Source organism: Sorex araneus, chromosome 4, assembly GCF_027595985.1.
Source record: "Sorex araneus isolate mSorAra2 chromosome 4, mSorAra2.pri, whole genome shotgun sequence".
Classification (NCBI taxonomy): Eukaryota; Metazoa; Chordata; class Mammalia; order Eulipotyphla; family Soricidae; genus Sorex; species Sorex araneus.
In genome coordinates this window covers 208,941,196-209,013,284 of record NC_073305.1, presented here as the reverse complement: position 1 = coordinate 209,013,284, position 72,089 = coordinate 208,941,196, and the positions used below count along the sequence as shown (strand labels likewise).

General features: G+C 42.4%; 1 protein-coding gene across 1 annotated transcript; it reads left to right on the top strand.

Annotated features, from left to right (window-relative positions):
- The first annotated feature begins 18,747 nt into the window (after positions 1-18,747).
- Positions 18,748-71,162, top strand: ACSM1 (acyl-CoA synthetase medium chain family member 1). Its single transcript, XM_004604099.2, has 14 exons — positions 18,748-18,846; positions 27,152-27,386; positions 34,921-35,131; positions 39,317-39,524; positions 42,213-42,353; positions 45,025-45,184; positions 50,432-50,511; positions 53,822-53,945; positions 55,697-55,777; positions 56,488-56,589; positions 65,314-65,441; positions 67,015-67,114; positions 68,385-68,504; positions 70,910-71,162. Exons 2-14 carry the CDS (start codon positions 27,195-27,197, stop codon positions 70,994-70,996), a joined length of 1,734 nt encoding a protein of 577 aa, XP_004604156.2. The 5' UTR covers positions 18,748-18,846; positions 27,152-27,194; the 3' UTR covers positions 70,997-71,162.
- The last annotated feature ends 927 nt before the right edge of the window (positions 71,163-72,089 follow it).

The following is a 72,089-nucleotide window of genomic DNA, read 5'->3' as shown; positions in this document are numbered from 1 at the left end:
ATGTTAATAAACCTTGTAAGTATAGTTTTAATCAGAAACTTGCAGGTATTTTGGTGCTTAACGGCATTTACACTTTATTCAGCAATGTATATGTGTGTCCCGTGGGAAAACAAATATACACATGTTGGTTCTTTTCATGGTTTTAGAATTTTATTGGTGACTAACAAGTAACCCCTGGTGTCTAGTAAGACTCTTCCATATTAGAATTGCATTTCATTGTATTGCTATTTTTACTGTTTTATCACGAAATATAGTTTTCAGTAATATGCAATGACTTTCAATTTAATTTTGTTTCTTCCTATTGTAGGGAAATCTACAAGATTATGATGGTAGGTAAGATTAAGTTACCCTTGTGATATCTTTTTTAATTTTATTTTTTATTGAATCACTGTGAGATACAGTTACAAAGTTTTCATATTTGATCCACCACCAAAAACCCCCGCATACCCCCTCCCACTCCCCCTCTGCCTGTGTGGCAGACGATTTCCACTTTACTCTTTCCTTACTTTGATTACATTCAGTTTTCAACAGGAATCTCACTATCATTATTTGGAGGTTTTCCTCCAACAGTCAGACATGTTGGATGGCATCATTAGATTGTATGTTTTCATTTTTCAGGAAAGGTCGAGTGACCACATAAGCGGCTGCACAGTTTGGAGATGTCCCAGTCCCGCATCCCGGAGCCATGTTAGTAGAAGCTCAGTGTCGCTAGGGCTCCATCTGGAGAAGACGTGCTGGCTGTACCTCCTCCGTCTGGTTCCCCGGTGTTGTTGGCCTGGTCTGGGGTCCGGAGCAATCTCCAGCTTACGGTGCTTACCGGAACACCCGGATTCTTCCCCCTTGTGATGTTTTTTTATTGCCGATTGTGATGTAGGTTTTAATTCATCTGAATAAATATTATCACTTCTGAACTCATGAAAGTACTTGTCATTTGACTTGCATTATAAATTACTCAAATGTAAAGGGGCTTGCCTCTAGATAAGAGATCAGGATGAAGAACGAGGCATACAGACAGATCAGGAAAGTACGGGGAATAAAATAAGTTTGATTTTGCATAGGAAGTGCCTGAATTGCATTTAGTGCAGGAAGTGAGTTTAGGAAGTTCATGAAGATATGAGTATGAGGTTGAAGTGAGTAAATTGACACAACTGACTCTTAGTGAAAGGTAAAAATAAGGGCATTGTTAAATGCTCAGTAACCTTAAAGCCTAGAGAATAACCTGGATATTGTCAGGCAGTGTATCTGCTAAAAATAAAAATTAAACCATCGACTGTGTTTGAAAACTAAATCGAGGGAACCCTTCTTGCCAATGGAGAATGAATGAAAATGAAGAGGATACCAAAAAGGAGAATATATTCTATCTGGGGTTCATAGGTTCATACCACCATTGAGTGGTGATGGCTGTGGACACCGAGAAGCTATCTGGCAGACAGAGAGCCCTTAAATGCTGGCATTTATCATATGACTTCAGCGGTGGTGGTGGGAGGAAAAGTGGACTAAGGGTTCCAGAGCCTTCCTGGTGAACAAAGTGATATTAATCTGCAATTCTGGTTGGTATGAGGATTGCATACCTGTCAAATGAACCTGGAACTGTGAGATGTGCTCTAGAACCTCTAGAACCTTGATCTTCCCATTAATTTTCATATATGTTGTCTCTGATTACAGTGGATGATAACCTCTGTATCTAGGGCTGGGAATATTGTCACCAGAACTATGAATAACCAATTCCTCTAGTGACCGGTGGCAAAGCACATTGTACCCAGTGTGTCTTCTTGATTCCAAACACCTTGTCCCCCTGCTCATGACCAGGATCTAGGGAAAACCACCCTCCTCATCCTCCTCAGCAGACTCTGGAGGCCTTTTAGAGTCCAGTTAATGGACAATTTTAACTTTCTTCCAAGGAATTAGAACTAGAAGTTGGTACTGGGGCAACCTGAATCACAAAAGATTTTTATTTGATTTGTCTTTGCAAGAATTTTTTTTTTGTATCTTATTATGTAGAGGACATCAATGTAAATGAGGAGGAATTTTCAGGGGTTTCATTGTTGACGCTATTTGTTTTTGGGGTCACACCCGGTAGTGATCAGTGTTTATTTCCAGTTCTGCTCTCAGGGGCCACTCTTGGTGGGACCAGATGGGTGCTGGTGATTGAACCCTATTTGACCCTGGGCAAGGCAAATAATACCTTCCCTGCAATATCTCTCCAGTCCCTGAATTTTCAGTCTCACCTCTAGTGATAACACACATCTCCAAAGGGACTAACTTTTCTGAGAATGTATTTACAAGTGAGAGAAAAGTTAAGCGGAGTCATTGTTGTGTTTTCTTATCTTTAAAATAATTTCAATAGGGACTCTGGGCCAGGCTGTTTTCACTTGAGGCTGCCCCCAAGGGACCCAGCCCCAGCTGCCAACCTCCACAACCCAACCGCTGCCATGCTCCAGGCCACTCCCTGCAGGCTCAGGCTGAGCCTCAAGCAGGAGAGAAGTCCCACAAAACCCAGTTAATGCGGAACTTTGTGACCTTGGACTCTGGGCTCAACGGAACCCAGGAATAGAGATCCTCTGCCCGCTTTCCCCAATGTCCAGCAACTAAAGAGTCATTCCCATAAGCCACTTCCTGCTGGCACCAGATAATCTCATCATTGGCCTCCCTTCAGATCACATGGCTGCTTCTCCCGGAAGGGAGCATCATATGGGTCCCCATAGCCATGCCACTGGACTCCTCGCCAGGCTTGGGATAAGAGCCCTCCTCACCCCAAGGGACCCAGCCCTGGCAGCTGAGCTCCGCAACCCAATTTTTCATATTGGGCCACTTTTCATATGCTCGGGCCGAGCCTCATGCATGAGTGAACATACCCCTGGACTTCACGGCCACTTTTGTGGCTGTGCAACACATCATAAGACACTCCCTGCCATTCTCCATAGTTACCACACCATATTTGATGGGGCTTAGACAGTGAACAACAAATCATAGAGAGAAATATATATATGCATATATATGCATATATAGTAACAATGACAGTTCTTATTCCCCTGATTCTGAAAGAGTCCCCAGTATCATCGGACTACACTACCATGCAACAGGGATGAATGGAGACATTATTGGCGCCTGCTCGAGCAAATCGATGAACAATGAGATGACAGTGATACAGTGATACAATGATGCATATACATATTTTCAGACATATATACCAAAGCTCACATCACCCAAACTTTAATAACATGTTAGTCATATCCTATAGAATGTCTTAATGGCTCTTGCCAAAATAGAACAACCTTCACACTCTCCTATATGAGCACTTTTTTGTAAGAATGTTCAGCAGTTATTCATAACAGACAATACAAAATATATCCTTTGAGTTGTGTTTTGGGACAGGGATTGGGGCTTGGAAACATCCCAAATTTGGTGGTGGGAAGGTATAATGATGGTGGAATTGGTGTTTGAATATTAAATGTAATCAAATATTATGAACTAACTTATAAAATAAAAAAAATAAAATATATTTAAAAATAAATGAATAAATAAATAGTTTCAATCAGGAGTCTCACTTAGAGCTGTGTGCTTGGGACCATAAGATAATACAGTGATTAGGGCACATGCCTAATATACAGCTGACCAGGGACAGAGTCCTGACACCACATGGTCCCCTGAGCATTGCCAGGTACATCACACTGAGAAATATTTGGTGTGGCTCTGAATGTTTCTAGCATCATCAGAGTGACCCTGGTATCCCAGGCACCACAGATCAAGAAGGATTTTATCCATGTTTCTGTTGATTGAACCACTGGCTCAGTTGGCCAAGAATTGCTGGTTGGGCCAGCCAGCCTCCTGAGCACTGCTTGAGAGATCTTCAATAATGATATCTTCGATATAAAATGCCAGTAGATTAAAAAAATAGCAAAGCTAAAATGTTAATTCTATTCTTAGAAGTCAGATCATATAACCGTGTGTCTGATACATTGGAAAAATTATTTTTGTTCACTTTTCCCAGTCATCTCTGATGAACCTTTATTTCCTTATAGTTTGTTTACAGGAATTATCTGAAAAGATCAATAATGTTATGAAATGAAAATCAGACAACTCAGAAAAAATAACCACTTGAAAGCACCAGGTAATATTGCTCTTTCAATTCTCTTTCATGATTTCCCTTCGTTGACTTCCACTTATGTTTGTGCAGTTACTTTTATAACTCTTCCTTTATAACTCTACTATGCTCTTGCATAAGTCTATAAACAACAAAATGCAAAGCGAGTTTCATAAATAAAATTATATCTTATTAGTAATTTGTATCTAAGTCTCATTCCCCTGACCCTGAAAGAGCCTCCAATGTGGCATCATTGGGAAGGACGAGTAAAGAGAGGCTTCTAAAATCTCAAGGCTAGGATGAATGGAGACGTTACCGAGACCGCTTGAGAAATTCGAGAATCAATGGGATAATGATGATGATGATAATGATGAATAATTTGTATAAAGAGACTTACTGAAGAAAGAATTATATAATACCATGACATGCAAAACACTTTCATTCCTTACATGTTTGTATAGCTTAATGAATCTCAAGAAAATATTTTTTAATTTAATTTTATTATATTGAATCACCATGAAAAAAATACAAAGCTTTCAGGTTTAAGCCTCAGTCATAATGATTGAATCCCCATCCCTTCACCAGTGCACATGATCCACCACCAAGAACCCCAAAATACCCCCCTCCCACCCAGCCCCCACCTAAGTAGCTAATGATCTTCATTTTATTCTCTCTATACTTTGAATACATTCAATATTTCAATAGATAACTCACTATTATTGTTTGCAATTTCCCCCCAACAATTAAGCCTGCTGAAAAGGCATCATTTAATAATTTCTTTTCATTGCTGAGAATGAAGATTCTATGAGCTCCTGCGGCCGCAATAGCATTTTGGATTTCTGATATTTCAGTTCAGTTCACAGTCTAGATGCATTTCTGTAAGAAGCTGCTCTGGGTGCCAAAATGGGTTAGAAGACCTCTCGGATAATAGTCTTTAGGAGCAGAGGGTCTGTTTCGCTACAGCAGCTTCAGATCTTAGCTGGGTGGAGGGCTTGCCGGTAACGCCCCCTTCCCATGATCGCCTATGAGCCACAATATTGCAAAATTCATACCTCTAGGTGGAAATCTTAGGGGGTGGCTCTTGCCACATGGATGATGCTGCCGCCGCCATTTTCTGCGCAGAAAAACAGGGTGGAGAGAGAAAATCTCTCCCCAGTCGGCACATAGCCGTAGTACAGCTCACAGTTTAGATGCATTTCTGTAAGAAGCCGCTCTGGGTGCCAAAATGGGTTAGAAGACTTCTTGGATCATAGTCTTTAGGAGCAGAGGGTCTGTTTCATGAGCAGCAGCTCCGGATCTTATTTGGGCCATCAAGAAAATATTTTAAAAACATTTGAAGACATTGAAATATTGTTTCAAGAGGAGCAAAAAATAAAGGTAAACCTCCATTCTCTCTCTGGTTTATGTGCTAAAAATAGACATAAAACTGCATAATTATGACTTATTTGATATGTTTTGTTGAGGATACCATTGCCACTGTATTATATAAGGAAAACAGTCATTTCTGGTATCACTGTCACTATCACCCCATTGCTCATCGATTTGCTCGAACAGGCACCAGTAACATCTCCGTTGTGAGACTTGTTACTGTTTTTGGCATACTGAATATACCACAGTAGCTTGCCAGGCTCTGCCCTGTGGGCTAGATACACTCGGTAGCTTGCCGGGCTATCCAAGAGGGGCAGAGGAATCAAACCCGGGTTGGCCGCGTGCAAGGCAAACGCCCTACCTTCTGTGCTATCACTTCAGCTGTCAATTGTGATGGTATTAATGAGATTATATAGATTATATATTTGTTAAAGCCTGTAGAACTGAACAACAAGATACATGAAAAAAAATGCTCCACACCACTAATCATGAGGGAGATGCAAATAAAAACAACAATGAGATATCATCTCACACCACAGAGAATGGCACACATCAAAAAGAACAAGAGCATGGCTGGAGTGACAGCACAGCAGGTAGGGCATTTGCCTTGCATGCAGCCAACCCAGGTTCAATTCCCAGCATCCTATATGGTCCCCCAAGTACCTCCAGGAGTAATACCTGAGTGCATGAGCCTTGAGTAACCCCTGTGTATCACTAGGTGTGATTTCCGGAATACCAGAGATAACTTACAAACAAAAAGTGACAAGAATAAGAACATAGTAAGAGTTTGACTGCTAAGCTTTGCCATCATATGGCTTTGAGTTTTTTGATAATTGGTAATTGGTGACTTGACGTTGCCACTTCCTCATGCTGGTCACCACAAATAGAGTGTGGTTTTATAAAATATGCACCAAGTATTTTTTTTCCTTTTTGTGTCACACTCGGCAATGCATAGGGGTTACTCCTGTCTCTGCATTCAGGAACTACTCCTGGCGGTGCTCAGGGGACCATATGGGATTCTGGGAATTGAACCCAAGTTGACCTCGTGAAAGGCAAATGCCCTACCTGCTGTGCTATTGCTCCAGCCCCTGCACCAACTTTTGATACTGGTCTGATATTTCTGCAGTTAATACCGTGATAATTTTTTTACTTAAAACAGAAAGCTTATCTCAGAATGATTCAATTTTTTTAAAAAAGGAAAATAAAAAGCAGAAAGCATATTTAACTTTTACAATAGGTGTTATTTTTGACCATTCGAAGTTTTCTTACAAAATAAATAGGATAACCCAGTGAATATATGTGAAATAAAGGCATCAAACCTAGCTTAAGAGTCCCTGCCCCGAACAATGCTGAAAAGAGGAGGATTTGCCTTTGAATTCAGCGAAGGTATCGATATAAGAGCCATTGTATTGTATAAAGGTCATTAAAGGAGCCATCTGGTTGAGCAATTTTCCAACACATTTCCTTTTGTCTTAACATCTGGCCAATCTGTGGGTCCACATAATATTTATAGCTTAGAATTTTCCCCTACAATTAGTTTTGTTCTATGTTACATTTTTTCTGAGCTAAATCTGGAACAGTAACTTTCACATGAAGCATTGGTGGTGAATATTTGTTGGATGCTGCATCTTTTCTCATTCTTATCTCACCGACATGTCAAAAGGAAGTTGAAAATTCAGAACTGATAAAAATTAGAGGTCATAACCGTCACATAGAAGGTAGGTTGGCTGTTGGGAGGACATGAAATATTCAGATAGGAAATAAGTTAGAATTAGAACAGGAAATGTATTTCTTCTTTCAGGGTTTCTGCTCTTCTCTTCTACCCAAACCAATGAATAGAGACAGCAAAAATAATTCTTCCTTTTCAGCAACAATAAGGACATTGGAAGATAGTTGTAATAGACTGATATTGCTCAACAAGCCTAAAAAAGAGAAACTCAATCAAAACAACAATATGAACACAGTGACCAACTTTAATTATCAAGAGGGAATCGTGAAGATCAATGAGTATGATGTTCTTATGTGAATTCTTTTTTTTTTTTTTTTTTGCTTTTTGGATCACACCAGGCAATGCACAGGGGTCACTCCTGGCTCTGCACTCAGGAATTTCCCCTGGCGGTGCTTGGGAGACCATATGGGATGCTGGGAATCAAACCCGGGCTGGCCGCATGCAAGGCAAACATACCCTCTGTGCTATCGCTCCAGCCCCTTATGTGAATACTTACTAATACTGTTGAATGAATGTATCACCAGTGACAAAACTGTAATTATCCTTTCTTATGTTACCAGATTTTTCAGTACAAGAGGCATCTGACCTATCTGCCTTGATTACTAAAATCTGAATTTTTCTTTCTGCCCTAGCTGATGACAAGCATTCTTAGTATCACACTGGAGCAGTGAGAGTGGTATAGGGATTAATCCCCTCATATGATTCTCTCTGGATTCATTTTATTGTTCTTTAAGTTTCAATCTGACCACGTTGCCCTGTTAAACTTGCATTAAAGGTTTTTTTAATTTCATGCTAGGAATTGAATGGTCAAAAATATTTTGAAAAATGTTGATTTATATTGCCAGGAGTTTATTTCTGGCAGATGGTCAGAGGTGCTAGCATGACTGATCCCTTTAAATGAGTATACAGTTGACATAATGGACTTCTGTGCCTCTTTCCCATGATAGAAAAGAAAAGCAACAAGAAAGAAGCTTACTGGAGGAACAACTATCTAAAGCAGAAGAAACATTGGAATTAGCTACATATATACAGGACTTGTTTAATTGAGTTCAAATCCTAACCAGAAAAGGCTTAGGGGTCCCCTTTGATTCTTGCTTTTTAATATGTACACAAGATTTATATTCAGGTAACATATTAATAGAAGTAAGTGTTCAGAAGACATACATAAAGAGAAGTGACACAAGAACCAAAAACAAACCCCAAAAATGTTACTTCTGGTGTCTTCTGATTCACAATGCTATCTAGACTATGTGGAAACTTAGTTTTTGCAAACATTTTTGGGAGCATATGTAATGTCCTAGTCTTTAAGAAATGATGTTATGTACATCTGCACATGTATGTTCATCGCAGCACTGTTTACAATAGCCAGAATCTGGAAAAAACCCGAATGCCCCAAAACGGACGACTGGTTGAGGAAACTTTGGTACATCTATACAATGGAATACTATGCAGCTGTTAGAAAAAAGGAAGTCAAGAATTTTGTAGTTAAGTGGATGGGCATGAAAAGTTTCATGCTGAGTGAAATGAGTCAGAAAGAGAGAGACAGACATAGAAAGATTGCACTCATCTATGGTATATAGAATATCAGAGTGGGAGACTAATACCCAAGAACTGTAGAAATAAGTACCAGGAGGTTGACCCCATGGCTTCGAGGCTGGCCTCACATTCCGGGGAAAGGGCAACTCAGAGAAGTGATCACCAACTACATTGTAGTCGAAGGCCATGTGGGGGAAGGGAGTTGCGGGCTGAATGAGGGCTAGAGACTGAGCACAGCGGCCACTCAACACCTTTATTGCAAACCACAACAGCTAATTAGAGAGAGAGAACAGAAGGGAATGCCCTGCCACAGTGGCAGGGTGGGGTGGGGGGGAGATGGGATTGGGGAGGGTGGGAGGGACGCTGGGTTTACGGGTAGTGGAGAATGGGCACTGGTGAAGGGATGGGTTCCCGAACTTTGTATGAGGGAAGTATAAGCACAAAAGTGTATAAATCTGTAACTGTACCCTCACGGTCATTCTCTAATTAAAAATAAATAAATTATAAAATAAATAAATAAATAAATATATTATGACAAAAAAAAAGAAAGTTATCATGTTAAGTTAAATAAGTCAAAGTGAGAATAAATACTGGATGACCTCATATACAATAAAGAGAGATGAAATTAAAAAAAAAAGAAATGATGTTATGTAAAATCAATTACATGTATAGATAAGTTTGTGACATTTGGAACATGGGTTCTTAACTCTTGGAATATGATAGAGATATAAATCAAAGGAGACTAGTGTGTTCTTATGGAAGATACTTATCACCTGATAAGCCAGGGAAATTCTTGTGATGGGTAAGGAAATTATATCAGTGTGAACACTGAAGGTATGAAAACAGATTTGGAATCAAAATGATAATGTTCCATCCCCGAGCACTTTCATAATCAGGAAAAAGTTTCATGAGAATAGGGAAATTACATCAGGGGACAGATGTGAGCACAAAAATCCGAGGAAAGTAATTTATGTTCAAGCTCATATTGTGCTTTATGTGACAAGAGCAATCTATCTCATAGGCAACATACTGGAAAAATGAAATGAAAGCTGAAACAAATAGAGTACTCTTTCCAAAAACAGGTAACTGCATCGACCCCAGATACAAAAGCCTTTATTCCCCTTTGCAGACTTTATAATGGTCCCAGGGTGCAAAACTCAGAGGGGTTGATGTGTTAAATTTTTTCAGATGGGTTCTTTGAGGGCAGCTGCAGATGCTCACAGGATATGTCCTGTTTTGTTTTCTCCTCTTCCCTTTGTGTACTCTTGGCCACGACTGCACATGGGTGTGTTATTCTCCCACAGACAGAAGATTTTTTTTATTTTATTTTTTTGTTATTTTAAAAAATTAATTTATTTTTTAATTAGTGAATCACCGTGAGGGTACAGTTACAGATTTACACACTTTTGTGCTTGTGTTTCCCTCATACAATGTTCGATAACCCATCCCTCCAGCAGTGTCCATTCTCCATCACCAATGAACCCAGTATCCCTCCCACCCCCCAATCCCATCTCCCCCAACCCCACCCTGCCTCTGTGGCCGGGTATTCCCTTTTGTTCTCTCTCCTTTTGGGTGTTGTGGTTTGCAATAGGGGTATATTGAGTGGCCATCATGTTCAGTCTCTAGTCTACTTTCAGCATGCATCTCCCTTCCCGCGTGGGATCTCCAACCACATTTTACTTGGTGATCCCTTCTCTATCTGAGCTGCCTTTTCTCCCAGCATGTGAGGCCAGCTTCTAAGCCATGGAGCCAACCTCCTGGTACTTATTTCTACTATTCTTGGGTGTTAGTCTCCTACTCTGTTATCTTATGTTCCACAGATGAGGCACAGATAGAAGAATTTCAGATAAACTGGGTTCTGGAGCAGAAGATCAGGGAACTTGATGACTTGAAACTGAAGTACAAAATAGAGATAAAACACTTCAGATTAAAGTTGAAGTTTTTCAGCTGAGCTGTTCAATATCTAGTGAAGGACCCGGTATGTAATTCTAATTGAAGCCCAATCCTCTTCCCAACTTCAAGACTGGATATAGAATAAGAAATGAGTTGCCGTGAAGAATTCAGGAGGCAGATGGCACAAAGACCTAGCATGCACACATTTATGCTCATACTTTCATAAAGTGATGGGTCTCATTTCCCTGACCCTGAAAGAGCCTCCAATGCAGCACGGTTGGGAAGGACGAGTAAAGATAGGCTTCTAAAATCTCAGGGTTAGGACGAATGGAGACATTACTGAGACTGCTCAAGAAAATCGATGATCAATGGGATGATGATGATGATGATGATGATGATGATGATGATGACTTTCATAAAGACATGTGAAATAAGTAATACATTAGTGACTTCACTAGGTTAATCAAGTAATCTATCAGAAAACCCTGCAACTGTACAACAGGGATTTTGCAACTCTCATCTCCCAAAAGATGTGTGGTGTGTATCTGCCCCGAGGCAACATCGTAAAGGAAATCCATCCATTGCTGGTGGGTAGATGTCATTGGTGCAGTCAGAGTCATAATGAGAAATAGGTCGGAATCCTCTTTTGGGAAATGTGAATTCTTCATTTAATTTTTTTCCTCCTATTCCCTCAGTTCTTAATGGAAGAATTCTATATTTCTGTGGGGAAGTAGGTAGACAGAGAAGATGAAAGGGAGTAATGGAATAAGGAGAAAATAAAGAAGGGAGGAAGGAAGGAAGGAAGGGAGGGAGTGAGGGAGGGAGGGAGGGAGGGAGGGAAGGAGGGAGGGAGATAGGGAGATAGGGAGATATTGTGGTAAATGAAAAGGGCAAGATGGAAAGGAAATTGAAAGAAAATTAGTGTTCTTAAATTCCTAAAAGGATGTAGCAAGGATTTGTGGGCAAAGTAGCTAACTTGAGGACTTGAAGGCTATGAGTTTAAGTTTGGGGTCTCCTGTGGCACATGTGTACTCTGTTCACTTTTAGCTTCAGTTTTCTCATTTTGGAAATGGGTGTCTAGCAGCACCCTCAGAATACAAAAGAGAATCACAGAGACCAGGCCCTGGGCAACAACTCTCAGGGCTCCTGAAAACAGCTGGGAAAGGATTCCTGGAGAGGGCAGAGGTGGGGTCAGGAGGATAAGCCATGACTCAGCAGTGAAGGAAGGAGGTGCCCGGTGCCCGGGGCACAGCAAAACAGGCTGTGTGGACTCTGATCAGGATGGCCTCTTGCTCAAGTGTAGTCTCTTGTAACCTGTGTTGAGTTCTCAATTCGTTTCCCCTCGCAAGTGGGTAGCTCTAGAAAATTCCTTGGTACCCCCATCACGGTGTGACTACTTCTAGAACTAGGCTAGTTCTCAGCCTGCCTTACCCCAGGCTTCAGAGACTGGAACTCTGCCCGGTGAGCTAGAAGAGTGACATCCAGAATCAGGACGAGCACAGAAACCTCAACTACTTCCTCCTGGCTCCGGGACAGACCTAGAAACAGTGGGGACTCATGGCATCAAGGAAGGGCGCCGCTTCCACCATCTCAGAATTTGCTGAAAGAAAATCTTTTCCCTGGGAGAGGGTTGGAAAGGGGGGGTATGTACTGGGGACATGGGTGGTGGAGAATGTGCGCTGGTGGAGGGATGTATGATTGATTGAAACTCAAACATGAAAGCTTTGTAACTGTATCTCACGGTGATTCAATTAAAAAAAAAGGGGGCTGGAGTGATAGCACAGTGGGTAGGGCATTTGCCTTGCACACGGTCGACCTGGGTTCGAATCCCAGCATCCCATATGGTCCCCTGAGCACCGCCAGGGGTGATTCCTGAGTGCATGAGCCAGGAGTGAGCCCTGTGCATCGCCGGGTGTGACCCAAAAAGCAAAAAAAAAAAAAAGAAAGAAAGAAAGAAAAAAAAAGAAAAATCTTTCCCCCGATGTTCTGGGTTGCTTAGGAGGTAGAAATTACCCTCTCTCTACAGATAACAAGGTGAGACTAGCTGATCTCTAGTTCCCCCTTTTCCTTCTGGAAAATCTTACCAGCCAAAGTTTGATTTTCTTGGTTAGAGTCATGCCTAATATGTGTAGCCTAGTTATTAGTTTGAAGATGGTATCCCCTTACCATTGCAGAAATATTTTCAGGCATGAAGAACCAAGATGGGGTGTAAAAGGAAAAGAAAATCCCAGTGGCATATAGACAATTATTCAGTCTCTCCACCAGGGGCTCACAAAGCCTCATATATTTATTCAACAAGAGCTCTTGGCAACAGGTAGCACTGTGGCACTGTTCATCGATTTGCTTGAGTGGGTACCTGTAACATCTCATTGTGAGACTTGTTGTTATTGTTATTGGCATATGGAATACGCAACGGGTAGCTTGCCAGGCTCTGCCATGGAGGTGGGATACTCTTTTTTTTTTTTTTTTGCTTTTTGGGTCACACCTGGCGATGCACAGGGGTTACTCCTGGCTCTGCACTCAGGAATTAACCCTGGCCATGCTGGGATTTGAACCCGGGTCGGCCGTGTGCAAGGCAAACGCCCTACCCGCTGTGCTATCTCTCCAGCCCCAAGGTGGGATACTCTTGGTAGCTTGCCAGGCTCTCCTGGAGGGATAGAGGAATCGAACCCAGGTCGGCTACATGCAAGGCAAACGCCCTACCTGCTGTGCTATCGCTCCAGTCCGAATTAAATCTACATTTCTCCCATTTTTCTTATCAATCTCCAAGAGTAGTCAACTACATGAAAATAAAGAAGTTGACAAACTGATTTCTTCAAAAGCCAAAAATGCATAGATAGATAAATAAATAAAAGGGTGCCACCAAGATAAATAAAGTGATGCCATAGTTTCGGTCATGGGTAACTTAATATTCTGAGACTTGAGTGAGGATCTAATTGTGCTGAAGAAGGAAAGTTTCCGGTCTGTTAGTTCCAGCAGGGAACATAGGCTGAGGAGGGGGTGCAGAGCGGCTGCACACTGGCCAACCTGGGCTCGATTCCCAGCATCCCATCTGGTCTCCCAAGTCCGCCAGGAGTGAACCCTAAGTGCAGTCAGGAGTAAGTCCTGTGTGTCCAGAAAGCAAAATAAAAAACCCAAAAACCCACAAAACCTCCTCCCAGTCCTTCAGGTGCTTTTTTGTAGACCCCACCACTGCCACCACCACCACACACACACACACACACACACACACACATACACACACACACACAAGGAGCTGCCTTCCTCTGGACCTACCCGCTTCACTGATGGCTACTTTCCATTTGTTTAAGGCCCACACCTGGAGGTGTCCTAAGGACTCCAGATTGTGTCCAGGTCACTGCACGGGATGCTGGGGGCACCAAGCGATGCAGGTGATCAAGCCCAAGCTGAGTGTGTACACCTCTGGCTGTTTGCTTTTACGTATCATGGGTACGCACAGTCAGAGCTGTCAGTTCAATCAGACTTTTGTTTGTTTGTTTCTTATGTTGCACACTGGGTACTCAGGACTTCCTCCTGGCTCAGTGCTCAGGTCGGGAGGTCAAGCCCGAAAGGTGCTTGGAGGAGGCCCATAGGTGGTTCCAAGAACTGAAGGACTGATACAGGTTGGCTGCAAGCAAGGACATGCCTCCCCCTGCGCTATCTCCCTGGTCTCACAGGCTAGATCTCCAGTACGGCATCATTGGAAGGACGAGTAGAGAGAGGCTTCTAAAATCTCAGGGCTTGGACGAATGGAGACGTTACTGAGACCGCTCGAGAAATTTGATGATCAACAGGATGATGATGATGATGATGATATATATCAGATGTCAACCCGTTATCAGATGGGTATTGTGTAAATCATTTTTCCTATTCTGTGGGCTGCTGTCTCTGTATCTTGGTCACTGCTTCTTTTGAGGTACAGAATCTTCTTGGTTCAATGTAGTCCCATTGGTTTGCCTTTGCTTTCACTTGCTTGGTCAGTGGTGTTTCATCATTAAAGATGGCTTCAGCTTCAATGTCATGAAGGGTGCTGCATACATTTTCCTCCATGTACTTTGTGGATTCAGGTCTGATATTGAGAACTTTAATCCATTTTGATGTGATTTTTGTTCCTGGCATTAGAAACAGGCCTGAGTTCCAGGGTCCCAAAAACTTACAGCAGAAATGCCATCTGCGCTTCAATGTTTATTGCAGCACTATTCAGAATAGCCAAAATCTAGAAACAGCTTAAGTGCCCAAGAACAGATGACTGGTTAGAGAAACTATGGTACATCTACACAATGGAATACTATGAAGCTATGTGTAAAATGAGTCAGAAGGATAGGGACAGACATAGAATGGCTGCACTCATTTGTGGGATGTAAAATAAAAACCACAATATGAGGCTAATATCCAAGGACAATAGAAACAAGGGCCAGGGGATTGGTCCACAATTGGAAGCCTGCTTCAAGTGTTTGGGGGAAGGGGAGTTGGGATAAAGAAGGGACGACTATGACAAAGATAGTTTGAAATGGTCACTCTGGATAAGAACTGTGTGCTGAAAGTAGGTAAAGAAATAAATGTGATAACCCCTCAGTACCTGTACTGTGAACCATAATGCCCCAAACGAGAGGGGTGAGAGAGAGAGTTGAAAAGTGCCTCAGGCTTGGGGTTCGGGAAGGGGGTGGATGGCAGGAGGGAAACTGAGGTCATTGGTAGTGGTAGATGTACACTGGTGGAGGGACGGGTGTTGGAACATGATATGACTGAAACCCGATCATGAACAGGTTTGAAACCTGTGTATCTAAGGTGACTCAATAAAAAACAAATTTTTAAAGGAAAGAAAGAAAAACAGACTGAAACCCAGAGTTCCTGACCTGTGACCCTGTCTTCTCACTCACGGGACTGCAGCTGCAGTGCCAGTGGGACATCATCTGAGATCCAATCGTTGACTTACTCCAACTCTATTCTCAAAAGTGGTTGCCTCCCCTGCTTGATTAAGAGGAGTTTTGTACTTTGATACTTTGGGTGTTTAATCTTTAGCTTACTGTGACCAGAAAACCAGCCCAGACTGCTCAGTCCATCAATCTTCTTAAAATAAAAACTTTGGGTGCTTAATCTTTAGCTTACTGTGACCAGACAAACAGCTCAGACTGTTAAGTTCATCAATCTTAAAATAAAAACCTCCCTTGAACAGAAAGTTCATCATGAATAAACTGGTCGGGGGGGAGGGGAGAAGACCCACTCCTCAGAAACCAGGGTTTCCCTCCACCCTGGCAGGGATTTTTGCATATCTTAAGAAAATTTCGATGGTTAACTAATGGGTGGAGACATTTCCTGCCAAATTCACTGGAGCATATTTTCTAATTGGTTGTAAGTTCACTGGAGGTTGGAGGGAACTGGTGTTGGAAGTCCAGGTCAAGACATTGAAGATTTCTTCCAGGCTCCAACAAAGCACTCCAGATGGAAAAAGAAAAGTAAAAGCTTAATGAATGGAAGCTTATCTAATGTAACATCAATATCAACCCAGTATCTACATGACTGAATTCAGACTTTATCTTGTGTAATCCTTTCGACGACCTGATGAAGCAAATCTTAATAACAACCCCCTATTGACAGATAAGAAAAATCAGCAATTAAACAAAGCAAAGAGCTTATCGGTGGATGGTCATGAAAAGTATCATGTAGCTCTGTAGCACTGTCCTCCCATTGTTCATTGATTTGCTCGAGCGGGCACCAGTAACGTCTCCATTGTGAGACTTGTTGTTACTGTTTTTGGCATATCGAATGGTGTCATGGGTGGCTTGCCAGGTTTTGCCGTGTGGGAGGGATCCTCTCGGAAGCTTGACAGGTTCTCTGAGAGGGATGGAGAAATCGAACCTGGGTCGGCCATGTGCAAGGTAAATGCCCTACCCGCTCTGCTATTGCTCCAGTCCAGAGAGTATCATGTTAAGTGAAATGAATTAGAAAGAGAGGGACAGACATAGAATAACTGCACTCATTTGTGGAATATAAAATACATAATATGAGACTGACACCCAAGGACAGTAGACACAAGGGCCAGGAAGACTGCTCCAAAGTCAGAAGTCTGTCTCATGATCTGGGGGAGAAGGCAGCTGAAATATAGGGGATCACTAAGTCAATGGTTGATGCGGTTGTTCAGGATGAAAAATGTGTGCTGAAAGTAGATGAGTAGATAAAGGACCAAATGTGATAGCCTCTCAGTATCTATATTGCAAACCATATTGCCCAAAAGTAGAGAGAGAGTCTGGGGGAAATTGTCTGCCATAGAGGCAGGGGAAGTGTTGAAAAGGGGTGGGTAATACTGGGGACATTGGTGGTGGAGAATGTGCGCTGGTGAAGGTATGGTTGTTCGATCATTGTATGACTGAAACTCAAACATGAAAGTTTTGTGACTGTATCTCACAGTGACTCAATAAAACAAACAAACAACAACCAAAAAAAAAGGGGGGGGCAAAGAGGACTTGTCCAAGGATTTTTTCTAACTAGATGAACCAAGATTTAAACAAATCTTCAAGATCCCTGAAGCCACACCCACACCCCACAGCCTCCCACTATAGACACTTCCCAGCTTCCAGCTAAATCTCAGAAGCGTTGCCAAGCCAATGAAACGCGAAGGCATGCGGGTCTTCAAATTAAAAACTCTGTAGCTTCCAGAGAGGTGGTGCGATGGTGCATGAGAATTGTCCCAGTTCCACAGATTTTGGAATTCCTGAAGAACAGTCGAATGAGTCGACATGACACTTCCAAATTCCACAATACTGACAGTCCAGAAAGAGCTTAGGAAATTGGATGGGGAAGTAGCATAGAAGCCCATTAAACTCAGTGAGTGAAAACAATAACACAGAAGGCTCAACAAGCAACAAACAGCCCAGGAAATCCTCAGAAAATGACTTTAATAAGACCATTGTAAGATATAATCATTTTTACAAATTTTCCTTCACAGAATTGTTTTTGATCATTCCACTTAACATTTCATTGTAGCAAACAATATAAAAGAAATGATTTCGTGGGGCTGGAGCAATAGCACAGCGGGGAGGGCATTTGCCTTGCACACGACCGACCTGGGTTTGATTCCCAGCATCCCATATGGTCCCCTGAGCACCACCAGGAGTAATTCCTGAGTTGCAGAGCCAGGAGTAACCCCTGAGCATCACCAGGTGTGACCCAAAAAGCAAAAAAAGAAAAAAAAAAGAAATGATTTTGTGCCTGCTAAGGGGGAAAGTTGGGGGGCAAGGTGGGAAACTGGAGACAATGGCGCAGGTAAGGTCACATCGGTGGTGGGATTGGTTCTGGGACACTGAATGCCCAAAATGATTGTCACATGAACAACTTTGAAAATCACAGTGTTTATATAAAGTCAGAAAAATAAATAAAAGATTATCACAATGAAGTTTGTGACTGAGAACCAGCACTGCTTAAGGCAAAGAAATCCAAGAAAAAGAGGAAATTGAATCTATCAAACTCTCTAACAGGTACAGACACATGAAACCATGTTACAGGCCATATGTATGTGTCTTAACTGTGCTGGGGTTTCTTACTATGTAAAAGAAAAAAAAATCTTCAAGAATTTGAGATGCCGAAGGCTGCAGTTTTCCAATTCAACAAAAGTTTCCTTAAGAAGCCCTATTTATAAAGGCAGCCAACTTTGACTACAGAAAACACTGTCCTGTATGCTTTTATCAAATCATTCCATCTAATTCAAACCAAAACAGAATTTGCACAAGGATGGGTGGCACTGACACCATTGCCATTTTACAAACAAGGAAACTGGCTGAGAGATACGGGCTTGAGGAATGTCAAAGAGATGTTAAATGATTTAACCCCAAATCTTTTCTGTCCGCAGAACACAGACTTTCACTCTTGGTTATCTCTGAGCTGTCATTTAAATGAAAACATTGGTGGTACGGGGCCAGGAAAGTGAAGAAGATCAGACACCGAGAATTACTGGAAGCCTCTGTTGAACTTGCCTATTTACATTGCAAGTCATCCTACAGGACTTGGAGGTGAATAATTGGGTGAATTATTTTCTGTCTCTCTACAAAAGCCTGTGGTTGATTCCTAAAAGCTCCTCCTACTTCTGAATCATCTGATTCTCACCAAGTTCTCAACTCCACCTGTGGTCGGGAGCCCAACTCGGCTGTGTGCACAGTCCTGGAACTTTACACTGAAAATGCAAAGTTCTGTCTCCTCTCACTAGTCAAGACCCAGATCAACTGTTTTCTAGAATCACCAGGTAAGACAGAGGCGAATGACAGCTTCTTTGTGTATGTGTGCATGACTGTGTGTGTGTGTGCACGTGTGTGTGTTTGCTTATATGTGTGTGAGAGAGAGGGGTGGGAGAGAAAGAGAGAGAGAGAGAAAGAAGAGAGAGAGAGATGTATCTTCCCAGGGAAATAAAATATACGCAGAGCTCTGAAGTTAAAAATCTAACAGTCCAATTCAAGTTCTGGCAATGTTCCTCATGGGTTGACCTTAGGCATTTAACTATTTTGAAACACTTCTTTTGCTTAGGTCAAAAAATAAAGAGGAAACTGCTCTTGAGTGAGAAGGATAAGTAAGAATAGAGTTGTGGTATGGTTGTGATATATCTAGATTCATGGTGTGTACTTAAAAAGTAACCAAGGTAGGGGCCGGAGCTATAGCACAGAGGGTAGGGCATTTGCCTGCACTTGGCCAACCTGGGTTCAATCCCTGGCATCCCATATGGTCTCCCCAGCACCGCTAGGAGTAATTCCTGAGTGCATGAGCCAGGAGTAACCCCTGTGCATTGCCAGGTGTGACCCAAAAATTAAAAAAAAACCAAAAAACAATAATCAAGGTGGCTAAGCAGCTCTGAATGACGCAGTTGTAGAGAAAGGTGTAAAAGAGATTCAGAGGTGAAGACTTGAAAGAAAGTTCCAGTTTAGAAGTTAGCTTGCATTATATAAAGGAACTGACCTCAATTTGAAAAATTAATTTAAATATATGCCTGGGGGGTTGGTTTCAGAATTTGCTGAGGGTTAAGATGACCTCAAAGTGGGGCTGGAGTGATAGTACAGCGGGTAGGGCATTTGCCTTTCACGTGGCTGACCCGGGTTCAATCCCCGGCATCCCATATGGTCCCCTGAGCACCGCCAGGAGTGATTCATGAGTGCAAAGCCAGGAGTAACCCTTGAGCACTGCCTGGGTGTGACCCAGAAAGCAAAAAAAAAAATGGACTATCTAGAGGTTTTTAACATATTCATATATATATATATACACACACACCTATGTATATGTATATATATATATATACACACATACGTGTGTGTGTGTGTGTGTGTAAAATAGTAGTGGAACCTGGAATTCTTGCTCGAAAGCAGTCCATGTCTGTGAACGAAAGTATGTGTTAGAGAAAGTAGCAGGAAAGGCAAGTGTCTAAAACCTGTTGCAAAACTTGACTTGGAACCTAAGTGAAATGCCTGTTCCAGCTGGGATCTGGGTCTAGATCTCCTTGAAATGCCAATGTCCACAGTAGCTGCACAGATGCAGCGAGCAGAGCGGCTGTGAGTGTGAAATAAAGGGAATGGCAAATGCATGTCAAATTGGAGAACGTTTCTTAAACGAAACCATCAAATCATTCAGCTCCGATCACTTGGTGCTGCTTGAAAGGCAGATAAAACTTGGGAGGTTATGCTGGATGTGGAGGGATTTTCTATGTGATAAAAAAAAATAAAGAGGGACCGGAGCAATAGTACAGCGGGTAGGGCATTTATTTACCTTGCATGTGGTAGATCCAGATAGAACCCCAGCATCCCATATGGTCCTCCATCGCCAGGAGTAATTCCTGAGTGCAGAACCAGGAGTAATCCCTGAGCATTGTTGGGTGTGACCCAAAAGCAAATAATAATAATAATAATAGTAATCATCATCATCATCATCATCGTCATCATCGTCATCATCACTGTCACTGTCATCCCATTGTTCATCGATTTGCTCGAGCAGGCACCAGTAACGTCTCCATCGTGAAACTTGTCGGTACTGTTTTTGGCATATTGAATACGCCATGGGTAGCTTGCCAGGCTCTGCTGCACAGGCGGGATACTCTTGGTAGCTTGCCAGGCTCTCCAAGAGGGACAGAGGATTCGAACCTGGGTCAGCCATGAGCAAGGCAAACGCCCTACCCGCTGTGCTCAGCCCATTGATTTGTACACATACACACATTGATTTGTAAAGCTTTTTTGATTTTAAATGTTTTTAATATTTTTCCCACTTTAGCACTGTGGTTTACAAAGTTGTTCAGGATGATTTGTTCCAGGACTCAGTATTCAAACACCAATGCCAACACCATTGTCACCTTCCCTCGGCCATTGTCTCCATTTTCCCAATCAGCTCTCTGGTGCCTACAATCACTTGAGTTCTTGCAACTGCCAGAAGAGCTCTTGAGTTTGCAGGCAGCCCGAGCACGAGGATCCCAGCTGCAGTGCTTGTTGGAAATTGAACAAACTCCACCTGAGCGTCCCCGTAGGTGAAGTTCCTCTCTGCTTCTGGTCTGGGGTTCAGCAGAGCACTGCATCTGGGATCGTCTTCCAGCTAGGATGCTCTCTGCCTCTAGTCAGAGCCCAAATGTCAGGAATTAAGTTCAGCTCATAAGAGAGGCAAACTTAGTTTTCATTGATGACACTGATTAACTTTGAAAACTGCACTCTTGGACTGCACTCATTTGTGGAGTGTAGGATAGCATCACATGAGGCTGACACCCAAAAACAGTAGATACAAGGGTCAGGAGGATTGCCCCATAGCTGGAATACTGCTTCATGAGCGGAGGGGAGAAAGCAGATGGGATAGAGAAGGGATCACTAGGAAAATGATGGCTGGAGGAACCAGTTGGGATGGGAGATGCATGCCTAAAGTAGATAGTGGACCAAACATGATGACCTCTCAGTATCTGTGTTGCAAGCTATAATGCCCAAAAGTAGAGAGAGAGTATGGGGAATATTGTCTGCCATAGAGGCAGGGGGAGGGTGGGAAAGGGGGGGGTATACCGGGATATTGGTGGTGGGGAATGTGCACTGGTGGAGGGATGGGTGTTTGATCATTGTGAGATTGTAACCCAAACATGAAAGCTTGTAACTCTCTCACGGTGATTCATAAGATTAAAAAAATTTTAAAAAAGAAAGCTGCACTCTCTGTATCCACCTGTGGCACTTTGAGAATGTGGCCTGACCCAAGTCCAAATCTACATCTCCTGGATTCTGTTCTTCCTGCACCTTGATGAAGGAGCTGGGTGGCAGAACCTATAGATTAACTCTAATCCACAGCAGAGGGTTGGATAACTGCTAGTGTAAAGTGTCTGGGAGGAGAGTGTAATATCGAAACAGACCAGAAAAGTTGCGATGTTGCTAATATGTACACTGACAAACTCTTACATGTCTTGAATCTTGACTCCCTTCAAGAGCAATCTCTCTGCTTTCTTCTTCTTCTTCTTCTTCTTCTTTCTTCTTCTTCTTCTTCTTCTTCTTCTTCTTCTTCTTCTTCTTCTTCTTCTTCTTCTTCTTCTTCTTCTTCTTCTCTCTTCTTCTCCCTCCTCCTCCTCCTCCTCCCTCCTTCTCCTCCTCCTTCTTCTTCTCTCTTCTTCTCTTCTTCTTCTTCTTCTTCTTCTTCTTCTTCTCTTCTTCTTCTTCTTCTTCTTCTTCTTCTTCTTCTTCTTCTCTCCTCCTCCTCCTCCTCGCCTCCTCTCCTCCTTCTTCTCCTTCTTCTTCTCCTTCTTCTTCTTCTTCTTCTTCTGCCTCGCTTCTTCTCTCTTCTTCTTCTTCTTCTTCTTCTTCTTCTTCTTCTTCTTCTTCTTCTTCTTCTTCTTCTTCTTCTCTTCTTCTTCTTCTTCTTCTTCTTCTTCTTCTTCTTCTTCTTCTTCTTCTTCTTCTTCTCTTCTTCTTCTTCTTCTTCTTCTTCTTCTTCTTCTTCTACACTGCATTGGCACTACACCTCCACTCATTTGGATTGGTGCATATGGAGGGGATGCAGGAACATCCGAGAGTTATTACAGTGTGTAGGGCCTTTGCCTTGTACACAGCAAGTCCTGGTTTTGATCCCTAGCACCACATAAGTCTTCCTAATCTTGCCAAGAGTGATTTATGAGAACAGAGCCTGGAGCAAGCTCTGAGCATTGCTGAGGTTCCCAACAGAGAAAAAGAAAGGGAAAAAAAAGCACAGCAGTGTTAGTATAAAAAGAAACAGACATTGGGGCTAAAATGATAGCACAACAGGGAGGGCGTTTGCCTTGCACATGGCCGACATTAGGTTCGATTCCCGGTACCCCATATGGTGCCCCAGGCACCGACAGGAGTAATTCCTGAGTGCAGAGCCAGGAGTAACCCCTGAGCATTGCTGGGTGTGACCCAAAAAGCAAAAAAAAAAAGAAAGAAAGAAAAGAAACAGATATCACAGTATCCTGGATAAATATCCTCAAATTTTTGAATACTGAACCCTTAGGTCTGAAAATATCCAGTCATATCAACTCTTGGAAATTAATAAGCAATTAATTAAGATATGTGAATGGAGGAATTTTCCAGAAATAATTAAGTAAAACAAAAAATCAAGGGAAAAGTTAAGATGTAGTGAAACTTGTTAGCCTGCCTAAAGAAGGGTTTAAATAAAGTTTATACCAATATTCAATGAAATCAGAAAGACAATGAACAAGAAATATGAAATTTATATCAGGGACAGAGAAAGAATTTAAGACCTTCAAATAGGAAGATACTATAGCCAAGCTAAAGACTACAATAGAAGGGATTAACAGTAAACAAGAAGAAATAATTGGTAGAGTTGATGAGTTGGAAAGTATGGCAGTACAAAACAGTCAAACCACAGATAGAAAAAATAATTATAAAATATGAAAACAATGTAAAGACTCTGTGGGACTATACCTAGAGGGAAAGTATTCTCATTTTAGGGGTATGAATGAGAAATAAAGGAGAATGGTTAGATCCCTTCATTTTAAGAAATAATTGTCAAGAACTTCCTTAATTTGGGAGAGGATCTAAATATCAAAAAAGAGGGTCAAGAATCTAAATAAACAAAAATAAGCACATCTCAAGACATATTAAAGCATAAAAATTATAACAGCAGAATTCTGTTATATAACAGATAATATTTATAATTATCTGTTGTATAAATATCTGTTATAAATATCTATAATATTTGTAATTATAATTTATAAATATTATAGATATAATATTTATAATTAAATTATATCTTACCACAAGCAGTTTTTAGTCCAGGAGAAAACAAAATACACCTAAGGAAACCCCAGAAGAGTATTTGTGAAGTTTTCTAAAGTTGTAAAGGATAGAAGGGAACAGTACAGGATGGTAAAGGATATTTATTTATTTATTTATTTATTTTTAAGTTTTTATTTTATTGAATCACCATAAAAAATATAAAGCTTTCAGGTTTAAGTCTCAGTCATATAATGATTGAATCCCCATCCCTTCACCAGTGCACATGTTCCACCACCAAGAACCCCAAAATACCCCTCTCTCACCCAGCCCCCACCTAAGTAGCTAATGATCTTCACTTTATTCTCTCTATACTTTGAATGCATCAATATTTCAATAGAGTACTCATTATTATTGTTTGGAATTTCCCCCCAACAATCAGGCCTGCTGAAAGGCATCATTTAATAATTTCTATTCATTGCTAGAATGAAGACTCTATGAGCTCTATGAGGTTTTGGGTTTCTGATATTTTAGCTCAGTTCACAGTCCAAATGCATTTCTGTAAGAAGCCGCTCTGGGTGCCAAAATAGGTTAGAAGACCTCTCGGATAATAGTCTTTAGGAGCAGAGGGTCCGTTTCGCGCTCGGCATCTCTGGATCTTATCTGGGCTGAGGGCGTGGCGGTAACGCCCCCCTCTCATGATGGCCTATGAGCCACAAAGCTGCAAAATACATACCTCTGGGTTGGGAGTCTTAGAAGGTGGCTCTCGCCATGTGGATGTTGCTGCCGCTGCCATTTTCCGCACAGGAAAACAGGGTGGAGAGAAAAAATCCATCCCTGGGCGGCACGGAGTTGTAGCACAAGCTCACAGTCTAGATGTATTTCTGGAAGAAGCCACTCTGGGTGCCAAAATGGATTAGAAGACCTCTTGGATCATAGTCTTTAGGAGCAGAGGGTCCATTTCACACTCAGCAGCTCCGGATCTTATCTGGGCCATGGGCGGGTAAAGGATATTTAAGCAAGAATACTACCCCCACACCCTAAGATTTCCATTTATAATAGAAAAAGGGTAGGGGCCGGAGTGATAGCACAGCGGGTAGGGCGTTTGCCTTGCATGCGGCTGACCCGGGTTCGATCCCCGACATCCCATATGGTCCCCCAAGCACTGCCAGGAGCAATTCCTGAGTGCAAAGCCAGGAGTAACCCCTGAGCATCGCTGGGTGTGACCCAAAAAGCAAAAAAAAAAAATAGAAAAAGGGTAAAAAATGTTACAGATAAACAATTAAAACAATTCGGTATCACCAAAGTGGCCTTGAAAGAAAATCTTATAAAAACGAAAAGTGCATTCACTTAAAAGTACTAATACATCACAGTTACATAGCATGGGGTTGGGAGGTGGGAAAGAGAACAGATTAAAAACCTGTCCCATTGAAATGGAATGTAGTTCAATATACTCAATAGACTGCAGCACAGAAATACTTTAAAACAAAATCTCTGGAAGAAAAATATAAGAAACTGGAGAGGAACATCAAAATACTAAAGGAAGATCAAAATACCAGCCTGTCATAGAGGCAGGCTGGGGTGGGGGTTGGTTTGGGACGTGTTTGGGAAGGGAAACTGGGGACATTGGTGCTAGGAAATTACACTTGTGGAGGGATGGGTGTTGGACCAGTGTTTGACTGAAACCCAATAATGAACAGCTTTGTAATGCTCTATCTCACGGTGATTCAATAAAAATAAATGCCAATATTAAAAAAAACATATTAAAGACTGGTGTTAAGTTTTAAGAGAAGAAAATATGTAGAAGGTACAAATAATGACAAACTGAGATAACTGAAAGCCAGTAGCTAAATGGCACTGTACTTATTGTTAATATGATTTGGAGCCACACCTGTTAGTAGTCAGGGCTACTTCCTGTTCATTGCTCAGGGGTTGCTCCTGACAGTGCTCAGGGAACAACACAGTCCTGGAGATTGAACATAGGTTTCCTGCACACAAAGCATGAGCTCCTGCTATTGAACTACCTCTCTTGAGCCTTATGAATTTTTTTTGTGTGGTGATAGGTATCGAACCCAGGGCCTCACACAAGTAAGGCAAGTGCTCTACCTCTGAACTATATTCCCAGCCCTGTGCTGATATTTGAATAACTGCCTTAAATGTTATTGATCTGTTACAGAATGAGAGGGGGAAACACTATGCAACTCTTAGCTACCTATAGGAGACACACCTTAATTTTGAAGAAAAATACACACAATAAATGTTAGAAAATATTCCTGTAGGCAAATAATAACTTTGTAAAGGGTCCTGAGCACCACCACGCCCAAGCACTGAAACAACCCTTAGGCCTCCATCACTGGGAAGAGTTTTTCCTGAACCCCTGAGCAAAGTTGCGTGTTGGCCATCAGAACATGATGGAAATGATTGCTCAACCTGGACCAATCTATTTTGTCAGGATTAATCTAAAACTAAAAAATAAAAAAGCTCTCCGTAGTGTATTTGATATGCCAAATACAGTAACAATGATGAATTTCATTCCCATTACCCTGAAGAACGAGTCAAGAAAGGCTGCTAAAATCTCAGGGCTAGGTCAAAATGGAGACGTTACTGGCGCCCGCTTGAGAAAATCGATGATCAACAGGATGACAGTGATACAGTGAATCTAAAACTATGATTTTTTTATAAGAATGAGACCATTGGGCTGAGTGAGAAGATAGTTCTACAGAATGCAGGGAGGAATGAGAATAGAGCGTTCAAAACGATGAGCTTCTAGCCTAACCAGAATAGCCATTGGCTGCATTCTGCATTTCAATCCTGGGGAAGGGAGTGAAATTGAAGATAACCCCCAGGATGGTGTACCAACCTCATCTGAAAGATACCTTCCTTCTCTATCATTTTCTGGCTGTAATTCCTCAGCTGGTAAAAGACATACATCACTGTATCACTGTCATACCGTTGCTCATCGATTTGTTCGAGCGGGCACCAGTCACGTCTCTCATTGAGAGACTTATTGTTACTGCTTTTGGCATATTCAATACATACTCACCTAAATCCAAACAATAACTGAAAGAAAGCTGTTGATTTTGTCAGTTAAGAAGACACATGGGGGCCGGAGCAATAGCACAGCGGTAGGGCGTTTGCCTTGCACATGGCCGACCCGGGTTCAATCCCCGGCATCCCATATGGTCCCCCAAGCACTGCCAGGAGTAATTCCTGAGTGCAAAGCCAGGAGTAATCCTTGAGCATCGCTGGGTGTGACCCAAAAAGCAAAAAAAAAAAAAAAAAAAGAAGAAGACAAATGGCTGTGTTCTGTGGAGGGAATTCATGCTCCCTGAACAACCCATTGTCCTTGTCCTCCCATCTTAGGCCACTTGGGAATTCTGTGCTGATTCCAGAGGACCATTTCACCATGCAGTGGCTGATGAGATCCTGTGTCCTCCAGAGCATCCACAAGTCCTTCTGTGGCTTCCATCCTGCTTCTCAGCGCCTGCGTTTGCAGTCACTATCTGGACCCGGAGCCCCAAGATGGAATGACCAGGAAAGACTCAAGGAATTTAATTTTGCAAAGGATATGCTGGACTACTGGGCTCAGATGGAGAAGGTGAGGAGAGCTTTTTTGACTGGGGTGAGAACAGAAGAGGCCTCACTAACTAGCTTTAGTTTGAATCTGAGCAGCAAAGAACCAAGAGAAGCTTCTGCTTTTCCCTGTTTAATGGGAAAACACTGAGTCTGACCACTCCCATGCTTTTCTGAAACTCAGTGGTGTCATTTATGTAGATAAGATAACCTTGTTTAAGGAACATGGTGTTAGTACTTGGGAGATAACTCCAGTGATAGAGCATGTGATAGCATGTTGGGCCCTGTACTTGATTCCCAGCACCATTGGGTTTGGCTCTGGTGATCCCAAGCACCACTAAAGTAACCTCTTGAGCACTTTCAGACTTAATCTACATATCTGGGTTCAGGCAGTGGTCCCTGAACACATCTAGTGCCCTAAAACAGAAGAATGAAGATGGCAGGTGAGAGTTACTGGTACGTGTAGTATTATACACTATAACCAAGTGCGAAGTTCTAACCATGAAGTCAGCATTTTGATGTCAGTATTTAAGTTTTATTTAGAAATTTTGAGGCAGGGGAGAGAGGGAGAGAAAGAGAGATAATAATCCACTCAAAAGATGTGGTATATATATGCAAAGGAATACTATGCAGCTATAAGAAACAATGAAATCATGCAATTCGCAATCTGTAATGTGAATGGAACGGGAAGATAGTAGTTAAATGAAGTAAGCCAGGAGGAAAAGGAAAAACACAGGATGGCTTCACTTCTATGTGGTATTTAGAGTAACTGAATGAGGAAAGGCAATGGTTTAAACGGGAGATGCTTACATCGCCATTGGCCCCAGAGAACAGGGCGGAGAAGGGAAAAATTGAGTCAGGGGAAAGGAGATAAGAGATAGATGAGAATCAACAAGAATGAAGGTCAAGGGGATTCAGGTACATTGATGGTATTAAGGGATTAAATATCCAAACCACAGAGTCAACAATACTGAACTCACAAGACCCAAATTTTAATAACCAAACTTACAGGTGCCTGTCAAGATGGTAGACTGGGGACGGGACTGGAGCTTGAGGCAGGGGACAGGGCTGGTAAGAGAGGGAACCTGGGAACGCTGGTGGAGGGATGTTTATAGGTGATGGGATCGATGATAGAACATTGTATGTCAAAAACCCAACTGTGAATAACTTTGTAACTCAAAATGCTTTAATAACATAAAATTTGGGGAAAATATTGTTTTTTAAAAAGTAAGAAAACCCCATGGGAATAAAGAGAGAGAACAAATGTGGGCTTCTCCAAAGTGGAGTGAGTACTTTCATAATTTAACATTATGAAAGTACACATCTTAAGAGAGGAGGTATGCGGGCAAACGAGTTCGGGTACCATGTCCAAGGCAATACATGCACCTAATGTCAGACTTAACTCTTAGCTTCAACTAATAAGATGTAAGTCTGTCCGGGGTTTGCCTCAATAAACTTGGGCTTTATTTCAGTCTACACTCAGGGTGTGAGGAACAGAAGGCCTATTGCTAAGGTATCTCATCCATCTTCCTTTGAGGATGAGTGCAACTAAAGTCTTTTCTGTCAACTTCCTACTTTAGTGTGGCTTTAGAATATATCCAAAGAAAGCCTGCTTCAGGTGCCGGAGGAGAAGGCAGGTGGGATAGAGAAGGGACCACTATGACAAAGATAGTTGGAATTGATCAGTGTGGATTAAAAACTGTGTGCTGAAAACAGGTAGAGGAACAAACATGATAACCTCTCACTATCAGTATCTGTATTGCAAACCCCTAAAGGAGAGAAGGGGAGGGATCGAGGGAGGGGAGAGAGAGAGAGAGAGAGAGAGAGAGAGAGAGAGAGAGAGAGAGAGAGAGAGAGAGAGAGAGAGAGGGAGGGAGGGAGGGAGGGAGGGGGAGGGAGGGAGGGGGAGAGAGAGAAAGAGAAAGACAGATAGAGACAGAGACAGAGAGAAACAGAGGGAGGGAGGGAGGGAGGGAGGGAGGGAGGGAGGGAGGGAGGGAGGGAGGGAGGGAGGGAGGGAGAAGGAAAGTGCCTGCCATAGAGACAGGCTGGGAGGAGGGTGGCAGGAGGGAAACTGGGGACATTGGTAGTGGGAAATGTACACTGGTGGAGGGATCGGTGTTGGAATATTCTATAACTGTAACTGAAACCCGACCATGAAAAGCTTTATAACTGTGCATCTCACGGTGATTCAGTAAAAAATATATATATATTTTAAAAGAATATATCCAAAAAATTCAGTCCCTGTGGCTACATGTGACAATGCTTGGGGAGCACAAGAACTACCCGAAGAAGTTCTTGTAGCGTCACACGTTTTAGGGAATCAAACTGAGGGCTGTGTGTGCGCTCTACAGCTTGAGTTCTCTCCTGGCCCCCACAATAACCTACTTTAAACTAATTGAAATTGAACTTGTATATAACCTCTATCTTTTCCTTCTCCTCTCCATATTTTATTATATTGCTGTCTCATATTATATCTTTGTATGCTACATGCTTACTAATATATAATTCTTTTAGATTTCTTTTTATTTTTAAATACAATGAAAGAATAAAAAGTGGAGTTATGAGCTGAAACTGTTCCAAAACTTGTTTTTCACGTGTCTATGTATTTATCTCTAGCAAGTAAGTTTATATTTTTATAATTGGACCATTATGTAATGTCAATTTATTTAAATTTGGACTTCTTTTACCACTCCATATAGGAAGTCTAAGAATAAGAAACTCCATTGATTTTTTTTTGTTCCAAGAATATCCTAATTTATCCTTCATTTTCTGAAAGAAAAGTCTGCTGACTATAAGATTTTTGGCCCACAGGTATATTTCCCAGCATTTAAAATTTATAATCTCACTGCCCCTGATCTGTAATCAACTGATAATTTTTAAAAGATTTCTTACACACATTGAATCATTTTCCTACGTTAAAGATTAAAGATTACATTAAAGATTCTTTGTCTTTAATTTTTAAAGTTTGGTTATATTGTGTATTGGTATGGATCTCTTGGAATTTCTACCTCAGAGTTTATTGAAACATTTATTTTGTCTTTACACAAAGTTGGAAAGCTTTCAACCATTATTTCCTCAGGTCAGAAATGTTCTCTTTGTTTTATTTATTTTTTTCTTTTTTAAATTTTTTAAATTTTTATTAGTGAATCACCATGAGGTAGTTACAAACTTATGAACTTTTGTGTTTGCATTTTGTTTACATCCCTCCACCAGTGCCCATTCTCCTCCACCAGCGTTCCCAGTATCCCTTGCACCCTCTCACCCCATCCCTCCCATCAAGTCAGAAATGTTCGTATGCACAGTTTTCTCTCTCTGTTCTCCTATGACTTCCATAAGAGGTGCATTATTCTACTTAACCCTATCCCATAAGTCCTTAAATATTTTTCACATTTAACGTTTTTTTTTGTTTCTCAGACTCAATAATCTTTAATAACTTGCATTCCATTTTGCTGATCTATTTTTTGCCTGCTTAAAGCTATTGTGAGCTCCGCTAGTGAAATTTTCAATTCAATTATTATATTTTTATAGATCTACACTTTCCTTTGAGACCTTTTTAAAAATAATTTTATCTCTTTGTTGATGTTCCTATTTTATTCGGATGCTATCTTTCTCATTTGGCTTAGTTCCTGTGTGTTTTTTTTGTTTTGTTTTTTTTTTTTAGCTCCATGCCATATTGAAGACTAGCCATTTTAAAGTATGTGTTTAGTAAAGGAAGGGTTTGGGGTTGGTTTCTGGAGATTCATTTTGCTCCTCTGGATGGACCCTGTTAGCATAATAAGATCATTGGATGCTAGGAGACAGTGCTCACTGCCTTACTATTTGCATGCTGGCTCCAAGCAGGGAGAGAACTTCATTAATTTGCTTATTTAAAAATCTCTCCTCTGTTCACCTCTTTTCTGGCCTGTGCTTTTTCCCAGGCATGTTCATGTACTTCCCCCAGTTTCCTCCATATACATGACTGACTTTGATTTTATTTGTTTTCTGATAAGTTTCATCCCTGGCTCTTTCGGGGACCTGAGATTTTTTTTTTTATTGTATCCCCTGTCTGTCAAGGGGCCACTTACCCCTAGGTGGTCACAGGTCTTGCACTCTGGTTCCCTTCTCGTGCTTGCAAATATCTCCATTTCGGTATTCAAACTATGTCTTTAGTCCCTTCTGGTTCCAGATCACAGAGAAGCAAGTTCATGAAAGAAGCCCCCAGGCAAGTCAGAACGTAACAAACAATGTGCATCCTTTGCTTCTGTCCCAAGGAAGGGATTGGGAATAGGGTTACTTCCTTCTGGCTATGCTGCATAATCCCAGAAGAAGTCTAGGACTATGGTGAGCAGACTCATCACAAAATTCTCTGCGATTTTAAGAACGGCATTTTACTGTCTGCACATTATTGGTTAATAAAGATCCTAGACTCTGACTGTCTCAAGAGCTCTCACAATGCTATTAAAAGTAGTTTTAATTAAAGAATTGTGATTTATAAATTTATTGGTAGTGGAGTCTTGAGTATATAATATTTCAATGCCAATCCCATCACCAGTGTCAACTTCCCTCAACCAATGTTCCCGTATTCCCTCCCCATCCCAATCCCACCCTATTCCTTCCTGTCAACTAGACAGGTATATTGCAAAGTTTCAGTGGTTGCATGTTTTAGATCTCATGTTTTCAGTGCTGTTGAATCTGCATTTTGAATAAATGGCTCTACTAGTCACCCATATCTCCAGTATAACTGGAGCCCTGATGCCTGCTCACCCATTACTTCCTGTCATCTGTCACTAGACACTTAGGTCGATTCCATATCTTAACTATTGTACTGAGTGCAGCAATGAATAATGAGTTGCAGGACTGGAGCAATAGCACAGTAGGTAGGGTGTTTGTCTTACACGCAGCTCACCTGTGTTTGATTCCTCCCTTCCTCTGTGAGAGCCCAGCAAGCTATTGAGAGTATCCTGCCCACACAGCAGAGCCTGGCAAGCTCCCCGTGGCATATTCCATATGCCAAAAACAGTCTCACAATGGAGATGTTACTGGTGCCCACTTGAGATGTTCATTTGAAAGAGTGCTTTTATGTCCTGGAGGTAGATGCCAACAGTGAAATTGTTGGGTCTTTTGACAGTTCGATTCTAAGTTTACTGAAAACTCTTTGAGTCATATGGCAGTTTGAGCCTAAGTTTTCCGCAGGGGTTCATCATGCAATTTTAGTCTGATGTTGTTTACCTGGTAGTTCTATGAAGGAATAAATGTCTGAAGTTTTTTAATCTAATTTCTTTTTTTAAGATTATTTTTTATTAATGAATTACCATGAGGATACAGATTTACATATTTTTGTGCTAGTGTTTCAGTCATACACTGGTTAAATACAGGGCATTCCCTTTTGTTCTCCCTTGATCTAATTTTTTGGTGATTTCACGTTAGAGTTGAGTTGTCTAAATTAATTTTAAAAATCTTCCCCAAATTCAAGAATTTAATTTTTCTCCTTTATATTTTTGCAACAATAGTCATAATAACGTATTGAGAATTTATTATCCATTATTTCTATATACACTTTACTCCGGTACATAAGTTATTTAAACTTTATTATATTCTAAGTAGTAGTAGTAGTATTCCTATCTCATAAATGAAACGACTATGACACAAAATGACACCCGTTATCTGTAGGGAATAAAGGACACACAGGGAATGGAGAATTAAGTCTTCAACGGATGCTATGACATTTATATGTAATTTAATGTGACAAGAGAAGCCAGAAGAAGCCTTCCCCTTCCCCACTTCCCCAGCTCTATAAAAGCTCTGGAATGTGACCTCAGTCCTTGACTTAGGGTCACACTGGATTGTGATGATGGATTGATGAAAGTGCCTTCTGCTAGTAGAGATAAGTACCAAGAGGAGTACTCCACAGCTTGGAAGCTGACCTCACATGCTAGGCGAAGAAGCATCTCTGATAGAGAAGGGATCACCAAGCAAAGGATGCTAGGCAGGCCCACTAGAGATGGGAGATACGGGCTGAAAATAGACTATAGACTGAACATGATGCCTACTTAGTACCTCTGTAGCAAACCACACACCCCCAAAGAGAGAGAGAGCAAATGGGAATGCCCTGCCACAGAGGCAGGGTGGGGTGAAGGGGACAGGGTGGGGATGGTGGGAGGGATGCTGGGACCATTGGTGGTGGAAAATGGGCACTGGTGGAGGGATGGGTACTCAATCATTGTATGACTGAAATGTAAGCATGAAAACCTCTAAATCTGTAACTTTGTCTCAGGGTGATTCACTAATAAAAAATTTTTTTTAATTAAAAAATAATTTGTTTTAAAAAGAAAGTGCTTTCGGGTTTTTTCCAGATTCTGGCTATTGTAAACAGTGCTGCGATGAACATACATGTGCAGATGTTGTTTCGATTGTACTTTTTTGCCTCTCTGGGATATATTCCCAGCAGTGGTATTGCTGGGTCAAATGGGAGCTCAACCTCTAGTTTTCTGAGAATCGTCCATACTGTTTTCCAAAAGGGCTGAACTAGCCGGCATTCCCACCAGCAGTGTAGAAGGGTCCCTTTCTCCCCACATCCTCTCCAACAGCGGTTGCTTTTGTTCTTTTGGATGTGTGCCAGTCTCTGTGGTGTGAGGTGGTATCTCATGGTTGTTTTGATCTGCATCTCTCTGATGATTAGTGATGCAGAGCACTTTTTCATGTGCCTTTTGGCCATTCGTATTTCTTCCTTGGTAAAGTTTCTGTTCAGTTGAGGAAACTTTGGTACATCTATACAATGGAATACTATGCAGCTGTTAGAAAAAAGGAAGTCAAGAATTTTGTAGTTAAGTGGATGGGCATGAAAAGTTTCATGCTGAGTAAAATGAGTCAGAAAGAGAGAGACAGACATAGAAAGACTGCACTCATCTATGGTATATAGAATATCAGAGTGGGAGACTAATACCCAAGAACTGTAGAAATAAGTACCAGGAGGTTGACCCCATGGCTTCGCGGCTGGCCTCACGTTCCGGGGAAAGGGCAACTCAGAGAAGCGATCACCAACTACATTGTAGTTGAAGGCCATGTGGGGGAAGGGAGTTGCGGGCTGAATGAGGGCTAGAGACTGAGCACAGCGGCCACTCAACACCTTTATTGCAAACCACAACAGCTAATTAGAGAGAGAGAACAGAAGGGAATGCCCTGCCACAGTGGCAGGGTGGGGTGGGGGGGAGATGGGATTGGGGAGGGTGGGAGGGACGCTGGGTTTACGGGTGGTGGAGAATGGGCACTGGTGAAGGGATGGGTTCCCGAACTTTGTATGAGGGAAGTATAAGCACAAAAGTGTATAAATCTGTAACTGTACCCTCACGGTGATTCTCTAATTAAAAATAAATAAATTATAAATATATATATATATATTATTCAAAATATAAATGATTATATAATGCATATTTTAATTTGATAACTTTATTGACATTTATTAAAAATAAAAAATCTTCAAATTTGTAGCACAAAAAAAAATAAATAAAAAATAAATAAAAAGAAAGTGCTTTCTGCTTTGAAGGGGGAAATAACACTTGGTGTCTGATTTTGACCAGGAGGGCAAGAGAAGTTCAAGCCCAGCGATGTGGTGGGTGAATAATGAAGGAAAAGAAATCAAATGGACTTTCCGAGAGTTGGCGGAGTTAACCCGCCGTGCAGCCAATGTCTTCACACAGACCTGTGGCCTGCGACAGGGAGACCATCTGGCTCTGATTCTGCCTCGAGTGCCTGAGTGGTGGCTGGCGGCTGTAGGCTGCCTCAGAACCGGTTAGTGACTCAGTGAGACCACCTATTCCTCAGGGGTGGGCTAGCGCTAACTCACTGAAGAGGATCACGTGTTTTTTCCTCTCTTCTTTCTTCTCACAGTTTTTTCTTCTCATAAAATATTATTTTATGCCTCCTGCTCACTTTCTCTCTCATCTGTATACTGTCAAATACAATGTAAGGATTCTGTCTTATTCTTACGAGAATACTCACCAACGGCCTTGCATGGTCTCAGACATTCTTACCTCTATTAGCAGATGAAACATCTGGCTATATTTGCACCCTTTCCCACCTGTGTCATGTAAGAACCAGTTGCGGAACTACAGAGAAAGTACAGAGGTTGGTTATGGTACCAAACCTTGTGTGTAACCAATCCTAGTTCAATCCCCCAGAAGCACATGGTCCTCCGAGTACTGGCAGGTTGGGGCTGAGAACTACTGGACAAGAGGGCCATGAGCCCTCCAGAGAACTGCTTAGAATGCCAGAAAAAATAAAAAAGAATCAGTTTTAGGGTTAAGTATGTGGCTTAGTGTTAGACTACATGACTCTTAAGTATGAGGTTCAGAGTTTAAACAAGCAAGAAATAAATATTTAGGGGCTGGAGTGATAGCACAGCGGGTAACCCACTTTGCCTTGCATGCGGCCAACCCGGGTTTGATTCCCAGCATCCCATATGGTCCCCTGAGCCAGGAGTAATTCCTGAGTGCAAAGCCGGGAATAACCCCTGTGCGTCGCTGGGTGTGAACCCCTCAAAAAAAAATAGAAATATTTAGTTTCAGTTATAGTGATACCTACAGTGATACCAGATCAGCATTGATAGACACTAAATTATTCTTCTGCTAAGATTGTCATATTACCTTCACATAACCATAACAGAATTATCATACAAGTCTAATATTGATACAACATAGTTATCAACATAACTTACATCCATGCATAATCCAAATTTCTCAATTGTTCCACTATTGATCTTTTTAATAGAAAGGTTTATTGGAAAGTAGAAGAAAATGGAAAAGAAACTCTTCAGCCATAGAGGAACTTAGTATAGGACTAAGTTTCCAATATTGTTTTTTAACAGACATTTTTTCTTTAAATTCAAAATCTATTGTAAGCCCATGCATTGCATTTAATTACCCTGCATCTTCAGTTTTTCAGTCCACAATGACTTTTCTGCATGACAATGACATATTTCAAGTGTCTAAACAAGGAATTTTGCAGAAGTACTCAAAGTTTTTATTAATCTTTCTTCATGGAATATAATCTTCAGGATTATATGCCAGTTAAGTACTTTTAACAGAAAGTTAGAAAGAGCAATATTATGCCTTTCTCGGCATACCCCATAAGGGATATATAAGATTAATTTGTCCCTTTATGAGTATTGGTGTTTTATCATTTTATTACGGTTGTATTCACGTTTGTAAAGGTTACTTGTCCCTTCATAATCTGTGGTATACTTAAGAGAGTATGTGAATAGCCTCTTCTCAATAGTCTTTCATCCTATGATTTAAGTAGTCATTGATTATTCTTGGTGAACTGATTATTTTTATAGATGTTACCCAGCTTGGCAGAGCCAGGGCACTTCCTGTGATATATACTTGATTATTTATTGTGTGGGTCTGGCAGTGCTCAGAGGTTTCAAGTTTATCCAAGAGTGTTCATGGGCTGTACCAAACAATGCTTGGTGTGCCATGTCATACTAAGGAGTGAATCCAGGGCTTTATATATTCTAGACCTGTGCTCTGCTACTTATCACTTCTGATTGAATATTATTATCCTTTCATACGATCATTTTCTATTAATATCAACTTTATTAATTATATTAGTTAATTATACGTACATTGTATGTGTGTTCTATTATTAGAATTCTTCTCAAATGATTTTTCTTCCCCTTTCATTAATACTGTAAACAACTTAGAATCAATATAAGGCTTATTACTTCTTTGAACAAACACATCGGTTCTTCTCTTTTTTTCTTTTTCTTTTTTAGGGTCACACCCAGTGATTGTCAGGGGTTACTCCTGGTTCTGCACTCAGTAATTACTCCTGGCGGTGCTTGGGGGACCATATGGGATGCTGGGGATCGAGCCTGGGTCAGCCACGTGCAAGGCAAATGCCCTACCCGCTGTGCTATCACTCTGGCCCAGTTCTTCTGTCATACACATTTGTGCCATAATTTGTTCATCTCTTGCTCATGTATTCTTTCTCTTTCTTTTTGCCTCACCAGTCTCTGCCTTTCTCTTGTGTTTTCTCACAGACTAAATAGATTGGTTGTGAGCTAGAGAGGGTGTATAGTTAGTAGAATGTTTCCCTCGCATGTGATCGACCCTGGTTTAGTCCCTGTTTCCCCAAATGATTCCCCCAGGCCCCATTAGAAGGGGGCTTACTATTAAACCCAGAACCAGGAGTAAACCCTGAGTATTTCTGGGTTTGTCCTAAAAACTAAAATAAATATTTTTGGTTGATCTCTCATAGTCATATGGACTCAAAAACAATGGCAATGACCAATAGCAGAAAGAGATAAAAGAAGTCCTGTAATCTGTAGAGCTATGTATGGTTCCACAAAAAAAATCCAAGACATGAGCTGAACCCCTTGACTTTATTTATTTCTTTTCTTTGCAATTTTATTCTCTCAATTTTCAATCAATACTCCATTTGACTAATCTACCCTATTAAACCTGAATTTGAACTCTTTAGATTACAAAGGGTGATTTAAAAATATATTTTTATAACAAAAAATAATTTTTTTAGGAAATTAATTTTTATTTATTTTTATTTTTTTTATTTTTTTATTTTTTTGCTTTTTGGGTCACACCCAGCGATGCTCAGGGGTTACTCCTGGCTTTGCACTCAGGAATTACTCCTGGCGATGCTGGGGGGACCATATGGGATGCCGGGGATCGAACCCAGGTCGGCCGCGTGCAAGGCAAACGCCCTACCCGCTGTGCTATCGCTCCGGCCCCTTATTTTTATTTTTTTATTTTATTTTTTAAGAGCTGTTGCCTAATTTATTTTTTTTTAATTCTTGAACCCCTTGACTTTAAACTGAAGAGAAATAAAAACAAATGACATAACCAAAATGGGTATAGAACATGTAGAAGCTTAGGTTGTGGCCTTTATTATTACTGTGGACTTCACTAAGAATGGTCACCAAGGGGTTGGAGCCATAATACAGTGGGTAGGGCATTTGCCTTGCATATGCTTGACCTGGGTTAGAACCCTGGCATCCCATATGGTCCCCCATGCACTTCCAGGAGTTATTCCTGAGTGCAGAGTCAGGAGTAAGCTTGAGCATTACTGAGTGTGGCCCAAAAACAAAAATTTAAAAAATTCCTTTTTAAAAGAATGGCCATTCTGAAATAGAAGGAATAGAGTGGGAGAGGAAAATAGGAGCGTCTGAAAGAAAAAGTTCCCTTTGATATGGGGGGATGGTAATTTCCTGAAGATGTTAGCAAAGAAAAGATAAGTAGAGAGAAGCATCAGGCAGGAGGTAGGACAGAAGATGGGGAGTAGGAAGATTCAGAACAGGGCACCTGGTGGAGAGATTAGAATCCAACTGGAAGAGGCAAAATCTCGAACAAATTGTAGGAGAAGGAAGAGAAGGTAAGAAAGTTCAGAGGACAATGTGGTTAAATTTGGATATGAAGAATGAAGGGAAAAGAGGAGATTCCAAATGACAAGGGACTGTCAGAGAGACACGAGGAGCCAGGGAAAAGGTGAGGGAGGGGACTAGCCCTAGATGAGGGACCCTGTGCCACAGGCATCCATAATTCCAGGTTCCAGATGAAGTTGTGTGAAGTGTGTCCACCTGTCTAATTCAGCAGATTTGGGATGGAGGTGTGAGATTCTGTGTTCGAGGTAGCACAGACGCTATTCGGCTGGGGTCCATGCCTGCAAAAGATTAGGGAGATTCTATACTGGTAAGAATAGTATAGACTAGGGGCTGGAGTGATAGCATAGCGGGTAGGGCATTTGCCTTGCACGCAGTCGACCCGGGTTCAAATCCCAGCATCCCATATGGTCCCCTGAGCACCACCAGGAGTAATTCCTGAGTGCAGAGCCAGGAGTAACCCCTGTGCATCGCCAGGTGTAACCCAAAAAAAAACAAAACAAAAAAAAGAATAGTATAGACTAGACTGACACATATGGGGACAAAAGAGAAATGAAAGCTTTCTTCCTCCTCCTCCTCAGGGATCATCTTCATGCCAGGGACCACACAGCTGAAAGCCAAGGACATTCTCTACCGACTACAAGCATCTAAAGCACAGGGAATTGTGACCATAGATACGCTGGCCCCAGAGGTGGACTCTATTGCTTCCGAGTGCCCTAATCTAAAAACCAAGCTCCTGGTGTCTGACCACAGCCGTGAGGGGTGGCAGGACTTCCGGTCACTGATAAGGTGAGTTTTCAGTCTGAAGAATGTATGATGAGAAGTGCTGGGGGGAGCCCTTTTCCCCACCAGGTGCTAGGAAACAAGCAACTAGGTCTGACCCGGAAACCTTCCCTCCCTGTCACATCAATGACCTGGGCTAGTTCCTTCCCTTCTCACGGTCACAACTGGTTCAGCTGTGAAATAGGGATATGGAACCTCCACGTCCCTCTCTCTGAAGTCTAATTGCCCCTGGGGTTGTATACATGAGACGTAAAAGTTGCAGGTTATTGTGTTGCTTCTTTCTGATGTAGGCAATCTTCATATAAAAGATGAAGATCTTCATATAAAAGATGCATGAAAAGATGGAGGGAAAACCCATCAGACCAGAGAACATGCTTTGCTTGCACAAGGCCCAGATTTGAGCCTTTATACTACATGGTCCTACATGATCATGGTTTTGTACTATAGGAGTGAGCCAAGCATTGAGCACTGAGCCAGAAATATTCTCAGTGCACTGCTAGGGTGAGCCAGAAAACAGTATATATATGTATATATATATATATACATATATATACACACATGCACATATATATGTATGTATATATGTATGTATGTATATCACTGTCATCCCCGTTGCTCATCGATTTGTTTGAGCAGGCATCAGTAGCATCTCTCACTGAAAGACTTATTGTTACTGTTTTTAGCATTTCCAATATGCACGGGTAGCTTGCCAGGCTCTGCTGTGCGGGCTCCATACTCTCAGTAGCTTGCCAGGCTCTCAGAGAGGGGCGGAGGAATCGAACACGGGTTGGCCACATGAAAGGCGAATGCCCAACCGCTGTGCTATCGCTCCAGCCCATGTATGTATATATGTATACATATATGCACATATAAGTATGTATATAATGACATCAGATGAAAAAATGGACATGAATTTTTATAGCAAAAATTGAGACTGCACAAGAAAAAATGAGTCTGCAGCTGGTAGAAAGCTTTAGGAGCAAACACTTTCCATCTCCCTAAACTGGGTCCCAGTAAGGACAACCTGCAGGAAAACTTAGGGACAGTTTGGGAAAAAGAAAGTCCCCATTTGCCCCTTCCCAAACTCAACTCTGAAAGTCTTCAGGTATTTTTCAAAGCACACAGAGGAACCAGGCTCGTTTAATTAAAATACTGGCTCCATTTTTGAAGTTCTTCACTTCAAGCCCCCAAAGGAAACATTACAGCATCTAATGTCTCCGGCCAGATTCTAAATTCTGGGAAATAAGCAGGAAAGAGCTTACATAAAGAACTGGGCCGGAGCGATAGTACAGTGAGTAGGGTGTTCGCCTTGCATGCGGCCGAGCTAGGTTCAATCCCTGGCATCCCATATGGTCCCCCAGAACTCCCAGGAGTAATTTCTGAGTGTAGAGCCAGGACTAAACCCTGAGCACCACTGGGTGTGATCCAAAAAGAAAAAAGTGAGATAAAATTAATTAAGTTAAGAAAAGAATTATCTTTAGGAGAAACATAGCAATGAGAAACATAGTACAGGTGTTGTGATTCTTGTCTTGCACGTGGCAGACCCTAATAAAGCATATGGTCCACTGAGGAGCACCAGGGGGGTCACTCCTGCGCACAGAGCCAGGGATAGCAACTGAGCATCACTGGGTGTGGCTCTATCTATCCTTCTTCCTTTACCCCCAGCAAAAGTAATTCTCTTTAAATTCTTAAATTGTCCAATGTCAATAAATTTACCATTCCTCCGCAAGACCGGTAGAACTAGTATTTTTTCCATATCAGGATGATTTGTAGTTTCTCTGACTGACACCCTAAGAAGCATGTCTTTACCATCATAGTTGGTTTAAGACACTCAGTCTAGAGCTTGGAGCGATAGCATAGAGGGTAGAGCGTTTGCCTTGCACACAGTCAACCCGGATTTGATTCCCAGCATCCTATATAGTCCCCCGAGCACTGCCAGGAGTAATTCTTGAGTGCATGAGCCAGGAGTAGCTCCTGTGTATTGCTGGGTGTGACCCAAAATGCAAAAAAAAAAAAAAAAAAAAAAAAAGATACTCAGTCTAGGAGAAGCTCAAGAACCAAGTCGAATGAGGGCCCTGTAGCTTCTCCAGCCATCTCCAGTTTATGCCAGAGATGTGCATATACATTCCATCTATCTCATTCTCCTTCACTTTCTCACCCACAACACCAAGTAATGAGGTTGCATTCCTAGCAATGCTAGTTTTTATCTATGTTTTCTTTAAAGGCAATGTAATCAATAGCACATTCAATGATCAGAATTTTTGGCATTGAATCCTCACTCTGCTGCCTACTAGCCATTTGTCTTCAGACAAGTTACTTAACTTCTCTGACTTGCAGACTTCTCATCTACAAAATGAGCACTTAAAAGATCACACTCACTTCATAGGGTTCCTTTGAAGAGTGAGTGAGTTTTTCTTTGTAAATCACGCAGACCCTTATTTGATAGAGAGTGCGATTTCAATGTTCAACTTAAAAGACAATCCCCTGAATTTACCCTTTTGTAAAGGAGCAAATGTCAGAGTCTTCTTGTCCAACTCACCCATCAGCTCTGATGTACAGCGCCAGGAGGACCAGAATCCACCCTCACACCCCCACCACTCATCTCCTGACCTGAGGGCATTGCTTTAATCTATCCTCAGAGCATAGGAAGATGGAAACTTGACTTCTCTAATTTTGTGTTTAATCCCTTTACAGAGAAGCATCCCCTGACCACACCTGCATTAACTCAAAGGTCACGGACCCAATGGTCATCTTCTTCACCAGTGGGACCACAGGTTTTCCCAAGATGGCAAAACATGACCATGGACTTGCCTTACGATCCTCCTTCCCATCCTGGTAAGAAAGAGAGCACCTAGTTAGAGACTGATCACCATCTGGGGCATATGTGTGTGTGTGTGTGTGTGTGTGTGTGTGTGTGTGTGTGTGTGTGTAGATCTAAGAAGGATCCTCTATCCGATTCTCCCCAAGGCGAAGATGGAGAATGCTGTGTTTGCTGATGAAGCCTCCAAAGGAACAAGGAGGCGTATTTGGGTGTGAAAGGGTTTCATTGGTGGAGGCAGCATTGTTCTGTCACTGCTTGTAGGATCTGGTGAGCAGAAGACAGTATGTTCTCGAAGTGTAACTTGAGATGCCAGGTGCTCTCCTCTTCCAGACGTGGAGTTTTCAATCACAAACTGGAGTGTAAATAATTCTTGGAACCAAGTCAGACCAATCCAGTCTTATATAATCTTGAACAAATAATCATAGAAGTTTAGACTATAATCTTGGGTTAGGCATTTAATCTATCTTAAATCAAACCTCTTCTCGAATCTCTTTTCTCTAACTAGCAATGTCTACACCCAACTAATTTTTAACATTTTTAATTTATTTACCAAAGGGCAAAGAACACTTCTTTATAGAGTGTTAGTGATTAAAAAAAAAAAACTGAACAGCCAAGCCCAGAAGAATGGGCGTTGAAAGAAGGAAAGACTTTGTATGAAGTCAGAAATAACAAATACAAAGACATGGGTACAAAAGCAGCACTTAGAGAACCATGCAGACTAGATTAACTGGTTCTCTTAATGTCAAATAAGCAGCAGAGAAGAGGAGTTATAAAAGTGATTACAGCCTAGTTCATGCTAAGTCTTAGGCTCTATAGTGTAGGATTGGGGTTTATCAGGAAAACAACAGAGAGGAATTAAAAGATTCTAATCAAGGGCAATACTTAATCAGATTTGTATCATCAATACAAAAGATCAAATATTGTTTGAAATTATTACTTTGGGGGCCAGAGAGATAGTACAGTGGCTAGAGTGTTTGCCTTGCATGCTGCCAAAGCAAACACAATCCCCAGAATTCCATATGATCCTAAGTACCACCAGGAGTAATTCCTGAGCACAGAGCCAGGAGTAACCCTTGAGCAACACTGGGTGTTGCTCCCCAAAAAAAATTTAAAAAAGAAATTATCACTTGATTGCAGGATAGAGAATGGGTGGTAAATATTATAATGGAAGACAACTGAGAAGGCAACTGAGAGGGTTTTAGATGCAAGGTGGAGGTGGTTTGTGTAAGGTGCCGTAAACATAAAGGAGGTCGGCACATTTGAGATTTTCAAAAATGAGAAGTATCAGCTCTCTAGGTTATATGTGGGAGATGGGGAAGGATGTGTGATCAAGACTGATTCTTGGACGGCTTCAGGCCATTTCTGGGATAATGACGGTATTAGATGAAATACAGAGAACAATCAATCAGTGTGAGGGAAGCAAGAGAGATATAGGTTTGCAGTGCCTGAGAGACACCCTTGAGGTGTATCCTATGGATAGCTAGACTTGACATGCAGAAGAAATATCTACCCCCTTGGTTTATAATTTCCCATGTATGTGTCACAATTCTGAGAGGGCTGATGAATTGGGAGCATGGATGGCTCCTACAAGCTAGAACTAATGGGACAGTTGTGACTTCTCAAGAAGCTGCTCACACAGTATCCCTTTGAAGCAGAAAGGATAAGAAATGAGAAATCTGGGGGCTGGAGCGATAGCACAGCGGGTAGGGCGTTTGCCTTGCACGCAGCCAACCCGGGTTCAAATCCCAGCATCCCATATGGTCCCCTGAGCACCGCCAGGGGTAATTCCTGAGTGCAGAGCCAGGAGTAACCCCTGTGCATCGCCAGGTGTGACCCAAAAAGCAAAAAAAAAAAAAAAATGAAATGAGAAATCTCCAGTTCTCCATTTTCTAATTATTGCCCTTTGACCAATTCCAGTACTTAGCCAAGATGGGGTACCCTTTGGTATGCTCTCTTCTCTCCACAACGCTTCTTCTCAAGGCCCAATTAAGTCAAAGAGGAAACAAGGGATTTTATTCGATCAAAAAAACAGAGCTTCCCAGATTTTGTTTCAGCAGTAGCATCACGACCTCCAGATTAGGTTTTTGTCTCTCCATCTATCAATTCTGATTCTTCTGTGTTTTGATGCTTTTCTCAGAAAGGCACATTCTTCATCATCCCAGAAGAACTGTTAGCATTCCCTGGGACTCCATCTGTCACAAACTTGAATCAAAAGAAAAAAAGAGTAACAGTGTTTCCAGACTTCAGAACCAGAGTGATTCATTGTGTCAACCAGTCAACGTGGTTGATGACAAGAAAATCTGGTTTGGCACATTCTGAGGAGTGGATACGGGTGTGGATATGGGCGTGGGTCTGATTTTCCTTACAAAACACAAGAATGAAAGGCAAGAAGGGGGATTCTTTTTGATTTTTTAATTTTTTTTTTTGCTTTTTGGGTCACACCCAGAGATGCTCAGGGGTCACTCCTGGCTCTGTACTCAAGAATTACCCCTGGCCATGCTCAGGGGACCATATGGGAAGCTGGGAATCAAACCCGGGTCAGCAGCGTGCAAGGCAAATGCCCTACCTGCTGTGCTATCACTCCAGCCCCCGGGGGGATTCTTTTTGAATCAAGAAAAGTTCCCTGCACTTAATGACATCTTCCATCATTGTATCGCTAATTATATTACTGTACTTTGGAGTTAGCAGGCAATTACTACAGCTGAAGACATCTGATGTCTTGTGGTGCATGTCAGATCCAGGCTGGATTCTAGCTGTTGTGGGGGCACTGATCGAACCGTGGACAGCAGGGTCTACTATATTCATTCACCATATGCCCCAGTTTGACCCTAAGACAATTATTCAGGTAAGACTAATTTTCTAGTATCAACAAGTTCCTAAAAAAAAAAAACCTTATATTTGAAGTTCAAAATTTGTACTTTGAAGAAATATTTTTATTTAGCGGAGGAGACCATTAGAATCATATAACCTAGGCCCTGAATTTCTCAAAGAGCTTTGAAGGTCTGAATCAGTCTTTGTATCAGAATCATATGCAGAGGTAATCTTGAAGAAAATGCATATTTCAGTGTTCCCCATACCTATGGACTAGACTGCGTAGACATGGGACACAAACTATTCATTTTGAAAAATTAAAGCACTAAAACAAGCTAAGGCCTCCTGAATTCTGAATCCTGCAAGGTCCAGGAAACTCTGTGTGTGCATGTCTCTCTCTCTCTCTCTCTCTCTCTCTCTCTGTATATGTGTGTGTTGTTAATATATTGAAGGATTTAAATGCATAGTCCTTCAAATGTGACAGATCTAGTGTTTTTTCCCATGTTTGACATTTTTCCCAGCTTACTTTTTTTACTTTTTTTCACTTATCAGTCTGAACCTTATCTACAAAGAGAGGGTTGTTTTGTTTTTTGCTTTTTTATCTGTAAAACAAGAGTTTATAAGTTCCTTTTCAAAAAAATTTTTGGAATATTTGTGCTTGAATTATCTCAATGCATTCATTTTCCTAACTTACACTTTAGAAATCAATTGAAAGTTGTTATCTTTTTTACTTAGTGTATTTGTTAATTCTTTTTGTGCTTAGTTTTGGGTCACACCCAGAAATGCTTAAGGCTTACTCTTGTCTCTGCACTCAAGAATTATGCCTGGTGATGCTCCAGTAACCATACAAGGTGTTGGGGATCAAACCTGGGTCAACCGCGTGCAAGACAAATGCCTCACTAGCTGTCCTATCTCTCTGGCCCCCTTTTTGATACTTTTAAATAATAAAATACATCTTGTTTCATTAAAGACAGGAGGCACTGCCTTGAAAAACAAAGACTTTAATTTCTTTTTAATTTTTATATATGTTTTATTTTTACATTTAACATATTTGTACACATATAAATTATCTAACATTTTTTAACTTTTTTATCATCTTGGTTAAATATTTCCCTTTATTGTTTTGATAATTACTAAGGACCACCACACTTGGTTGTATTGGGCTCTCATTATTATTTTTTTCCTTTTTTAAAAAATTTATTGAATCACTGTGAGAACAGTTGCAAAGCTTTCAGGATTAAGTCTTAGTCATACAATGATCTAACACCCATCCCTTCACCAGTGCACATGTTCCACCACTAAGAAGCCCACCCCATCCCACCCCCACACCCTGCCTGTGTGGCAGATGATTTTCATTTTACTCTCTCTTTACTTTGATTACATTCAATTTTCAACAGAAAACCCACTATTATTATTTGGAGTTCCTCCCCCCAACAATCAGACCTGTTGAAAAGGTATCATTAGATCATTTGTTTTCCATTGCTGATAACGAAGAGCATACAATGTTTCATGGCTGTGATAGCAGCCATGCAGTTTTGGAATTCTGGTATTTTAGTAATTAAGTCCAGAGGTGTTTCTGCCATCAGCTGCTGCATTCCCAGATTGGTTTGTATGCCTCTGGGATCATGGCTGTTAGGAGTGGAGGAGCCGGTAGTGGGCGGCCACTCAGGGTCTCATTTGGGCGGGGGTTAGGTCAGGTTCTGCCCGCCCCCATCGTGGGATTTCCGGTCGTCCTATCACTCAAGTTCCTACCTCTTTATCCAATTGTTTTTTTTTTAAATAAAAATTTTATTTTATTAAATCACCGTGTGGAAGATTACAATGCTTTCAGGCTTAGGAAAGACTTTAATTTTTTAAAATCTAATTTTAGGCACCATGGCTTACAATCTGCTAATGTTAAGGTTTCATGCATAATATTACCCCTTCCATCCCCTTCCCTCAACATGCCCCCACTATTCTCCAATACCAGTACCCACATCTCTCTCCTGCGATAAACTTGCTAAAGACCCATTCTCTGTTCCTGTTGCTGTTAGGCATTTGTATAAGCCTGCTGTGTTTCTTTCTACCCCACGTATGAGATATATCTATCATTTTGTCTATCCCTCTCCTTCTCTCCCCTCCCCATTTTTGATGGGGCTGGAGCATTTTTTTTTTCTCCCTCCTCTTGTTATATTCTATCAGTGCCTTTCATATCTTGGAGGTTAACCATTTGTCAGATGAGCAGTGGGAAACTATTCTCTCAGTCTCTGGTTGTCATTTTAAAATTCTGGTCCTCATTTATTTTCTGGTGCAGATGCTGGTGAGTTTGATGTAGACTCGCTTGTTTATCTTTGCTTTGTTTATCTTTAGTTTGTTTAGCCAAATGGCATTGAATCATTGAACACACCTCTAGTTTCAATGTCACGGAGTGTTCTACCTATGTTTTCCTTGATATAATTTATGGATTCAGGTGATTTAAAGTATACTCTTCCAACTCACTAACATAGCCTCAGGTAGTTTAGGTTTATTGGGTTACTCCCATTACAGTGCTCCTATTCCTCTTTGTTTATTTGTAGCTTCTTTCTTAGTGTTCTGTTGACTTGTAAATAATGTTTTTCTCTTCTCCTTGAGTCCTTTGCATAGTTTATTCAGAGCAAGTCCTTTTTGTATGGACACAGGAAGACTTAACAAATGTTATGCTTTTGTAACCTGGGAGTCATTTGACTCTACATGATATTTTTCCTCCAGGTTATCTGTTCTCTTGAGCTAAGCCTCAGCTGCCCTTACTTCCTAGCACCCCCAAAGCAGGGTCCCGACGGGGGACGAGAAGGACCCAGGGCAAGTGGTGAGTTGTGTGCTACCCTGGCATCAAGATGGGCCTGGCCAAAGTGCCTAATGCTTAACTATAAGTTAAGAGCTTGATCATGGACAAATGCTGTCATGATCCAAACAGTGATAACTAGATTTGGACCCTGCTAGGGTGAGGAATGATTAATCTGGCCTGAGTGCTGTGGTCTGAGCCTGTGGCAAGATGTTGCCAGGAGAGCTGCCTTGCAAGTCTCAATGTATCCCTTGCTATGTCCATACAAAAATAACTAGTATTGGGGCTGAAGCAATAGCACAGCGGGTAGGGCGTTTGCCTTGCACGCAGCCGACTTGAGTTCGAGTCCCAGCATCCCATATGGTCCCCTGAGCACCGCCAGGGGTAATTCCTGAGTGCAGAGCCAGGAGTAACCCCTGTGCATCGCCAGGTGTGACCCAAAAAGCAAAAAAAAAAAAATAGCTAGTATTAAGATGTTAATAAGTTCCTGGACTAAGGAAAAGAAAAAAACCTTAAGAGTGAGGAAGGGCTTTGGAATGCCCTGCCCTCAGGAAGGGCTTTCTTATGTTGATTTTGCTACCTGGCTGGGTATAGCCTAGAAGGCAAGGTGGGAGAGAGAAGGAGGAGGAGACAGAGAAGCCAGAAAGAAGCAGCAGTTAATCCAGAGAGAGGATGGAGCTGGGAGTGTGAGAGATGAGAAAGATGGAAGATTGAATAAACGGTAACTAACCAGCAACCAGCTTGGTCCTCGTTCTTCCTTCGCCTGTCCTTGACCACCGGCTGTCCCGATCCAGTCCACACATTGCGGTTCCAGGGCACCGAACTCGGGAGGTGAGACAGCCGCCCGGAGAGCCCGCGAGTGCACTCACCCCTCGGCGAGCTTTAGTTTTTTACAGCTTTCCATCCCTTCTCTACCTCTACCACCTCCGTTTAGTCTCTCCATCAAATCTGACAACTGGCAGATGGCAGGTTGTCAGCTTTACAACCCGTCTGAAACAGACAAATATCAAGATGTGTCATAAACTATAGTTTCAATGATAACAAATAGAATCAGCATTTTATGGGGACATAATAACCGTCAGGCTCTAGGAAAGACCTGCAAAACTTACTTTCTCTAAGTCATAAGGACTTAGCAGTGGTCTCTTATGTGCAAGCACCAGAAACCCACTTCAAAGTGGCTTCATGGGAGAAGGAATACACAGAGGAAGGTCATAGGGCTTGTCATGATTCTGGAACAGGAGAGTCTGAGTAAAACAAGTGTCTGGAACAGGAATCACAAAGACACCGGGAAACAAGGCAGCTTCTACCTTGCTTCGCTCTGTGTGCTGGCACTTTATTTCTATTTGCAGGCCTGATTTTGCTTCTCTAGGATCACAGAGATGAACACAGAGACTATATCCCAGATTAGCATTTTCTTTTTATTTATTTAATTATTTATTTAATGAGTCCCTGGGAGGGTACAGTTACAGAGTTTTGTGCTTCTGCTACAGTCATACAATACTCGAGTACCCATCCCTTCACCAGTGCCCGTTCTCCTCCACCAATGGCCCCAAGATCCCTCCCACCCCCCCACCCTGTCCCTCCATCCCACCTTGCCCCTGTGACAGGTCATTTCCTTTTGTTCTTTCTCTCCTTTTGAGTGTTGTGGTTGATTAGCATTCTCTTTATCAGATGGTCAAACCGGACAACTAGAAGCTGAGTGGCTTAGTTTGTGTAAGTGTCTCATCAAGTCACCAAACAATGCTGCATACCCGTGACCAGGTTATAGGCACAAACATGCCGGAGTCGGGGTAGGGCAAGGGCATGGAGAGGTGATTTGGGAGTGGAGCAATGACATTAGACAATGGTAAAGCTAAAACTGTAAAAAGGACAATGTGAGCATAACATTAAAAAATTGAAAAAAAAATTGATCATTTAGCTTGAGCAATAGCACAGCAGCAGGGCATTTGCCTTGCACGCGGCTGACCCGGGTTCGATTCCTCCTCCCCTCTCGGAGAGCCCCGAAAGCTACCGAGAGTATCCCGCCCTCACGCCCTCACGACAGAGCCTGGCAAGCTCCAAGTGGCGTATTAGATTTGCCAAAAACAGTCACAACAAGTCTCACAATGGAGACGTTACTGATGTCCGCTCAAGCAAATTGATGAGCAATGGGATGACAGTGATGGTTACAATTAATTTATTGTAATTAATTAATAGATTCACTGAAAGGAGATTAGAATTTTAAATGCTACTGAAATTTCTGATTGGCCAATACTTAACAATTAGCTTTTGGGTCACACCCGGTGATGCACAGGGGTTACTCCTGGCTCTGCACTCAGGAATTACTCCTGGCCGTGCTCAGGTGACCATCTGGGATGCTGGGATTCGAACCCAGGTCGGCCGCGTGCAAGGTAAACGCCCTCCCCGCTATGCTATCGCTCCAGCCCCTTAGCTGACCTTTTAAAGCTTAACTATAAAAATAAAACTCTTCTTGCTTTCTAGACACTCTCAAAATACCCCATCACCCAGTTTCTTGCCGCACCGACTGTATACCGGATGATTATGCAGCAGGATTCTGCCAGGTAAGGTAAACATGGATATGTATGGTAACAACAATTTTGGGGAAAGACTTTAAGAAACTTTATTAGCACTGTCTGACTGTTTTTAATTCTTGTTCTCTGATGTGTCTCTGTGCGTGTGCAATTGGCGTGATCATGATTGGCCAGTCAAATTACCTTATTAATCGGGACTTGAAGGTTGGAATAAACCACCACAATTCTTGCATCATTGTGAATTATTTCTGTCTTAAACATCTCTGTTGCAAAATATCTCACAAATAGAAACAGATCAGACAAATATTTACAGATTGCCAGCTGCCAATTTGTAAATTTATTTACAGAAGACATTGCCAGCATCCCCAGAAACTTCGCCATACCTTTTTACTGCCCCTAATACAATCTACTATGCTGAAGTGTGATCTTCACTTTTTTCTTTTCTCTAACAATTTATCTCCTAAGGAAATAATCTCAAGAGAGATAGTACTGAAATTAAGGACCTTGTCTTTTTTTTAAATAATTTTTTAAATTTTACAATGCCAAAAATAGTAACAAGTCTCACTCTGGAGACATTAGTGGTGCCCGCTCGAGCAAATCAATGAACAACAGGACAACAGTGCTACAGTGCTACAGTTAGGTAGTTCACAATATTTGATTACATTTAATATGCAAACATCAATCCTACCACCATTACACCTTCCCACCACCATATTTGGGATGTTTTCATCCCAAGTCCCAATCCCCGTCCCAAAGCAGAACCAAAATAATACATTTTGTATCGTCTGTTAGAACAAACTGCTGAAAAGGCTACAAAAAGTATCCATAGGGGAAACAATGTGAAGATTGTTCTATTTTGTCCGGGGCTATTAAGACATTCTTTAGGATATTACTAATGTGTTGTTAAAAGTTGAGTGATGTGAGCTTTCTTACATATATCAGAAAATATGTGTATATGCATATATATATGTATATATTTCCCTCTATGATTCATTGCCTGCTATTTGAACCCCACCAAATGTGGTGTGGTACTCCTGGAGAATGGGTAGGTAGTGTCTTATGATGTGTTGTGCGGCCTCAAATGTGGCTGCGCAGAAGGACCTTGCCTTGCATACGGCCAACTTCAGTTCAATGCTTGGCACTTCTTATGATCTCCAAGCACCACCAGAGTGATTCCTAAGCTCAGAGCCTGAGTACAGCCAGGTGTGAGTCAATCCCCTTACCACCAAACCATTCTATTTTGCTTGCTGTTGAACTTCATCATGCAAGTCTATATTCTTTTTACAATATCTGGCTTCTGGTTCAACATTGTGTTCTCGTTGCTATTTGGCTGTGGCTGTTTTTTATTACTGTATAACATCCTGCTTTATTTTATTTTAGTTTCGTGGCTACACCTGGTGGTGCTCAGGGGTTATTCTTGGTTATGTACTCAGAAATCACTCCTGGCGGTCTCAGGGACCATATGGGATGTTAGTTATTGAACCCAGGTAGGCCGCATGCAAAGAAAGTGCCTTACCTGTTATACTATCCCTCCAGTCCCCATCCAGTTTTTTTATTAATTTTTTAAAAGGAGGATTAGTTTTTTTTAATTTATTGATTTATTTATTTGCTTTTTTGGGTCACACTCAGCGATGCTCAGGGGTTACTCCTGGCTCTGCACTCAGGAATTACTTCTGGCAGTGCTCAAAGGACCGTATGGGATGTTGGGAATCAAACTCGGGTTGGCCGTGTGCAAGACAAACACCCTACCTGCTCTGCTATCGCTCCAGCTCCTATCCAGTCTTATTTTTGATATGCCAAATTTTTATTGACTCTGCATTATTGGCTATTTGGGCATATATTAATTTGGGGCTAATGATCAATGTGGCTTTGAACTCTTGTACATATACCATGATGCATATAAGCAGAGATTTCTGTAGTTTTTCTAGGAGAAAAACTTCTAGGTTACGCTGATGTTACACTTTATCTTTGGGAGTCTGGGAAACTCTCTTTCTCAAAGTATAGAACCAATTCAGAGACCAATCAGACAGTGAGAGAGTTATTGCTCCATCTCCACCTCCAACAGTTGTTATTGTCAGACTTTTAATTTTTATCAATCGAATTGAATGCATAGTTTTATGCTATGTTTTTAATTTTTCATTTCCCACATTTATGCATTAATGCTAGATCAACTAAAATATGTTTTTGAACTTCATGGACGTTTTTGTATCTTTGAGAGACTCTAAAATTGAAATTGGTACTTCAAAATGAAAACTAATAGGTCTCAAACCCAAGTTAGAAGGCCGCGAGCTCAGTGACACCCCTCTGAAGCTAGCTCCGAAGCCAGAGATGATCTTATTCGTAGGCCTCTATCCAGCAGGATTTTGATTTCAAAGCGCAAATTACAACCACATATTGCAACAATCCTCAGATTGGACTGACCTTTGTCCAAACCTAGTTAAATCCAATCCAGGCATAAATATTTACCCAATGGGAGATTCTCTAAGATTATATAACTTAGTTTAAGCCCCAGAAGAATGAGGAAGGTACCCTCAATGAAACCAACCTTCATGCTGTCATTTTTGGCACCTATGTGCCAGGAGTGGCTGAAAAGGTAAACTGGGTGTCTGCCAACTTCCTCAACCACGAGAGCACCTGGTTTAGTCTGCACCACACCGTAATCACTTTTCATTTTCTTCAGGGATCCATGCTATTTTGTAATTGTTTGTGTATTGAAAATTATAGCCAATACAAGGGTTTACATCATATGACTCTTAACAACACAGAAATGTTCACATAAGATTTTTCTATCCCCTCTAAATGTCCTTCTCTCAGTTACTCATGATTTTGGTCTCTGCTTCCACTTCGTATAATCATCCCTGAACAAATTTATTTCCGACTCCTAAATTGCATACCTCACTGAAAATGCTATGCCTTTCAATGTACAACACACTTTCCCTAAAAGGCAGTGCCATCACTCTATCAGCATGTTTGGCGGGGGTTGGGGGGAGAGAGAGTAGTCCCTTTTATGATTTATAAAAGCATCACTTTTAGCCACATAGAATGTGTTCCTACAGGTGAGTTCTGATAAACACATTTTTACCTTCATGGTCAGTCAACATCGAAATTTTACCAGAACCTTCCATTAAGTCCTCGCCTCCCCACCAAGCCAGAAACAGGAAGTAAATTACTTCCTCTTGTCCCTGAGCACTAGTAGACCGCCAAGAGGGGTGTAAGAAAACAAAGAAATAGAAGATGAAAGATCCTGATGACCAGCTGGGAGCTCTTAGCACATCGTGCCTGGCAAGAGCAACAAAGAAGCTTTTTGTGAGACTCTATTGACAGCTTATTTTCCCCTAAGTCTCAGGTTCCCGACCCTGGAGCACTGCTGTACGGGTGGAGAGGCCCTGCTGCCCGAAGAGCAAGCGCAATGGAACAAACAAACAGGCCTCGAGCTTCACCAGGCCTATGGACAGTCAGAAACGGTAGGTCGGGGTCCTTGCTGGGCTAACCAGGGCGTGCGCAGTAACCAACAGATGAGCTGAATCATAGCCGGTGTATGCCCAGGACCCCACTGTAGACACTTCCTTGTCAAATGCCAGGAGATGGTGGCATATCTTCCCCCCCAGTTTCAAAGAGACAATCTATCAAGAAACCGTTGTGCTCAAAACGTATAAAGGGGGATGTTGGACATATCACGGCTCCCCTGTGAGTATTAGCTCAGAAGAACTCAGAGGGGCAGAGTGATAAGAAGTGCTCTCCAGACGTGTGGAGATCTCCATCAGGAAGTCCTGGTCCTTCACTACTCCTTCCAGGACACCACCCCCTTGGGCGGGACAGAGGTGTCCCTAGACGCTCGTCTCTCGTGTTTCTGAGGATGGCACATGTTAGGATCGAGACCACCCCTCAATATTCAGAGAGGCAAAGAGTCCAACAGGATTGCAAAACACACACCGAGACTTTACTACTCCAGCTAGCTGGGGCCGAGCTGTCCTGCAGAAGCAGGAGGTCAGAGCTCGACCCCGAGGGCTTACAGCCAAGGGTTTATATCGCCATCCTGGGCACACCGGCCTCAGGAGCAAGCTCAAAGATAAACAATTCCAAAGGCAGAAATAACTTCAAACATTTCCTAAATGAGCAAAAGCATGCAAGAACAATATATCAAGAAAACATTCCCGGGGCCAGAGCGATAGCACAGCGGGTAGGGCGTTTGCCTTGCACGCGGCCGACCTGGGTTCGATCCCCGGCATCCCATATGGTCCCCCAAGCACCGCCAGGAGTAATTCCTGAGTACAAAGCCAGGAATAACCCCTGAGCATCGCTGGGTGTGACCCAAAAAGAAAAAAAAAAGAAAAAAGAAAACATTCCCAATTAGGAAGACATTCCCAATTCCCAAACATCAAGAAAGCAAGGAATTCCCATACATCAGGAAAGCGTCTTATCAGTTAGACACAGGAGACATGACACGGGTATACCGGCTCCTGACTCTCCAGCTCCGTGTCTGTGTACACACCAGGTAGTTCTTGTAGTCCATTAACTCAGTCATACATCTTTCATGGCCAGGGCTGCTTCCCACCCAGTGGTACTGTCAACCAATTAGCTCAGTTATGTCATATATCCTTCCTGGCCAGAGCTGCCCCCCTACAACCTTTACAACCAGGGAGAGAAGAGATGAACTAACCTCTTCTCACATTCCCCCCTTTTCTCTGATCATACTGAGGAACCTTCTGCTTCTCACAGTATACGTGTAGGATCATGGAATAGTACCAGGGATGAAGAGGGACAAGAATCTTTCTGTTGCATCATACACACTCAGACACACCACACATACAAATGTACAATACGATCTCAACGAGCATCACTAAGCATCCTATCACTGTTTAACAGTACGAGGTAAATGTGACTCAGTCCATCGGACTTCCCATGCCAAATGGAAACATCCCTGACATGCAATAGGCAATCCCATATTACACAGACCCACAGTCCCCACTGCTTCTTTCTTGAGTTCTTCACTGGATCCTGTAGACCTAGAACCAGGCACGGGCCTACCCTGTAAATGTCCGCTGGATAGAGTCAGGTTGGTTTCTGGAGCCTAAAACCCAGGCCTCCTAGCTTATACGCAGGGACATGGCATCAAATAGCACATGTGAACAGGGGCACCATGGGGTGATGTTTGCTGCTTTGTTATTTTCCTAGACACTTTGACCAATTATAATTCGCCTTCTTTTGTAAACAGGCACTCACTTGTGCTGTTCTTCGGGGAATGAAGAGCAAGCCAGGCTCCATGGGGAAACCTATCTTGCCCTACGACGTTCAGGTCTGACCCTGAAAGCAGTGACAGAGACAAGTTAGGATTCAGCTGGACTTGGATTGCTTTATGACACTAGGTGACAATGAGCCAGGTCCCTGCCCCAGTATCCTTCTGTTTTCTCTGTTGTCCTGGGGATGTTCCTGTTGAGACCCAGAGTCTCAAGGCATCAGTGCAGCTCCAAGGCAGAAACCTCACACAAAACATGGGAAAGAGTGTCTGGAGTCTATACAGGGGACTGTCTCCATCAGTCGATGCTTTTAATTTTCTTTTTCTTTCTTTTTTTTGCTTTTTTGGTCACACCCAGTGGTGCTCGGGGGTTACTCCTGGCTCTGCACTCAGGAATTACTCCTGGCGGTGCTCAGGGAACCTTATGGGATGCTGGGGATCGAACCCGGGTGGGGTGCATGCAAGGCAAATGCCCTACCCACTGTGCTATCACTCCAGCCCCCTTTTTAATTTTTCTTGATCCATGATTTTGGCTCACAGGCAGATTTTTGATGCCTCTACATCTATGGAACAGATAGATCCCATAATTCGTGTATTTTCTGATTTCAAAGACCGTATGGTTTTATACTATTTTCTGATAGGTCCCCTCCCGAGATACCCTCTCCCACCACCATGCCCACTAGTCTCACATGAATAAGTCAGGTAGTGTTTGAGTCGATGACGAGCGTTGGGGAGTCCTGCAGGTGGAATTCACAGGCATCTTGCTCTAGATCATCGACAACAAGGGCAACATTCTGCCACCCAACACGGAAGGAAATATCGGCATCAGAATCAAGCCCGTCAAACCCTTTGGCATCTTCATGTGCTATGAGGTAAGGGCACTGAGTCTTTCCTTTTGTAAGAATTCCTGCAGGGACCTGTATAGGTGATAACAGTCTCTCTTCAGATCTTCCTTATTCACTTCAACTCATGGAAGCCTTGTCTAATTAATCCCTAAGCACAAAGTTTCTTCGTGTCTTAACCTGTCAGCTAAGGACTGACTTGTTGGGTAGAAATAAATCAGGTTTTAGAACCACCAGATTTGAGGTCCAATGATGATCTGTGAAAATATTTTGAACCCTAGACTTGAACTGAGTTCAAATAGCACTGTAGCAACTGTCGTGCTGTCATCCCATTGTTCATCGATTTGCTCGAGAGGGCACCAGTAGCGTCTCCATTGTGAGACTTCTTGTGACTGTTTTTGGCTGTCGAATATGCCACGGGTAGCTCGCCAGCCTCTGCTGTGCGGGCAAAATACTTGTTGAGTTCAAATATACCAATACAAATACCAATGGGGTGAGTACAACTTGATGAGTACACTGAGACTTTGAGAGCGCCATTATCCTCATGTGCTAAAGATAACTGCATATTTCAGGACTGGAGAGATAATACAGTGGGTAGGGTACTTGTATTGCAGCCAACCTGGGTTTGATTTCTACCATCATACGAACCCCCAAGCCCCAACAGGAATGATCTCTGAGTGCACAGCCAGGAGTAAGCCCTGAGCACTGCAGGGTGTAGGGGGTGGTGGTAGGGGAAATGGGAAAAAAGAAAAAGAAAAAAAAAAGACAAAAGAGAAAAATTAACTGCAGGTTGAAAGTATTCTGTATTCCCCCCTATGACAAATACAAGACACATCTGCGGTTTAAACTAGTGTGTTCACAGCATTGATTCCTAGTTGATAAATTCAGCTATTGCAGAACCCTGTGGTAAACCATGAAGCAATCTACATCAACCTTTGAGCAGATAAACCCTAACCCCCTGGATTAGTACCGGCCACTAAGAAAAAACTCAGCTTCTGACATGGACCGTGGAAAGAGGAAGAGACCCAGATATTGACCTCAGAGCCTAAGTCCATTCTCTGAAGTCCAGCCTGTGCCTTACCAGGAGTGACTCCTGAGCACAGAGTCAAAAGTAAGCCCTAATCACAGTTGGATGTGGCTCCCCCTCACCCCCCCCTCCAAGTGAACTTGGTGGTCCCAAGCAATGAAGCTTTGGATTGGAAATGACATAATTTATTTTGCAAACATGTCCTCATGGAAGCATATATCTTATGCCCCCCCCACCCCACATGTTCTCATGACATGTTGTTGCTCTTTCCTTAAGATTTAGTTGCATGTTTTTCTTCTACTCAAATTAAAATATATATAATATGAATCTTACCTTGACTCGCCATTTTGAGCATTAGAATTAAGTGGCATTGATTTTTAATTTTACCTCAAATAGCCATTTTGAGCATTAAGACTAAGTGGCATTGAGTAATGTCATAATACTGTGCAACCATCACGGCTATGCGTTTGCAAAACTCTTTCACAATTTTGAAGCAGGCAGCGGGTAGATAGGGAAGGGTCCCTGTGACAGTGGAATTCCTGTGAAATACTAAATCAATAGTCCCAAGGCTGCAAAAGGCCACCTTGTGGACACAGGAACTAAGGCCTGATAAGACCTTTACCTGGCACCGCAGAGACCCCAAAAGACTGCCCTCCCCCTCACCGCCCCATCCCCCGCTCCCAGAGAAGCAAGAACAAGGCCAGGAAAAGAATTTCAAAGAAGACCATCAGTGCTCCCATCTCTAATCCCTTGGAAACCACTCAAGGGAGACTCTTACCTAGGTAGAAAGCCCCTGGGACAGCTTGGGAGAAACCCTGTCACTATCACTATCATGCCAGTTGCCCATTGATTTGCTTGAGCGGGCACCAGTAATGTTTCCATGTTGAGACTTGTTGTTACTATTTTTAGCATATCAAATATGCCACGGGGAGCATGGTAGCTTGCCTGGCTCTCTGAGAGGGGCAGAGGAATCGAACCAGGGTCGGCCATGTGCAAGGCAAATGCCCTACCGCTGTGCTATCGCTCCAGCCCGGGAGAAACCCTATAAGGACCAACTTGAATAAAGGAAGCCCATATGTATGCTGCCCAAGCCCGTGTGCTGCTTGTGCCCATGTGCTGCTGCCAAGTACAAGTGGTGCCCAAGCACATGTGGTGCCTGCGTCTCCCCTCTAATACTGAGAGGTGTAACTGGGGCTCTCTCCATCCCGGAGAAGCCCATCGGCTCTGTTGAGCACACTGTATTTCTCCTCTCTCCCTCTCTCTCTTCCTCCCTCCCTCCCTCTTTTCTCCCTCTCTCGCTCCCTCCCTCTCTCTCCCTCTCTCTTTCTCCCTCTCTCTCCCTCTCACTCTTCTTCCCTCTTTCACCTTCCCTCTTCCTCCCTCTCTCCTTCTCTCTTCTTCCCTCTCTCATCCTCCCTCTTTCTCCCCCTCTCTCTCTTCCTCCCTCTTTCTCCCTCCCTCTCTCTTCCTCCTACTTTCTCTCCCTCCTTCTCTCTCCCGCTCTCTCTTCCTTTCTCTCTTCCTCCCTCTCTCTCACTCTCTCTTCCTCCCTCCCTCTCTCTCTCCCTCTCTCTCTTGCTCTCTCTCTCCTTCCTCTAAACTTCCAAGTAACCTGTTTTTTTTTACTTCACTGCTTGTCTTCTTCTGAAATTCCTTTCTGAGAAAGGTAAGAACCCGAGAGGCCTGAGTAAGGTCTAGGACTGACTTTCCTTGCCTCCAAGGAGCAAGGCTCACAGCAGACTCTCCTCTGTCTTAGATTTCCCCAGTTCTCCCCGTGGCAGAGGTGGATAGAGAGAAAACAGCAGGTTTCCTTCATGAGGCTGCCCCCTCTCTCTTCCCCACTTAGTCACCTAGGGACCCCACTGACATCTATCTCAAACAAAAACTCTAATTCTTTTTTTTTTATTCGTTTCATTAAAGAACTGTGATTTACAAAGTTATCGATAGTTGAGTTTTAGGGGTATAACACCAATCCCACTACCAGTAAAAAATTTTTTTTTTAATTCTTTAAGGCAAAACTTCTCATTTTCTCTCATCAGTGCCTGGCAAGTTCAGAGAGGCATTTTGTCTCCATGAATTTGCTTGTTTTAGGTATCTCGTTAAACATGTCTGACTCCTTTGGCAGAATTTTTCCAAAATTCATCTGTCATAACGTAATAAAAAATTATTCCTTTTTAAATTTAATCTATTCTGGGGCTGGAGCGATAGCACAGTGGGTAGGGCATTTGCCTTGCATGCGGCCAACCCGGGTTCAATTCCCAGCATCCCATATGGTCCCCTGAGCACCGCCAGGGATAATTCCTGAGTGCAGAGCCAGGAGTAACCTCTGTGCATCGCCAAGTGTGACCCAAAAAACAAAAAAGAAAAGAAAAGAAAAGAAAATTGAGTCTTCCACTATTAAAATGTGACGGTCTAGAGTCAGAATCTCCCATTTACCAGTTGACAGAAGTTGAGATCGCTAACTGTTCTTTGGTTTTGAATTGTTTAGATGGTTGACAGCTACAGCTGTCCCTTTGATTTGAAACTTTTCAAAACTCTTCTGTGGAATGTTGTTTGTCATAAATAAATAGGTCCTTAACATTTCTATTTCTGGGGCCAGGTGATAGTACAGCTGATAGGGCATTTGCTTAACATTTCTATTATTTGCCTGTGTCCGGTTAACAATTTGGGTAACAGAGGTCACGTGAGCCCTTCCACGAGTGATCTGAGTGCAGAGCCAGGAGCACTGCTGGATGTGTGGCCCCCAAAACACACACACACACACACATTAAGGAATTAACAACCACTAGGCAGATGAGCTCTGAACTGGAATATTTTTTTAACAAGTTTAAAAAAAATAAATAATAATATTTAGGGATTTGCCTAAGGTGAAAGCTTAAATCTCAGAGCATTTCTTTTTGGTTTTTGGAAGCAAGATAGTTTTTACTGGACAAACCTTGCTTAGAAACATGCCAGGGAGAGAAAAAGAGGAAATACATGCTCAAGAAAGATCCTGGGCTTCTCCAGAGGGGAAAAAAAGCTACAAGCAGGCAGAGACAAATAAGTGAGACAAGCATTCAGGGAAAACACGGATTGAAGAACAAGCCTTTAAGCCTAAAGAGATTTTGAGTCTGAGATTTGACCAGCCATGGATTTCTAAATTCTCCTTCCGTTTCTTTTCTTTCTTTCTTTCTTTCTTTCTTTCTTTCTTTCTTTCTTTCTTTCTTTCTTTCTTTCTTTCTTTCTTTCTTTCTTTCTTTCTTTCTCTCTCTCTCTCTCTCTCTCTCTCCCTTCCTTCCTTCCTTCCTTCCTTCCTTCCTTCCTTCCTTCCTTCCTTCCTTCCTTCCTTTCTTTCTTTCTTTCTTTCTTTCTTTCTTTCTTTCTTTCTTTCTTTCTTTCTTTCTTTCTTTCTTTCTTTCTTTCTTTCTTTCTCCTCTCTCTCTTTCTTTCTTTCTTTCTCTCTCTCTCTTTCTTTCTTTCTTTTCTTTCTTTCTTTCTTTCTTTCTTTCTTTCTTTCTTTCTTTCTTTCTTTCTTTCTTTCTTTCTTTCTTTTTTGGTCTAGTCTGTGAATTACAAAGTTAGGGGCTGGAGCCATAGCACAGCAGGTAGGGTGTGGCCTTGCACGAGGCCGACCTGGGTTCAATTTCCAGCATCCCAATATGGCCCCCTGAGCACCACCAGGAGTAATTCCTGAGTATAGAAGCCAGGAGGTAACCCCTGAGCATTGCTGGGGTGTAACCCAAAAAGAAAAAAAAAGAGAAAGAAATTACAAAGTTATTCACAATCCTGTGTGCAGCTAAAGTAGTTCTAATTCAAAAATTAAACAAAGCATTCAAACATATAAACAAAAAAATTCTCCAAAAATTTTACTGCCTACCTTATAGCTTTAGTAAGCTGTGCCTTAGGATTTTCTCATCAGTATTTTTATGCAAAATGGACAGCAGTTGGTTATACCTTCGGTAAGTTGGAAAAGATACATGGTATAATTTGCAGGTAAGATCTGAAACACAAGCAAATGTTCTGTTTGTGCAAGGCCTTGCTGGGGGAAGGGGAAAAGATGGGACAACGTGTGCTCAAATATCAAAAACCTTCTAATCAGTTAAAAATTGAAACAACAATGAGATATCATCTCATGCCACAGAGCCTGGCACGCACACAAATGAACAAGAACAACCAGTGCTAGTGTGGATGCGGGGAGAAAGAGATCCTCATTCACCGCTGATGGAAATGTCAACTTGTCTAACCTTTTCTGGAAAACAATATAGTCATTGCTCAAAAAATGAGAAAATTTTAATTAATTAATTAATTATATTACTATTTTTATTGAATCACCATGAGACAGAACATTACAAAATCGTTCATGATTGCATTTCAGTCATATGGTGTTCTAACACCCATCCCTCCACCAGTGTAATTTCCCAGCACCAGTGTCCCCAGTTTCCCTCCCACCCCTTCAAGCCACCCCCACCCCAGCCTACCTTTATGGCAAGCACCTCTCTCTCTCTCTCTCTGTTTCTCTTATCTCTCTCATTTTAGGCATTATGATATATATAGATGCTTATATATATGATAACCTATATGGATAGGTTATCATGTATATCCTTTTATCTGCTTTCAAGACTTAGTGTTTGTCCAGAGTGATCATTTCCAACTAGTATTGTCATAATAAATCCTCTTCTTTCTTAACTATATCCATCTCCCACACCATTGACCAACCATTGACCAGTTCTCCTGGCCTGTTGTCCCTGGCATTGGGTATTAGTGTCATACTGTTTTTTTAAATATCCCACAAATAAATGCAGTTATTCTATATCTGTCCCTCTCCTTCTGATTCATTCCACTCAGCATGATACTCTCCAAGTCTATTCATTTATAGGCAAATTTCATGACTTCGTTTTTTCCTAACAGCTGTGTAGTATTCCATTGTGTAGATGTACCATAGTTTCTTTATCCACATGTCTGTTCTTAGGCATTCAGGTTGTCTCCATATTCTGGCTGTTGGGAATAGTGCTGCAATGAACACAGAAGTGCAGATGGTGTTTCTGCTGTGTGTCTTTGGACGCCCAGGGTATTTTCCTAGAGGTGGTATTGCGGGGTCAAATGTGAGCTCAGTTTCTAGTTTTTTGAGGAATGACCATTTTGTTTTCCAAAAAGGTTGGACAAGTTGACATTTCCCCCAGCAGTGAATGAGGGTCTCTTTCTCCCCGCATCCACACTGGGTTGTTCTTGCTCATTTGTATGTGTGCCAGGCTCTGTGGCATGAGATGATATCTCGTTGTTGTTTCAATTTAAATATGTTTATTTTTTTCTTGACTAGGTATCAGAATGGTAGTTATAAAAGGTTAGGTTAGGTTGGGACTACACCCAGTTGGGTTTGGGACTACATCCAGTAGTGTTCAAGGTGCTATTCCTTGCACAATTCTCTGGAGTTGTTATTTGCAGTGCTCAAGAGACCATGCAGTGCTGAGATCTAACCTAGTTCTCCCACACACAGGCACACGAGCTCTTTGATCCATCTCCTCTGCTCAGTTGCTATAATCCTGATTCCTTCCCAGAGCACCCATAAAATCAATTCCGTTTCTAGAGTTTTTGTGATGTTTCTGCAAGGTCAAGAAAGCAGAGCCTGACATTTTCTTGTTATCACTCCCCAGTCCTGTGTTTTAAAGGATGTCAAGATTTTGAGCTCACTGGACTGCCTTTGTGGACTCTGTCCATTTCTCACAGTGGACCTGACATGGTTCTGTCAGAGGCTGGTCTGTGGCTCTGAGACCTCACCTCCAAGGAACAGAGAGAGACCCCAGACCAAATAGGAATTCTTTCTCAGAAAGTGAGAAAGTTCCAGTCTTTGACCTGGCTGAGATTATTAACACCAAGGAAGCTCATTCCCTTGGAGAATCCCATCCGCAGAGCTGTCCGTTGATGAGAATGGTTATCCCTGAGCCGAACAGCAGTTCCGCTAGAGCATACGGTGGTAGGGACTTGCCGAGTCCCTGATGCAATGTTTCCTAAGTTTCAGTCATTGGGTCATTTTTTCCCCATATGGTTCTCCATTCATATGATTGCTCATTTCATTTTCCTTTTTGGCATAAATTTGTTGTTTTACTTTAAATTGTTTTTAAGTTATTCTGGCATTACAAATGAAGAGCAGTATTATTTGCCAAAATTGAAGGCAATTATACAAACTCATTTTTTTCTTTTGGCATTTACAACAGTAACAATAACAAAGGCATAAAAGTTCTGGTAAGGACAGGACATATAGGCACTTACTTATAATTCAGAATTTAATCTTTTGTTGAAGATTCTTGAAGCTGGCCCTGATGGTTTTCTATGATGATTCTTTTACACCTTGTGTAATACTAACAAATAAGGAATAAACCCTTTTTAAAAAAATGTTTAGCTAAATGCTGTTCCCACTGGAAGGTCTTATTAGAGATTTGTCTTGGTAGCTCTAGAACTTTAAAATCATGTCACAGCCAAATCAAAACTCTCCCCTTGGCCAAACCAGAGCAACCTAGATGTGATTTGCTCTTTCTAAACTGTTTTGTTCAGTAATATTTGAAAATCCTTCTATGTTTCACAAGAGAGAAGATAATAACAAATAACTTGTTTTAAGTGCACATGCTGTAGCACATGTGCACTTAAGTATGTGCACTTAATCTTGGTTAAGTGCACATGCTGTAGCACAAGATACAAAGTCAACTTAGCAACCCTCGCACTGCCCAGATGAGTGGCCTTGAGCAAATATTTGGTATTCTCTGAGTAACACTTGACTCTTCTGTGAAATAGGTTCTGAACCAGCAGTCAGAGTGCCAGAGGTAGAGGTCAGTGGAGATCACATAATTTGTGTTTTATTTATTATTTTTTAAATTTTGTATTGATTCCCTGTGAGGTATAGTAACAAAGCTTTCATGTCTGAGTTTCGATCATACAGTCATCCAACACCCATCCCTTCACCAGTGCACATTATCCACCACCAGTATCCTCCCTCAGGATCCAGAGACACACAAATGAACCTGGGACCCAGCAACTTGCTCATATATTTTTCATTCTCAGCAATGGAAAACAAATTATCAAATGACGCCTTTCCAGTAGGTTTGATTGTTGGGGGGAAATTCCAAATAACAATAGTGAGTTTTCTATTGAAATATTGAATGTATTCAAAGTATAGAGAGAATAAAGTGAAGATCATTAGCCGCACAGGTGGGGGCAAGGGGTGGGATAGGAGGTATATTGGGGTTCTTGGTGGTGGAACATGTGCACTGGTGAAGGGATGGGGGTTTGATCATTGTGTGACTGAGACTTAAACCTGAAAACTTTGTAACTTTTTTCATGGTGATTCAATAAAAAATAAATAAAAATTTAAAAAGTGTTTAAATTTATAATATCAGCCTGACAAATATTCCATGAGGATCAAAATTAGGTGGTATTTGGGGGAGAATATTTCAGCAACTATTTGATCCCTCCCTTTGTGCAGACCACATGGATGCTGAGCTTGTGACAGTGAGTAAAATGAACAAGGCTTGTGTTCTGGAGTGAATTATTGTGTGCTGAAGTATCAACCAAAAGCATTCTTTTTTAAACTTATAATTATGGTAATCTTATCATTAAGATGATCTCCCTGCTTGGGTTGTAACATATGAGGAAAGCAGACAGAGTACAAAATTTCTCTCAAGTAGAGTCAGTTACAACCCAACTGGGTTGTGACTCAGCATCTCAAAACTCACCGACTAACACCACTCTCTTTGCAGAATGACCCCGTGAAGACCACTGAAGTGGAGTGTGGGGACTTTTACAACACCGGGGACAGAGCCACTATTGATGAAGAGGGCTACATTTGGTTCCTGGGCAGGGCGGATGATGTCATTAATGCTTCTGGGTAGGTGGGGCTTGCTCTGAGCTAGGAGGTATCACCTCTCGTGTCCAATATTCCTTGGTGATGGGACCCTCGGTCTAGATCTCATCAGAACTACATCCAGAGAGCTTAGAGGTAACCGTGCACCACTCCCTGCATCCAAAAGAGCCAATCACAATGGAGTTTAAGAAAGTCTGAAGGCAACCCTCTAGACATCATGCAGTTTAAATTGGGTTGTGGAAAAGTGGTCTGACTTCAGACCATGTTTGCTAGAAAGCTCTTTCTCTTTCCTGTTCTTCTCTGGTGGGGCACAATGTGTCATACGAAACCATCAATCTAGTAAGAATAGTAAACGTTTACAGAGTTCTTGGACTGGAGTGATAGCACAAGCGGGTAAGGGGTTTGCTTTGCACTCGGCCGACCCAGGTTCGATTCCTCCGACCCTCACGGAGAGCCCGGAAAGCTACTGAGAGTATCCCACCTGCATGACAGAGCCTGGCAAACTACCTGTGGTGTATTCGATATGCCAAAAATAGTAACAAGTGCCACAATGGAGATGTTACTGGTGCCCGCTTGAGCAAATCGATGAACAATGGGACAACAGTGCTACACTGCTATGGAGTTTTTGTTATATGAAAGCATTCTCCTTAGCGCTTTATATGAGCAAGCAAATATGACCTTTATGATAATTTTGCAGATGAAAAAGTGAGTCACTGGGTGATGAAGATGGCTGTCTAAAATTTCAGAGATAAAAGCAACCTAGATTTGAACCACAAAGGTTAAATCTTTTGTTTTGCACATGGCAGGCTCTAGTTCATTCTCATATGGGTCTCTGAGCATTACAATACATATGAGCATTTCCAGGAATGATCACTGAGCACAGAACTGGGAGCAAGCCCATAAAGTAGAGAGGAAGGAAGGAAGGAAGGAAGGAAGGAAGGAAGGAAGGAAGGAAGGAAGGAAGGAAGGAAGGAAAAAAGGAAAGCACACCACACTAGGGTAACTAGTTCTCTCTATGTTTTCCAAAAAATTGACTGGCTTAAATTTCTTTCTTTTTTGTTTTGTTTTGAAGCCACAACTGACGGTACTCAGGGCTTACTCTTAGCTCTCTGCTCAGAGATCACTCCTGGCAGTGACCCAAGGGCCATAGGGGGTGTTTGGGATTGAACCTGGGTCATCTGCATGGAAGGCAAGTGCCCTGCCTGCTGTACTATCTCTCTGACCTCTTAAAATTGAGGAATAAGATGCAGAATTGCCATGAATGTCTTGAGGATACTAGGTAAAGTTTGAATCTTTGAAGAGGTTTCCTGCTGGGGTGGGCTGCTCAAGCCAAGCCCCAGAGCTCTGAAGGCAGAAACTCCTTCACAGGGCAGTGAGGTCAGCATCCCTGGGGAACATCTGAGCCTGTTTAAGGGGGAATGCCCCATCTTCTCCTGGTATCACAATGCATAGCTCTTTCTCAGGCATCTGGCTCCTCGTGACAATCACCTGCAGTGCCTGGGGAAAGTGTGACCCTGCCGAAGGTGGGGTTTGAGGACCTGGGTTGCTGGATTCTGGCAGCTGCTCGGAACCAGAGAAGGAACCATTTGCCTTCTAGGTACCGCATCGGGCCGGCGGAGGTGGAGAATGCCCTGGCAGAGCATCCAGCGGTGGCCGAGTCAGCTGTGGTCAGCAGCCCTGACGCCAAGCGAGGAGAGGTGAGGAGGACACAGCGAGGTCATGGTGGGGACACTGATAAGACAGAGGAAACGTCTGGGCCTATCTACCCAGCTGTGGACCTAGAGAGTAGACAGGAGTGAGCCTGTGCGTTAATACTGTTTGGACACTAGGGGGCACTGTTGCATCTATGACCAAAAACAAGGATTTTGAATGTTCGCTATCATGGTAGCTAATGTTTAATGAGATTTTACTGTATGTAAAATTTTACAGTAAAATCTCTTTGTCTCCACCATTTATCCCTCACAACAACCTAATGAATTACAGATGTTGTCTCATGGTAAGAAAACAGGCAAAAAGAGTTTTATTAATGTGCCCTGGTCACACATCTTGTTCGTGGTGGAGCAAGAAAGGGAATCGAAGTAATTTGGCCACTGAACACGCTTTCTTTTATTCAACAAGAGTTTACTGAGCACCAACTATGTGAAATATCCTGATAATTAAATAAATTATAAGTAATATTATAAAAGCAATGCATTTCCATGAAGCTGGATCACTAGTATAGTGGGTAGGGTATTTATCTCGCACAGAGCTAACCTGGGTTCAATCCCCGTCAACCCTTATGGGTCCCTAAGTCAGGAGTGAATCCTGAGTATGGAGCCAAGAGTAAACCCTGATCATCACTGGGTGTTCCCTCCCCCCCAAAAAAACAAACCAAAGCAAAACAAAACCAATATATTTCCAGTAATTATCAAATACCCACAAGTGTCCAGGCACAGGTCTGTATATAATTGTATCATGGCATACCAGTCAAAATTATTATAGGAATACCAATTGAATTAACCTAGCATCAGGTTTTATAGCTATTTATCATATAACATTTTTTTTTTTTTTGCTTTTTGGGTCACACCTGGCCATGCACAAGGGTTACTCCTGGCTCTGCACTCAGGAATTACCCCTGGTGGTGCTCAGGGGACCATATGGGATGCTGGGAATCGAACCTGAGTCGGCCGCGTGCAAGGCAAACGCCCTACCTGCTGTGCTATTGCTCCAGCCCCCATATAACATTTTTACATAAACCTATACGGTTCCATTTCACAGGGAAGAAAACGGAGGTGAAGCGAGATTTAGCAATTTTCCAAGACAAAGAGTGGCCATAAGAAGTCTTGGGATTTGAACTTGTTTTTGTCGTTTCTAGAGGTTCAACTGTCAATGGCTATCAATTTCCGTTTATTCAATAGACATTTTCTTTCTCAGCTCTTCAATGCACCGACACTCAAGCTGCTCCTCTCCTCTGCTTTTGTCCTGCAGGTGGTAAAGGCATTTATTGTCCTGACACCAGAGTTCAAGTCCCATGATCAGGTAAAGCTCACCAAGGAGCTTCAGGAGCACGTGAAGACAATGACAGCCCCATACAAGTACCCGAGGAAGGTGAGAGGGGACAATTGGGTGCAAGTCTGGTCTCTTGGGGCAACCCGGAGACTTCACCCTTCTGAGATTTGTAAGGGGGCCCAAGAGAAGCTAACAACGAAGCCAGCTGCACTGATTTTCCTCTGCAGAAGAATTAATTCTCCTTAGGGATCACTGTCATCCCGTTTGTTCATGGATTTGTTCGAGGGGGCACCAGTAACATCTCTCATTGAGAGACTTGTTGTTACTGTTTTTGGCATATCCAATGTATCCAATACGCACGGGTAGCTTGCCAGGCTCTGCCGCGCAGGCTCGATACTCTCGGTAGCTTGCCAGGATCTCCAAGAGGGGCGGAGGAATCGAACTTGGGTCTGCCATGTGAAAGGCAAACGCCCAACCGCTGTGCTATCGCTCCTTAGGGATATGGAGAATTAATTAATCAATTAATTAATTAAGCAAATGAGCCCTTCCTAACCAGCTTCACCAGCTAAGCTATTCCCCATTAGGCAGGACAGCCTGGGGAAGCAGAAATCAAATCCATCTGATGAACTAGCTCTCCTGTGAAAGAACCTGAGAAGCATCTGCTGTTGGAAGATTTAAAAAGTTTAAGAAAATTTAAAAATCAGGCAAACTCACAGTGATATCCAACAAGAGTTTATATTTTTCAAAATTTGACAAAGAAATAGGAATCAGACCCTTCTAAAGCATTTAAAACATTATTGATAATAAGAAATCACTGTATCACTGTCATCCCGTTGCTCATCGATTTGCTCAAGTGGGCACCAGTAATGTCTCCATGGTGAGATTTGTTGTGACTGTTTTTGGCATATTGAATACGCCACAGGGAGCTTGCCAGGCTCTGCCTTGTGGGCGGGATACTCTCAGTGGCTTGCCAGGCTCTCCGAGAGGGGCAGAGGAATCGAACCCAGGTCGGCTGCATGCAAGGCAAACGTCCTACCCGCTGTGCAGCCAATAATATGAAATACAGTCTATATTACAAGCCATTGCCAATATATACCAAGTGATAAACAGAACTATAATTAAAGTTACAACACGCTAGAGTTACATATCTTTTCTATTTTCATTTGCTTTAATGACCTGTGCAACTTACAAAATTTCTAACCATACAGAAACGCTTAAATTATTCATGAACTTGAATATTGTCCTATAGATAAAAATGATGAAATACATCTTTTGTTTTTGAAAATAAAATATCACTGACAGAAAAGAGAGCCTAGGGAAGAATATCCACATCATTGTTCTGTTTATATAACAAAAGTTTGAAAGAATACCTTTGGCAAAAGTTAGCAAGTCCTGTCTTTCATAAGACTTTGCTGCCATGTCTCAATGTTAGTAATCTACACGAATATTGAAGCTCCAGTGCTAACCTGTATTGAGCAGCAAATATGTGTGTACCAGACCTTGGACTTAGTGTTGTATGTGAATTATTAGTTTGTTTATTCTTCTCTTCAACCTGAGACTTACAAGTCCCAATTTCAAGTAGAGGAAACCGAAGTTCAAAGATCTGAACTCAGGGGCTGGAGCGATAGCATAGCGGGTAGGGCGTTTGCCTTGCACGCTGCCGACCCAGATTTGATTCCCAGCATCCCATAGGGTCCCCTGAGGCACCGCCAGGAATAATTCCTGAGTCCATGAGCCAGGAATAACCCTGAGCATTGCCAGGTGTGACCCAAAAAGAAAAAAAAATAAAGGATCTGGGGTCAGAGAGTAGTACAGCAGGGAAGCCACCTGCTTTGCACATAGCTGCTCCAAGCCCAGTGCTCGGCCATGGCATATGACCCCCGGAGCACAGAGCCATAGGTGTACCCTGAGAAGCACCAGGTGTGGCCCAACCATCCAGTCCCTAAACCCATGCGTCCCTGATAACAAATTCCTGCTTCCCCAGGCCCCGCTGCCCTCAGGAGAGCAGCATAGCAGGCGAGGCTGCTTGGGAAGGGCTGAATATGCCTGTGAGGAGCAAAGAGCCCCAAGTGTCTGTGGCTTCAAGTGCCTCCTCCTTCCTGGCTCATGCCACGTGTCCATCATGGGCTCCTCATGGCTTCTGCACCACAGGCCCTCAGCAGGGACCAGGAGAAAGGAAATGCCACCATGGAGGTCTCTGCCAAGTGCTTTTAGGGATGGACTGGGAGTGGCCAGTCCCCGTAGTTCTTGATTATTTTCCTAGAGGTGACACCTCACATCATCATTGGCCAAAGAACATCCAGGGGTCATCCAGTGTTTGGGGTCAGAGCAGGGGTCATCCAGTGTTTGGGGTCAGAGGAGGCTGTGGCATGCCTACGGGGACAGTTCAGGCTACCACAGCTGTGTGAGCTACTTTTCAGGGACAAAGGAGGACATTCTGGGATCGGGGTATAGAAAATGACTATGGGACTAAGTCAAGATGGCTTTATTTTCTCCCAAACCAGGTGGAATTTGTCCCCGAGCTGCCCAAAACCGTCACTGGCAAGATTAGACGAAGTGAGCTGCGCAGAAAGGAGTATGGTCAGATGTAACCAGCAAGGAGCTCGGAAACCAGTGACTGTGACCGACTCCTTGGCTGCCTCAGTTTCCTCTACGGTGACGGTGAGGAGAGGCTCGAAGACAGAGTTGTTTTGGAAGAAGATCCCAGGTGTTTTGGTTATTTTACTTTAGTCTCTATCACCGTCCTTCCTCTAAGTCTGCCGTTCCTTTCAGGTTGCTCAGAAAAAGCCTGGGGTCAAGGCAGGAAATAATAAAGTGTTGACATCAGCTTCTAAGGTAACCTGGTGTTGTGCATTCATTCTGCATAAGCCTGTGCAAAGTGCTGTCATTGTCAGGGTGACCTGGTCGCAGCAGAGAGAGGCCGGACCTGACCCTCCCGCCTGGCCAGAGCATGACATGTGCATCCAGCATCTATTGACAGATATGTTACACAGATGTGCTTGTTCTCTCTCTCTCTCTCTCTCTCTCTCTCTCTCTCTCTCTCTCTCTCTCTCTCTCTCTCTCTCTCTCTCTCTCTCTCTCTGTGAGTGTGTATATGTGTGTGTGTGTCCCTGTCTCCCTGGTGTGTATGTGTCTCCCTGTCTCCCTGTCTCTTTGTGTCCCCCTACCCCCCACGCACAAACACATGCATACCACAAACACACACACACACACACACATGTGCACACACTTCATCTCACACATCCGGACAGCCCTAAGCACTTCCTTGGAAGTCCTGGCAGGCAGGTGTGACTTGACCCGGTATGTCGGATCCTAAGCTGTCAGGGGAAGGGTCGATACCTGGTTCCACTCCAGCCTGGGGCTTCTGCTGCATTGTCATGGCTTTCCCAGTTCTGTGCCTGGGTTCTGAGACGCAAAGGTAGAGTGAGCGAGGGCCTGGGTAGAGTGACTATGGGGACAGGGCACAGGGTACAGACCGAGACTCTGACAATGAGCCTCGGCGGGGGGGGGGGGGTCATGGGGGCCGGGATGGTGGTGGCATGGGGCTTAGCAGATCCACATGTAAGGAGAAGAAAAGAGAGAAGCTCTCAGGTCCCTGCCCTGTGTCAGCTGATTAGAGTGAAACCATTAGAGTACGATCTGCCATCATCATCATCAAGCCGTGTCCACCTCACCTCATTTCTT

Excerpts from the sequence above, each read along its gene's own strand:
- ACSM1 (XM_004604099.2), top strand. The coding sequence starts at position 27,195 with ATGCAGTGGCTGATGAGATCCTGTGTCCTCCAGAGCATCCACAAGTCC. Across the intron at positions 39,525-42,212 it reads GACTTCCGGTCACTGATAAG|AGAAGCATCCCCTGACCACA; the intron begins GTGAGTTTTCAG and ends ATCCCTTTACAG. Across the intron at positions 68,505-70,909 it reads CATACAAGTACCCGAGGAAG|GTGGAATTTGTCCCCGAGCT; the intron begins GTGAGAGGGGAC and ends CTCCCAAACCAG.